This window comes from Colius striatus, chromosome 7 (genome assembly GCF_028858725.1).
Source record: "Colius striatus isolate bColStr4 chromosome 7, bColStr4.1.hap1, whole genome shotgun sequence".
In the NCBI taxonomy this organism is placed as follows: Eukaryota; Metazoa; Chordata; class Aves; order Coliiformes; family Coliidae; genus Colius; species Colius striatus.
Window position 1 is genome coordinate 23,911,713 of NC_084765.1, and position 72,089 is coordinate 23,983,801.

At 35.9% G+C, this 72,089-nt stretch overlaps 1 protein-coding gene across 5 annotated transcripts; it reads right to left on the minus strand.

The window, feature by feature from the left end:
* Positions 1–5,652: 5,652 nt before the first annotated feature.
* Positions 5,653–58,227, minus strand: ZNF280D (zinc finger protein 280D). 5 transcript variants are annotated; one of them, XR_009819025.1, is made up of 18 exons: positions 57,976–58,227; positions 53,396–53,588; positions 48,672–48,737; positions 48,195–48,565; positions 42,367–42,484; positions 35,441–35,550; positions 34,591–34,820; positions 31,878–32,035; positions 31,404–31,504; positions 31,164–31,310; positions 30,548–30,682; positions 29,949–30,181; positions 28,645–28,785; positions 26,942–27,004; positions 26,212–26,330; positions 25,428–25,464; positions 22,082–22,179; positions 9,781–9,870 (listed from the first exon to the last, which is right to left on the minus strand). XR_009819025.1 is itself a non-coding variant. In XM_061999216.1 (17 exons), exons 2-17 carry the CDS (start codon positions 53,532–53,534, stop codon positions 9,234–9,236), a joined length of 2,805 nt encoding a protein of 934 aa, XP_061855200.1. In that variant the 5' UTR covers positions 53,535–53,541; positions 57,976–58,226; the 3' UTR covers positions 5,653–9,233. The 5 variants fall into 5 exon arrangements, 3 of the variants coding, with proteins under 3 accessions (XP_061855200.1, XP_061855199.1, XP_061855201.1); XR_009819026.1 differs by lacking the exon at positions 9,781–9,870 and adding an exon at positions 19,404–20,037; XM_061999216.1 differs by lacking the exon at positions 22,082–22,179 and having other exon boundaries at positions 5,653–9,870; positions 53,396–53,541; positions 57,976–58,226.
* Between the last annotated feature and the right edge of the window lie 13,862 nt (positions 58,228–72,089).

The following is a 72,089-nucleotide window of genomic DNA, read 5'->3' on the forward strand; positions in this document are numbered from 1 at the left end:
TGTAACACAGAACTTGCTGATGATGTGAATGGTAAAAACACAACCATCTGACACAAAACACACCAGAATTTTAAAGAACACTTGTGAAACCTAATCATATGAATCTGCTTTTAGCAGTTTTCAGCTTCAGTAACTTCCTCTAGAGCTTCCACTGAGCACTGTATGGAAAAGCCTGATCGCTGGCTCTACGACGTGACCTCTACAATCAATGTTCTGTCTGCTCTCCCAGAGAGGGAAAAAAACCCCGTTTTAAAATATCTTTATCTTTGGTTTTCCTCTGGATTTCTAGTCATCATCAAATTAATTTTAAAAAAATACAAACCGCTTTCTCCAGTGAGGTTTGGTGCATTCCTGATCTTAGACCTGATCCAGCATAGTACTCAAAAGTTGAGGGTATTAGAGAGGCATCATAAAATTGGGGAATATTAGAATAAATACATAGAACTATTTTTTTCTAAATACTTCAATTTTCTATCTCAGCATTACTAACTTTACTATGCACAACTGAAATACACACTGTCAAACTGATGGCAGAGGAGTAAAGATATTTTTGTGTAAAAAAATGCAGGAGAGAAAGTCCATTTCCTATGTAATGAGAAGGAACATGAGGATAGTTCAACTGAAGCTGTTCTTAGAGCATCCTCAAAATGTGAGGTGTTGCACAAATAAAAACATATAGAACTGGCTTAATATGGTCTCCAGCAAGTACAAGGTTTCCTTCTCTCTGCATGTTATTTTTGGCACACTGCAAGAGACCCTATTGGATCATACGAGCGAGGTGCAGAAAGTGCTTTTCTCCTCCCCCCAGTCAGTTATGATAATTAAATACATTTAACTTGATGGAAAGGAATTATTACTCAAGTCTGGACTGAGTGAACTTTACCATTTATTGACCTTTATCTAATTGGCGTACATTATACTCAAGAATACCAGTTTACAGCCAGATCAAATCTCTGTGCTGTGGAGTGACTGGTAACAGGCAGTTTGGTCAGACATTGCACAGAATTTCATGTTTCTTGATAGAGACCTCTTGTCTCATTAACTAAAAAGCAGAAGCATTTTGCCTTTATGTGTTCTAAATTCCTCTCAGTAAAGTCCTCATTTGCTGATGCTTCTTATTGATCTTTTAGTGCAATGAGTCATCTTGACAACCCAATGACACTCCTTGTTTGCTGCTTTCTATTTTCTCTGGAGATTCTGTTCAGCAGAATTTACCAGCTTCAGTATTCACCTATAAGGAAGAGACTGTGGCTGGTAATGCAGAATCAGAAGTTCAGGGCGGACATATTTTACTCTAATTAGGAATAAGCAAGAGACTGACCATTAAAATATTTTTTCATAGTTCCCTCCCTCTGCTCTCAAAAATTTGTTTTATGCAAGGTAACATACAAATGATATAAAAGAGATACAATCAAGAAACTCTCATAAAAGTGCAAGTGGATTGGAAGCTCTCTCAAACTATAAATTTTATTTTGATGGAAAGAACCAATGCATTTCTAAAGACTCTCTTAACACATCAAATAAAGAGTACATTACTATAAACCACATATAATGTAAGAAGATAACAGATATATTTTTATTACTGTCGAAATACTAACGGCAGTTTTGAGGTAATGACAGGTTTAACGTTTCCAAAACAGCACTGCTAAACAGCAGTTCCCTACTGCAGGTAAATCATTCTGTGAGAGCTGTCAGGAAAAGAGGTCCACTTGCACACAGATTTTATTATTTGTTTAATTTCAACAATGAATGAACTTTCACACATTAATAATGTCTACGGATCGGCTGTACTAGGAAGGGTCAGCTTTAGCCTGGTGGAAGTGCACAAGCCTAGCAACAGTTTGAGAGGGACAGCTGTACTGGAAAGCAACAGTTTACCTAGAGGTCTCAGGGAGAACCTGCTTCCTTAGTGAACACTTCACTCACTTTCATGGAGAGTGAAGATTAAATCCTATTGCCCTCCGTCGAGCAGCTCACCTTGTCAGAAGCATGCTTGGATTAGTAATATGCTTCAATTCAAGTATAATGGCAATTTTATAACAATCTGTTTAGACAATCTTGTTCGCAAGAGAGCGTAAGGATCATCGCTGAACTCTTTTTAACGTGATAAAAAATAAGGCCTTATTACTCTGTTTATTTGCATCATGGAAAATAGACCCAAGTTGTTTTCATCAGTCACACGTGAACAAGCATGTGAGCATGTGTCCTGTGTACAAGCAAAAATGATGGGAATGCAGTAAGAATTCAATGTAGTTAAGACTTCACCTGACTTTCAATACTGTCAACACTTACCCTCTGTCAAGTTCAGTTTTTCTAAAGGTTTCCTTTCAGGCTGAATTATTCCTAAAACAAAATTCACTTTACTTCTGGTGGTTTAGTATGATAGTCCACAGGTGTTGCAGGTTTAAAGGGAAACCTTTTTTTCACCTCAGCTATGGCTGTGGCTATAATAAAAAGATAAGCTTTCAGGTACATAGTCTTTCTTAGGGTTGTCAAGCTGAAACTTCAAAGTACAAGCCGGGAATAACTATTTTGAATTCTGTAATGTTCATTAAATCTCCAATTTGAGAGAAAAGGCAGATTAACAGGTGGACAAAACAAGACATGACCTAGTGGAGAAACTAGAAGGGTTTTAAAACCCTGTGGAATGTACAAACAAACCACTATGAGCCAAGGGTCAACTAGAAGAATTATGCCAAAATTCTAATGTTTTGTTTTTACTCAACTATTTTGAAAATTCATTAAAGGTTTGAATTTTACCTTCTAGACTCATATTTCAAACATCTCTTTCATGGTAACTTTGCTTCTGGTATATAAAGACTATACAAATGTATTACATGGTTTGATACTGGCACTACACCTTCACTAAATAGGCTATGGGAAACAACTGTAAAGGGAAAGGAAGAAGCTTTACCTTTCACTTTACTGAATAAAATTCAGATGAAAAGATCTAGACAGAGTTGTTATCTATCGTCATCCACAACTAACTTGAATTATTTTGTTAGGAAAGAGTTTGGTATGTTTCCTGTATTTTAAATACAGGTGGTACTCTCATCTCCTTTTACGTAGAATCACAGAATGGTAGGGGTTGGAAGGGACCTTTAGAGATCATCCAGTCCAACCCCCCTGCAGAAGCAGGTTCACCTAGATCAGGTCACACAGGAACACGCCCAAGTGGGTTTTGAAAACCTTCAGGAGAAGACTCCACACCCTCCCTAGGCAGCCTGTCAGGGCTCCCTCACCTGAACAGTCAAATAGTTTTTCCTTATGTTTAAATGCAACTTTTTGTGTTCCAGCTTCATCCCATTACATTTTGTCCTGTTGCTAGATACAATAGAAAAAAAAGGATGTCCCAACCTCCTCACATCCACCATTTAGATACTTACAAATATCAATAAGATCTCCCCTCAGTCTCCTCCAGACTAAACAGCCCCAGTTCCTGCAGCCTTTCATCATAAGAAAGATGCTCCAGTCCCCCCGATCATCTTGGTGGCCCTGCGTTGGACTCTCTCCAGAAGTTCCCTGTCCCACTTGAGCTGGTGAGCCCAGAATTGGACACAAGACTACAGATGAGGCCTCACCAAGGCAGAGGGGGAGCAGAACCTCCCTCGACCTGCTGGATACGCTCTTATTGATGCATCCCAGAATGGCATTGGCCTTCTTGCCCAGGAAGGCACATTACTGGCTATTCAGCACTACAGCACATCTTACTATATTAATATAAAATAGTACAGGTGTCACATGTTAAGACTTTCTTTTTGGTTCCATCAATAGAAATTACAGAAGCACTCTCATCTCCTCTCAAATAATTAGCCTTTTTACTGTCTCAAGAGGGCCTCCAGCACATTACCTGGGAATAGAGTGGAAAGTCACACAAATAGAAGAAAACCTTCCCTAGCATGAATGTGTCACCTTAGGCTCCATTTGGGAATTCTGGTCTGATACTGACATCTAACTCTTTGCTATCTTCCAGAGCCACTGAAGTTGGATATGCCCAATTGTTCCAGTTCTTCAAGTTACAATCAGTAAAAAAGTTTCACTTCATTAGATAAAGCAGGTTAACCAACCTGTCCTACATGTTGCACGCTACTACTCATGATTAAAATTCTGAACTTACTTTTGCTTCTCCTCTGCAGAAATGTCTTTTGCTTTCCATCACCAGTCAACAGCTTCAAAGTTGGTTGTACTCAAGCCATCAAGAGGTGGAGATGTTCCAAGGAACAAAGGATTGTCACAGGGAAAAGAAGACATTTAAACAATATCTAACAAATACACTGCATTTCACTGAACATCCGGGAAAAATTATATCATGTGCCATCAACTTGCTGGCACAAAGAGGAAGTGAAGTATTTCCAAGAAAATTAAATGGAAAGGCACAAATATCAGCTGAAAACCTGAGAAACTGGTACACAAAATGCAACCATCATTTCAAGCAGCAAATACTGCAGGTAATTCAAATATAAACAATTTACAAACTATTAAGTATTCATTTTCCACTTCTACGGCCTTAAAAGAGGAAAGCAAAGACTTTGTTGATGGAATAACATGTCTGGATAAGAAAAAGTAACAAGAGACTTAAAGAAAAAGATACACAGGTTACTTTCCTTCAATCAACATGGTTCTTAATTATACTATTTAGGAGCAAAACAAATGAAAGTTACATTTTCAAGGCCATCACACTCCCAGTATGAGATAGTTTCTAAAGACCTCATTTATATGACCTTTAGGTGCTATCTCATTCACCTTAGTTTTGAGAAAACAGATGATTTAACTATCTGAGAAAATAGTGAACTAAAATATGAAACAAAGTTTATTTATATTAAATTTGTAGCATAAGGGATTTATTTATCAATGCTACTTTAAAAATACTTAATCAATGGAGAATTGGTTGCTGACACGCTAATGCTTTTGGAACACGGGTTTGCTCTTAAATTCTCCAATAGAGCCACACATGTAATTTTAGCATTTAATTTTCTTAATAGAAAGCTAAATTTGCCTAAATTCAAATACATACATATGGTATATATATATGCAGTTATACATACAACATCAGTTATCCCTGTGGTTGTCACAAAACCACAGTCTGTGAAACAACGGTTGGTAACAGGAAAAAACCCTCAACTAAACCAGCACATTTTTACATCGATAAACACATTAGCTTTACAGCACCTTGCAGGCATAACAACTATATTAACCTCCCTCAAAATCAAATGTTCCATGGCTAAACATGTTCCTTTTATTAATTAAAGAAAATATGGTCCAATACAGGAAACATCAACGTAACATGATTCTTTTGAGTGAGTTAAATGACTGAATACAAAATTTTAAGTGTCTTACAGCTGGACCAGTGATCCAAAACTCAAAGGAACATAGCAAAGATCTGTACATCTGCAAACTAACGTGAAATAACAGTAAACTTTTAGCACTGAAGTAATGGGGAAAAATTTAGAGTGTCAAAATTATGCATAAAAATGTACCGTTAAAGGAGGAAACATGCCAGGCTTCTTCTAAGAACTGTCTTTTTGAACTACACTGAATTGGATTGAAGTTTTTATTAAAAGCAAAAATCATTCAAGTAATCATAAAACATACTTACCAATTTTTTTTATTAGATGCATATTAAGCATACATCAAAAAAATACAGGATGCAACTAGACAAAATAAGCTTACAAGCCTCAAAAATCAAACATTAATGAAAACTAAAAGAGAACAATCAGATATAAAATTCGCCCTACACAGACATTTCTAAATGGTCTCTAAAAAAAAACCCTACCGTGACAGCCGACAGCCACAGTCTTTGGTGGAGTATTAGTAAATCCTACAGCTTAAAAAAATAATTGCTTTCTACATGCTAGCATATAAATAACAATGCTTAATGCCTGCAGAAAAGCTTTCAGATCTTTAAGGTTTTGCAGAATACCAAATGTTACTTAAGATTCTTTACCCTGACCTTGAATTTCTAATGCTTTCTGGTAGTGAAGCACTACAGAACATGATTTTAACATCTATTGCCCAGGACTCCTCTCTCTCCCTCTTTCTCTCTCTCCCCACTCCACCCCATTTCCAGGAAAAGGAAAGTAGAGAGAGTTCTGTTATAAAAATTCTGTTTAAAACTCATTACCTAATACGCAGAACTCAGTGTGCTATGACTTGATCTGATTTTTTTTCTCTGGATTTACTCATCCATTCTGCCAAAGAGAAACTGAACCACAGCTAAGTTGAAGCCTCTTTCCCAAACTGCACAAGGCAAACAGAGATGTTGGCTGCACCTGAGGAAGCAGTAAGTGACTTAAGAGTCACTAAGCTAATGACAACAGTTTTCTATGAAATGAAAATAATGAAGACAGCATATGCATGGCATGAGATTTCCTTAAAAATACAAGTTATATTATCTGCAATGGTCGTTCAAGCAAATGTGGTCAGTCTCTTGGGATGAGGAGAAATGGTTATTCTAGTTTGGATACTGAGAATTAACTTTAAGTTACTGTTTTTTGACAAGTCAATGAAAACTTGAGGTGTCTTCCAAGTACAAAAAGACAGGTGGCACAGAATAAGAATTACTGATGCTGATTAGAAAAAACCTCCCACTTTTAAATGACTTGAAAACAAAGAAAGTTTTTTTCAATGTAACTTGATCCTCTGGAGAGACATCAGCCAAAAGTAAAAATTTACCTCTGGGATCTATCACAAATAAAATGGTAGAGATTAATCTTCATAACTATGCTGTCGCCTGCAAATTACTTCATATAGGAAGAATTGTAATGAATTTTTCCTCCTCCACCAAATTACCATGCCACTCTTTTTATGATCCACCTCACTGGTGTATTTAACACGATTTGATGGTCTTGCTAAAACAATCTAGTTCCCTCTCGCCTCTTCCTTTAGAAAGACTACTCGATATCTGGGTGTTTTACACTTAAACTTTTGTATAAGCATTCTCTACATGGTTTAAAACAAACAATGTTTTACATATGTATCTGAGAATATATATATAACACCTCTGCCAAATATGCAATTTTCCATCTTGAGTTTTTATTTTTCAACTTTTCTCAACAGTAGGTGGCCCAGTTCTTCCAAACTGTTATTACTGAAATGGTAAATGCTCTAAAAATTTCATTGACAATAAAACACAAATGTGAGGGATTTACAAGCAAGTATTATACAACTGGTTCCAGTTGAACTTCATATTTTCCAACACCACATATCAGTGCATTATTCAAAATAGATAATTTGCATGGAACATCATCCATCAGTTCAAAAATACTATAGATTTATCCGGGTTTAAAAGTAGGTGCATTCAGGAACACATCAAGTTCCATAGTTGCTGATTAAGTCCTTTCAACTGTTCTCATTGTTATGCTGTATTTTATGATCTTGCATATATACATACATGCATGGAAACATCAGACTAGTTAATCATACGTCAAGCTAATGATTTCACTAAAATCTTTAAAGAACAATACTGCAACTTATTGCTCTCAGCTTTTTTGACTGTCTTGTTATTTGAAGTTCTTAAAGCTACAGATCTTGAAAAGCTGTGACTATGTGAACTGTTCTACTTCTCTTTTAAAAAGTCTGCCAAATCTGCACTGATGAAAGTCAAGATGCAATTGAAAATTTAACTCTCTAAAGAATAAGAAATTTCTGAGACGTTGAGATTTATGTGATTTAGAGTGTCCAAAAATAAGCTGGATGGTCTCTAAATTTTTATACCATAACTGATTAGATTAATTTAGCAGCTGAGCCCAGTTAACCTAGGAGGACAGAGTAGACACTAGTTGCATGCTGATGGCCCAGAAAAACACATAATCTGGAAAAGTGAGCACATAATACACAGCTACAAAAAATATGTTTATGCATAGGCACTTGCTCATTTAATTCAAAAAACAAAACCCAAAAAACCAAATGTATCCCATCAAATGAAAAACCACAACCCACATAACTCCCAGATTCGCAATTTAAAAACAGAATAGTTTTAGGGAACTGTCAAAATGTAGGAAGACTATGCCCAAAGTTTCAAGCTGAGCATAAAAATTATGCACAAAGACAAAATTTTGTTGCAAATATTTACTCAAAAAGTAATAATTTACAGCAGTGCTTTAACAGCTGTTCAAAACATTTAACATTCATTAGAAACAAAACTGTAAGTTAAAAGCACATTCTGAATGTTTCAAATGGAGCAATGAATTCAGAAGAGCAAGCTACCATTAATCATATGCATTCCTACATTTAGCTGCTAACTAGGAGACCAAAAAAAAAATCAAACTATAAAAAGAAATCAAAAACCAGCAGCCATCTTCCTGTACACAATTTAGACTACAAAAAGTCCTGAAATGGAACTGTACAATTCTACTTTATATGCCCTTGTGTCCTTTTTTGTAACAGTTAGCTAGTAGCAGCTGCAAAATGGCAGAATGCATGCCAGTTGGTGTTTCCAGTTTGGGGTTTTCCTTCTTTTTGCTCAGAACAGTTTTTACATTATACTGTACTTTGGTGTGACTGAAGAGATCATTCCTATGGGTCTACAGCTAAGAATAATTAAAACAATGGGAAAAGCCTAACAGCTACAGTACTTTCAGCAGTATGTTCTACTTTATACAATTATGTTCGGTATTTCTGCACAGCCTGCACACTGAAAACCCCACAAATATATATTTTTATTGTAATAATTCCACTTTCACTGAAAGTTTATTAAGGTAAGCTTACAGCCTGGCAGGATTACACCTGTACAGAGGTGCATAGATTCATATAATTCTGTTTACATGCTTTTACAGACAGGAATGTGACACTAAGTCCAAAGGTTTATGTTTACTGAAATTATCAGCAGACCAATAGCCATCATTACAAGTGTGCTCCATTTCAGTATCAGAAGTGAATTTATACTAAATTTCATTGTTTAATGATATTCACACTGAAGGATTTAAAAAAATATTTTCTTGGCAAACAAATCACCCTATCTTGGGCTAGTTAACTATAAAAATGAGAATTTATTCCTCCCTTCAAATGTCAATCTATGTAAGATACATCTAAGAGACAGGAAGATATATTTGAACGTGCTACCTTTTGTAAATTTAGTTAATTCAGTTGTACATACACATACATGCTATCTTCATATACATAACTTCCCTTTTGTGTCTCTTTCTCTTCTCCCTCTTATTTTTAATAATTAGCATCAATGAGCACACTCATCAGGAATGGTCCATTTTTTAACAAACAGTAAAAATGACGTAATTTCAGCTTGTTTCATTTTCATCTGTCTTGTTTACAGTTGTTTCCATTCTGTTGGGACTGCTTTCTTTAGAAGTCTCATCTGTTTGTTCAGACGGTTGTCCAGCTTTCTTTGATGAAGGTGAAACATTACCTTTTTGAAGAATTTCTGTAGCTTCATGCTCTAGTACCTCTGATGGAGTCAAAGGCTCCAAATGAATACTGCCTTGTTCACTAATGTCTGAACTAACGGATTCAGGTTCATCTCTTTTTCTCAAGAACTGCTCAAAACTAACATCTTCACCCAATGTTAGTTTTAAATCTCTTGCGTTCATTGCTGAAAGTGTAGTTTCATCCAAGCTACGTACTTTAGTCTGCTCATTCAAGGTAATGTTATCTGAACTTTGGCAAGTTTTCAACTCACTTTCATCATTAATACATTTTTGTTTCTCTTCTACTAATTGTTTGTTATTGTCTGAATCACAACACGCTCCTTTCTCATGCAAAGAATTCTTGGAGCTGTTGTCAGGGAGTTCCAAACTGGGAACATTATTTGTATTTGACAATGATGAGCTGTCTTCATTCTTTTCAGCTGATGCAACTTTTTTTGTTTCATTTCTATTGCATTCTTTCGTTTCATCTGAAGAGTGATGCTCTTGTTTGCTGGAAAAAAAGCCAACAAAAAACCGCAAAACAAGTTATTTTTATAAATGAAATAAAGCAACACATGGCTGTACTCTGCAAAGTGATACACAGAAAGCAGTATTGCAGATTTTCTATTTAGTATTTCCCATAAATGTTCATAACATGATGGGCTGAATTGACAGTTGTATTTTTCTTACTTACTTAGAAATTCATCTTTATATTTAGCTGTCAATTATTACTCTCCAATTGTTGCATTTCACCTCCAGAAATGAAGGTAAAGTTGTCCCCTTTGTGTGACATGCAGTTTTCCAACATACAATGTTAAGTTCCTCCACTTGCATGCTCTGACACAGATGCAGATAAAACTACTTGGAAGAATTTGCTGACTATGCAAAAAACAAGCAGTTTATACCAAGTTTATACCTTTATACCAAGCAGTGGACTCTGCAATACTATGACAGCAAAGCGAGAAAAAAAAAAGCTAACAGTTGGAAATCCAAATTACCTTAAATCTTAACCTCAGTGGAGCAACTACAAATTTAGATGCACTAAAGAATGAACCTATAAAGCAGCATTTTCAGTCACTTCTCTGATTAATGCTGTATGTTTACTGTAAGAAAATATAGATAATTACTGAATTACACAAGTAAAAATGAGAAATTTACTATATAATAAAATCTAAAACATAGCATGTGAACTTTGCAGATAAAATGACTGTTTAAACCTCGTATGATTTCAATAAAGCTACATGCACACAGTGCTTTAGGTTGATTAGGAAACAAAAACCCCAAATGTTCCAATGAAAGACTGAGCTATAATGTTTCAAATGCCATATGTACCCACAACAAACCAAAATAGTCTGGTCATATTGCTACATGCAATTTGTTTATATGGTCATATTCCAACAGTCAAAATCCTAAATAATAGTTTCTAATATTTATCTTAATTTGTTATAGGAACACCAACTTCTGTCATCTTTTAAATGACGGAGCTCAAATTTGCTGTAAAGACTTAAATCTGGTAAAAGTTTAATATAATTTCTAACTCATTCAAAATTTTTCAGAATAAGTGGCTCATTACCTAAAATGATGATGGTGACAGACAAAAGAAAGTGGAAAGGAAGTTGGAAGACCAACAGTTGGTCTGATTTCAGATATAAATTCTATATAGGAAATCAAACTGGGAGCAAAGTCTCTTAAATTAACTTTTAAAATTTAAGACAAATTGAAAACAGTTTCTGCACAGTGACATGCCAACAAAAGATGAGAGACACAATACCACCAAATATCTCATTAATCAAAACACATTTGTATTTCACCTCTTCAAATAGTTTAAAAAATGGTTTGCACTTATTTTTGGCTAAAAGCAGTTTTAAGAGTACTTAAGCAACTGACAGTTTGAGGACTCTTTACTGCTACTATGCTTTTATGATATATTTTCAAGTTAAAAGTCTAGACATGCTGTTGTCCTGATAAAGGAATTGAAAACAATTCACGTGATTCACCCATATGCTAAGTGATACTGAGTTCTATAGAAAATGGTTTTTAGCTGGAAGAGGTGGTACATACTACAAGCATTTAGAAACCTGTTTTCAAGTTTTACTTTCAATAAATTAATCCAAGAATATTCCATGCCCAGTTATGAGACTGCTGAGACACCCTTGAGTGTACAATCTTAGCAGTCACTGAGGTAGTCATAAAAATCTTTTCACCCTGTTACACTGATTTTTTTATTCATCACAATTAACTCAAGACATAGGTGAAACACTTTACAAGTTGTATTTGCTACTTGTATCAAATAGATTGGACTATCTAAACCAGCAAATGACACTCTTAAATATATACATTTTCTATCTAGGTTCTCTCTCCCAAACTTGTGGAACAGGGAGGAAAAAGGTGATATTTGAGGAAAAACTCAAGATCCCAACACAAAACCCACCCATCAGCTATGCTTGACATAAGTGGTCTTGTTGTAACTGCTCCTAATTAGCTCACCTGTTCCAGAGAAACGCTTAAGCTATACAGAACCATATAACTGGTAGTAGATATTTAGAATTCTTTTCATATACAAAGCCAGTCAGCTCTTCATGAAACAAGCTATACACATGACTTTTAGCTACTAGTTTTCAACAAGGAGCTTGAGGTTGAGGTGTAGTTGCAGAGTTAATAAGCATGGTTATTCTACTTTATGTGGGAACTTTTGACCACAGACATGCAAAAAAAAATAAGGGGTATAAATAAAGGGAAGACTAATGCCTCATTATCCCACACAAAGGAGTGCTTCCACAACAGAAAATCAAGGTGGATTGCATATACATATACAGAACACACACGACTCACATCAAGAAACTTCAAAGGACAAATCTGCCCTTAACATACAAACAAATGCATCACAATCTACCTCAAGTTCTAGTAGCCAAAATCCCAGATTCAACCAAACCCAGCCTCTCATTCTCACTCACTTTTAGCAAGACGCAGTAAGGGAGGGAGAAGTGGAGAAGAAAAGAAAAATATGTATCTATTTATTTCTCATGTAGAAAAAGTTGTCCCCAGCATACCTTCCCAAGAGTCACTTATACCAGTAAATCAAGAGTATAAAAATAAAATGGAACAAATTTTTACACAACCATCATAACAACAATCATCCACACAGAACAGTGGTCTTCTAGATTGCTAAGCACAACAGTAAGTTTGTTAGGGTAGAACAGTTCCCCAATGAAATAATTTACCCCTGCTGAGAACTGCAGATGAATAAGCAAAGTCTTGCAACTGTGATGCACTAAATCTCCCCAATAAAAGGAAAAATCAAGGAATCATTTTGTTAGGAAGTCAGTAGCTAAAAAACAATAGCTTTCCATCCAATATTATTACTACTCTGTGTGCAAACAATACTGGTTACACTGCAAGAAAACTAAAAATTCAGACATCAGAAAGACTGGAAAATGTGAGAATGATAACAACTGCATTACACAACAAGGAGCTTATCAGGAAACAGTTCAAAATCTAAAATCTGACTTTTGCTTAATGAAAAGAACTAATTTTCTAAAGTATGATACAGTGGCCAGACTATCAAATACAGACTATACTAATGAACTAGCTGCCATATCACCTATACAAGATCAGGTTTTAGAGTAAGACTACTTCAAGGGAGTAAGTAGCATAAGACATGATTTTGAATTCAAGAAGTGACTGCCAGTAAACAAGTGACATCTATTTATCTGCATACAGAGTAGTTGCAAACTATGTGCAAACACGCCTTCCGTCTATGGAAAAGTATTTCCAGGTAACAGAACCTGTGTCACAGCTGCCTTTACAGTAACAGTTTGTTGTAAAACAACATTACAGTTTTGAGGCACATGCCTTGATTACTCTCACATACTGATTTGCTTTACAGAGCAGTTCTGGGGCATGTGAACTAAATTTATTTTTGAGGAAAATCGAGTGGAAGCTCTGATCCACAAGTGTTCCAACTCTTAACGGAGCTGCGTCCTTAAGAGTCCAAACCGTCCTTAAGAGTCCAAACCAACAATTGACACTCCCCACCATTTTGAGTATGTGCACAGTACACCCATTCTGTTCAAGGAACACAAGCTTGGCCTAAACTAATACCTCAAAACTGTTTAATATTAATTTAACAAAAATCACAGAACAGATTTATCTATTAAAATTACTTTTGTCTATTTAAACACAAGGACAGAAGAAAGCAGTACATCAATTAGAATTACAGGGACTGTTTACTAATCTGTAGCTTAAAGACAAAATTAGCTCCAAGAACCTGAAACATTTAGTCTCAGTTGTTAAGCAAGCATTCTAACTGAAAAGTAAAATTTCCAATTATTTGTCCCACATTGCCAAATAGTAGAATAAAGACAGATAAAGCAGAACCTTTTCTAAGAAAAGTAAACTACAAAGAGACTCTGAAAGCAGGTTTTTTTTTTGGTGAAGGCATCATAAATGTGTATGTAATTACTAAGCCTTTAAAAGTTAAATTTGCACCAACAGTAGTTGAAGATCACTAACTGGAATAAAATATTTCAGTCTGTGGTATCTGGGCTAATAATTTAGATTAATTTTATGAAGTATAATACGTGCAAAAGAAGTGTATAAGATTTCAATTATTTCCTCTGTCTTCATTTTAGTTTCATTAAAAATTCTGCATCTTTGCGTACTTTTTAAAAGCACAGAGCTGTGATTGTAGGTTAACAAACAATTTCACATATTTGCTCTGCTAAGAATTTGGTTAGGTCTGCCTTCAACAAATGACATAGGTTTTTAAAAACCTAAATGCATATCCCGATATGAACACTTTACCCTGCATTTTAAATTTGATTCTCAGTTGCCTTAGTAAAATTATTAACTCACACACAATATTACAAAAATTGCTTCCTTTAACCACGTGTACAATTTATTCAATGTCTTATAAAAATCTAGATTAATTTGCTGTTTAAGTACTATAAAGAATATGTTTTCACACTCAGACCCTAAATTCCACGTTTTGTTGAGTACATTACAACTATTCAAAATTTTCTATAATAGAAAACACATATTATTAAAATACTAATTAAGTACTTTTGCCCAATTACCTGAGAAATATAAGTCTGTGTTATTTTATGTACTTGCTTTTAAAATGCAGCTGATCAAAACTTACCTTGCAAAACTTAGTGTTTCCGGTTTTCCTTCAGATAAACTATATCTTTAATTTTTCTGTAATAATTAAGGACATTTCTTTTCTTTTACAGTCATGAGCAACTGATTACAATATAAAATTGCAGAAATTATTTCCCACTGATATTCCAATAAATCTGCTATGCAGTAGAGATTGAGCACAGATCTTGATACAGATCTTTGCAAATAGTTTGCCAAGTTAAGGAAACCCCTCCAAACAAAAAACAGCAACAAAGCAAAATTTTAAAGCAACTCCTGTAGCCTTTTTCATATACATAATTTAAAACATGTCTTATTGAATAGGATGCAAACTAGATGTAGACAGCTGTTTATTTTGAAGGGGAGAAAAACCAGAACTAAATTAGTGTTTTTCTAGAAAAAAAAAGGAAAAACAAAGATGAAAAGCAAGAAACACAAAGTTGAGCTAGCTATACTTTCTAAGGTATGTTTTAGTCCTACAGACACTGTTACATTCAGTGTGAGTATAAGGAAGTTTCATAACAAAATGCTTGTCACAGAAGAAACTTTTGAGTCTTCATTAAAACTTACCTAAAGAAATAACTTTTCAATTCTGAAGAACATGAACAAAGACAATTTCTCCACCCCTCTTTCCATGTGCATTTTGTAGAATAGCAAGAAAGCAAGTGACTGAAAACTGCCATTTGGAAACAGTCCCATCAGCCTTCTAAAATCATCTCCTATGCTACAGGGCATCTTGTCTATATAATCTTATTCTCCTTCAGAAAATTTTAAGTGTCTAAGGAACAAAATTAAAAGCTATAACTACAATTTAATTTTTGCTTAAAACCAGAAAAGATCTCTGTACATAAAGGCAAATATTATCTGTATCACGATCTCCAAAATGTTTAAATCCATGTAAACACTGTTACGTACTTTTAGCACAGTATTTTTTCCCCACAGAGGTGCTATAAGTTATGCAGCAAATATTTTTAAAACTGTATGATGAAGTTAGGCTTATTCTACCTTCAAAAACACCCTTTCCTATACTTCTTTCTTATTTTGTTATATTTTTGTCAGAGACACATGGTCCATACCAAGAAACACTTTTCAATTTAAAATTACTGCACTCTACTTCCTGCTACAGAACCTCCTTCCCTACCCATCATCATCCTCTGCCCTACCTGACCATATTCTTCTCCAGGAACTAACAGGAAAGGAAGATTTCTTGCCTTATGTCTCTGAATTTTAAACGCTATGTTTTTAAACAATCTGATTCATCAATTTATATTTCTGGTTCTTCAGCACCCTGAGGGTTTGTCCTTTTACCTCCTGTAGTGTATTTCAATAAACAGCCCAAATCTCAGGCATCTGGCTGCAGCTAAGTATCAGACATTCCATGGTCCCTTAGAAAAAACAGCCAGAGGTTCTACATGGCCCAGACCACCCTGAACAGCAGGTCACTGTTTTGAATGGTCTTAGTTTAGATGTCCTGTAAGCTCAGACAGCTGGTGCCAAAGTAACCTATTCTGTCTGTATTCCCCAGCTTTTCCAATCTTAAGGGTTAAGAGCGTGTGGGTTGGGATTCTTGTTTGTTTTGTTTGAGCTTGAAGAGGATGTTTCTTTTTTTTTTGTTTTACTTTAAAATGAAAGTAAATATTATGTAATGCAAATTTGACATATTCTGTAATGCTGAAACATGACATGGAATTGAAAAAAGCGTAAGAGAAAACACAACTGAAGTTATAAGAGAGTCCACAGAAAGTAAAGGTGTTACTGTGCATGTTTGAGAATCTTGCTTAATGCTGCTGAAGGAAGATGAATGCTCACACTTCTACAGAATCTTTGCTTCTGTTAAAAAATGCAACCTCACTAACCCTTTTGCATTTTAGAGTGTAGGCAAGCAGTGTTACAAGAAAAATCCTTACTCTGAGGAATTCTCTCTTACCAGCTGGGATTTCGGTAACAGACTGCCCTTTTTGAAGGGCAACAGAAAAACAACTTCTTATAGGGGAAAAAAAAAATTACATTAAATCAAAATCCAAAGATGATATTTTTTTAAAAAATAAGATGTACTGAGAGATCATTCAGTTTCCCGACAGGTAGAAAACAGGGGAAAATTTGTATACACATCTGAAAAAAAACTCAATCCAGGCTGAAGAGGCATTTTGAAAAAATATCTTCTTTAAACAGATACAAATAGAGAAATTCCTCAAAAAGTTACAGTTCAGAGTCAATATTTATGCAGATCTCTGGTCATATTTCAGGTCAATATCCAAGTTCCCTGAAAATGAAGGCACAGAAGGCAACTAAACTGTGCCTTCTTTGGAGGCTGGTATAGAAACCAGCCAGGAGGGACTGACAACTGCAAACTGAAAATCTTTGGGTGTGGCAGACATACTAAAGGTGTCCCTCCAACACTGTCGTGACTTCCAGTAGTAAAACATTGAAAGCTAGGTTTTTGCACTATGGATCTCTTCTAAGTACCATGACTTGTAGTATATATATAGTTGAGAAAGAGTTGTCTTGAATATTCGAACTAGTTAATGAAGTTCACAGCTACTGTTAGACTGTGAAGAAAAGACATTACCTCCAACTTAGCTCCTCTCTCTCTAATGGACATTTCAGTCTTTAACCTAGTGGATAATTAATTAAGATTCAATGTTTTAAAATACTGTATAGTTAAAATAGAGATAAGGATGAAGATACTTACAGCAAGAGTACAACTTGATAATCTGAAATGAATTTTTAAAGTTGATACTCATTTTGAGCCTAAACCTACCTCACAGTTCCACAGGAGCATTTCAGAATTTTGTAGTTTTACTGGGTATACAGTAGTGATAAGATACACTTGTTTCATGCAACTTGTTTCATTATGTCAGCTCATGAAAATCAGGAAGCAGTCTTAAGATGCTTAGTACCACTTCTATTCTATTGCTTACTGCAATTCTACATGAGGAATAACCTCCTCACCATAATGGCCTTGTAACCATGACTGACATACTTAAGATCCGAGATGCTAAATTGAGTGCGTAAAGCTACATTATGACTCAACAAAAACATTCTGCAAAACAAGCTCAGTTTTCTTTTAATTGTCTACTATAATCCAAATATCCAGAACACAGAGGTAGTTTAGGGCAACTGTAAAACATCACAGTTGACCTTCAACCACTATTTGGAGGAGATATGTCCCTCAAAATACCTTCACAGGCACAGTCCATACGTTAGATGAGCTATAAATTATTTACATTTATTGACTTCTAAAACCACATTAATCAAACAGCTTATCACACCATCACTGAAATTGATTTTCTGTTTATATAAGAAAACGCTATTGCAGAGATAGCAAGAAGTGTCTCCTACAAAACCTTGTTAAGTCATCAGTTCTAACATAAAATCTAACCTTTCAAAGGTTTCCTATGAAAAAAGAAAAACTGAACATACCCCTCAAAATTGCTTATGTCTGATTCTTCTTTGTTGATGCTGCATTAAAGGCAAATTTAATCTGCTAAAATATGGTGCTGCTTCTGTTATATTTAAATCAGGTTATTAATCATAAATCAAATGATTAATGACCTCAGTGAGTTTTAATAGTTGCCTACAAGATATAAAATACTTGATAGAACAAACAGCTTCACCATCTTAAATTTTATGAAAAATGTATACTAATATTAGCTTGATGTGTACTACAGATATTTTTCTAACTTAATCTAAGAAAGCAGTTCTAAAACCAGACCTTTTAGAGAGTTTTAGCACATAGTTTTGGCACACCATAAACACCTTCTTTCACTGACATTCTAGCTACTAATCAACAACCTCAACTGTAGTATAAACAATCATTTAACTATTTTAATTACTACATCTTAATTTGCAGTAAAATACGGCAAAAAACTAGGAAAAAAAGACTGTTTTAAAATAACATTACTATCATAACACTATAACAATGCTCATCTAATTAACAGTAAGAAAAATGAAACAAAATGACACCACATTTTTCAAGTTAGGGACTTTAAATAGTCTTAAGTTTTTAACCATGAGTAGCAACACAAGGTACAGATGATGCAACAACACCAAATATTTAGCTTAGCTTTGTTGCTTTAATGTCTATGCAAGAACTAACAAATAGAAGTAGTTGGAAACAGCTATTTGTCTAAAAAGAATCACTCTTGAAAGAGCAGAGCAATTTACACACAAATAAATCAGATATTGTATATTCAAGAGCAAAACCTACTACTTTTGTCTGAATAAATTTAAGTTTCGCCACCAAAGTAAATGGGCATGAACTGCATCTAAAATCTGTAGACAGTTTAAAATGTATTATAAACATTATTTTACATATCAAATCCTGATAGATTTCTGTGGTCATCTTTTATAGCTTACAAAACAGATTCAGGCTGGCTAGTTCATGCTGTTTTGGAAGTGAAAAGAGCTTATAACATTTTGTTCTAATATTGTGTAATATTAATACTAGTAATAATACTAATCCTAATAATAATATAATTTTGTATAACAACATTTGTTAATATGGTTTACCTTAGATTCCTGACATATATTCTCAACTTCAACTCTGTGTAGGAATAGGTTTTAGAAAGTATTTCCTTCTAATTTGTAATTACCAGAAGTTTCGTAAATGGATACTAAATTATATAGAACTATCAACTAATAGTCATATGATACAAGAAGCTCCAATGCAGTCGTTCTCAACAGAAACAAAGGCAATGTACTTTCTTACAATCTGTGGAGCTAGAGTGCTTTTAGAAATAACATCATGAAAGTAAAATGAAGATGATGACCATATCTGCTAAGTACAGCCTGCAGGTCCACAATTCCAATCAATTCAGAAATCTTCTTGAACACTACAAAAATTCTTTATTCTACATAAAATAAACTTTAAGAAAGAAATAAAAAATGTCCTTTAATTGTCATTCCCTTAAAAAAATACCCTCAAATCTAACAGCTGAGCACAAAACTTCAGCTTGAGATACTCAATATGGATTGGCCCTAACTTATATTATAACCAGAAGAGTAGAAAGGAATTTGGGTTCTAGTTTGGGGTTGGTTTTTTTTGTTTTTAAGTATCCTAGTTTTTAGCATAAATTCCCCATTTTGAAAGACTCTTAAGCAGAGCAGATTATTCAGAACGCACAATTCTCCCCTTCAATGTCTGATCGTATGAGCATTTACTAGGAAAAAGTACATGTGACTGCATAGTGCTTTCACGGTTAATGACTGAATGGGAAAGGAAAGTTGGTGAAATTGATGTTACTTGATGCTGTCTCCAGATTCTCACCTGCAAAATGGGGTTAGCAATGAAGACAGCTGCACAATATCTCACTATTATTGTCATGAGTAGTGAAGAGTTATGATGGAAAGGGCTGCAGTTAGAAACATTTAACAAAAAAACCCAGAAACAAACAACACTTTCCTTGTCTGAAAAGGACTTTCAAAACAAAGGTTACAGAATTTTCTAATCAAGCAGTTCTACAATTACACATCTTTTAAGAACCATAATACAGTGACACCCAATATCCTAAAGAACCACAATAAAGTGAGACTCCACATCCTAAAAGTAACAAAAAAAAAAGAGACAGGTTAGGGTACATACAAATGAAACTGTAATTCTTTGACCATAAACTAAACTGGTTATATCATGCATATTCATGCTCTGTCCTTGCAGATGTAGTCCAATATGTTGCATTATTCATGTAACTGTGTAGCTGTTGGGACTGCCAGCGATATTTAGTATCAAGTCAGGCAGGTTTACTTGCATGGTTTAGTACTGGTTTTATGTTATTGGTTTTCCACGTAAGTAATTTCTCTCAGATCCTCACACAAATGGAAACAGGATGCCACAATGGCAATTGTTTCTACATGAACTATATACAAAAAGTTGGCAAATCCATATGGAGCTTACAAGTGTTTTAACCAGAAGTCTGAAACTTTAAAAATTTTCAGTAGGAAAGCTGTAAAAGAACCAAGTGGTAATAATCCAAATGAGCATTCAAAAGAGGTACAATTCACTCAACTTCAAATCAAACTGTCAATTTAGTATAATTTCATGGAAATTCTTTAGAAAATATTTCTGATTGCCATAAAAATCTGCAATTATATTCCACATTTGTTGTTGCCAAAAACCTGAATGAAAGTGAAATATCACAGATTCAGCTTCCTCCGTAATGCAACAGCATGTTCACAACGAAAAGTAAACCCACTATGCTTTTTTGAATGCTGCTTTCTCAAAACAAAAATAAGTCCTGCAAGAAAAGCCTGTAGTAGGTAACGGATATTTGAAGTTGAACAGCAGCATTCAAGATGGAACATAGCTTCTGTCAGAAGAAAAAGAAGTAGAACAAGAATTTAGACTACTGAGTAAGCGTGCAGATGCTCAATCACAAAATATGCATGAGAAAATGAATGACAGGATCCTTGTCATTACCAGCAATACCCACAGTGGTTGCAGAAGCTCACTATCATCAAAACTGTTTCTGCTTGAACACTAACAGTGAAGAGGACAATAACACAAGTAAAAATGGATTAATTTAAGATAATTTGATTACGCAGAAAAAGGAAGTGCTGCAAATCAAGAAATGTTTGCGCTCATGAAAAATCAGCTCTTATAACTAGGTCATAACAATGACTGATCTCAGAGCAAGATCAACTCTATTGAGCTGCTTGGAAGCTAGTAAATGAGAGATTCAACTAAGACACATATCCACTGTAAGCAGAAGGTTGAGTTTGGAGGAACACTAGACATCAGGACAAAAAGAAAGCTCATCATATATCCAGGGAACCTGTTGATGGATAAAGTTGCCATAGATAATCTAGAATGAAAGATCAACTCAGAAGCAGTAAAATCAAAAGCAGCAGATGTCTCAGCAGCTTGGAGTAAAGCATCCTTGAAGATGAGAGATGATACCAGAAGAACAAGGTGTGAATGAACTGTAGCTGCTCCACCCTCAACAAATATGTCTTCTTCCATCACATGCTTTCCTTCTACGGTACTTAGGAGCAAAAAGAAACTTAGCTCCCAGAGCTAAGCAAGTAATAATTTTTCTTGGCCAAGATTCAGTTTATACAGTTACATGAGAAAGAAGCCATTCAAAGCATATTTTGCCACTCCATACTGTAAAGTCATTGGCAGAAAAAAATGCAACTTACTTGAATATTAAATAGATCGGGAATTGTATGTTTTAGTGAGCACCCAAAGAGAATGACAAAGCCCTTCAGTTTCCAAGCTAGAATCAAGTTCAGAACAAATTGGGCTTTGATGTCAACACTTACACATCACAACTAGCACGCTATTCTAGATTGAGATGATATCAATAGACTTGAGCAGCAAAGAAACACTGCAAATGAGCAGGAAGGAAACACTGCGTCACATGAATGAAACTCCCAGTAAGCCTCTCTTCAAAAGACTATAGCCCCCAAAATGCTGCAAGTCAATGCTGCAAAGCAGAGAATGTTATCACAGAAGGGCCTCTGCCAGACTACAGTACTGGGAGAGAAGACCAGACCTGCTGCCTAAAAGATGCAAGAAGAGAATACCACAGCTTCAATGTATGAAGAAAAAAGAAAAGGTCTGGTCAGATCCTTGTTTGCTTACATACCAAAATAATCCCAAGCTGGACTGGGTTCAATTTTCTGGTCCACAATGATGTATCAGTGAGCCAAGGCAGTATAGGATACCTGCTCACTTTCAACTCCCCTGCAACAAAAATGTCTGCTGTCAGTTCATTTAAAAATATGTTAATTGTTGCACAAAGCAGAGAGTTGAGCATTAGAAGAGTACTGGCATAGTTATTAAGCCTTATTCCCTCAGCACAAGGTGGATCACTAAACGAACAAGGTGACTTTATGTAGAGTAACAATTTTAAAAGCAACTCCTACTGGAACATCTCCAGCTAAGTTAATTTGTGTTACTAATGACAGGATTGTGCTCTGAAGAACATCTCATCAACACTACACAGAGCTCATGGAACATGTCTAGTCATTACCAATAAAGATGAGTTTTACAACACATACAGATAGTCTAATATATAATAAAAGATACCACAAGATATCATCTGACAGATGTAAGAGAAGATCCAAAAGCATTCAAGATGGTAACTGAGTCATAATTTCCGATGATGAAGTGATTCTGAAGAGCCCCATAAACAAGTCATACATCATTGAATTATGGGTCAAAGAATGGGAAGAAACATTCACAGATCATTAAGAAACTACGCAGCAGAAGTTACAAATATTGTCTGCAAGTTCATCTGCTTCCAAAGTAAACCAAAGACAACCATGAAGAACCATCCCACAAAAATATGTGTGTACTCTGTACTACAAATAATTTACAAGTATGCTAAACAATTCATGCTCTTAGATTTAGCTATGTGCAAGCAGTGTTCTTGTCCAAGGTATCAGAGAATTAGTATACGCAACAGGACAAGATTTACTGATGTTTTTGAAACTGTCATGCTCATAGACCTCATTAAGCACTGTGACAGATTTTATCACTGCATGTAGTACCAGCAATTACTCTTATTCCAACATCAGAGCTCTCAAATATACCAGTTATCTGTATCTGTATCTGCCCTGATCTAAATAAAGGCTTGAAGAAACAAACTTGCACATATTCTTCTTCACTCATCTGTTTTTAAGTAATACATACATAGTATATCCAACATTCCTAAATGTTTTCATGTGACTTCACTGTATTACATTAAAGACAGCAAGATCCTTGTGCAGTACTAACAACAGCCTGATACATCTATATGTCTTTCCCCATGGATGCATTTATAACCTTTACTTACATGTAGCTCAGCAAGTACTAATTCTCAACACCTAATGTCACTCCAAGTAGAAAAGCTAAGGTTTTCACAGGTATCACAGCTCAACACTTAATTTTTCCATTGTTTAATTTTCACTGAAATCTAAACTGTTACAGGAAACAAGTCACTCTAGATTAATGAAGAGAGTATAGGTCACCCTCTTACATAACTCCTATGTTTTGTCCAATTTCAAGTTTCTGTGCTCTGAAATAAAAAAAAAAACTTTTTAAAATGTCTTTTTGGACTGTTTTCTAAAATTAATTTCCTTCCACTCTTCATTCCTGTCAGAATATCTTCAATTATTTTAAATAATGTCTGTTAATCATCCCATGAGACCACCTGCTTTACTCAACTGTATCACATGTTGAGCAGTTACTACTAGAGGTCAGAAGTTTACAGCATCTATTTTGCTCTACTGTTATTCATAGCAAAAGAAAAGTATTGCTATGTTTGGGTCAGATGAAAGTATACTCCAGTACCTCCTCTTACTGGCCACTTTACAGAAACTTAGAAAGAAAGTACTTAAGTACGAAATAATCTACTGGGGGTATTTCCAACACTCAGTGAAGGCTGATTTATGCTTACAGGCCTGAAAACTTCTCACTCTGTTGGAAATTTTTTCATCATTCATGAGGATATCTAACCCCTTTTGAATCCTGCTTGTGCTGATTTGGGTTGGGATTGAGTTTATTTTCTTCACAGTTGGTACTATGGGGATTTGTGCTGAAAACAGTGTTGATAATACTATAGAGAGATGCTTCTGTTATTGCCAAGCAGTATTTACACAGAAACAAGCCTTGCCTGCTTCTCACATCACCCCACTAGTGAGGAAGCTGAGGGTGCACAAGAAGTTGGGAGGGGACATAGCTCAGAGAGCTGATCCCAACTGACCAAGGGGATATTTCATTTGATGTCATGCTCAGCATAGAAAGCTGAGGGGAGAAGAAGGAAAGGAAGATGTTAAGAGTGTCGGTGTTTGTCTTCCCAAGAAACTGTTACATATGACGGATCTCTGCTTTCTTGGAGAGGGCTGAACACCTGCCTGTCCATGGGAAGTAATGAATGAAATACTTGTTTTGCTTTGCTTGCATATGACTTTTGCATTCCTTGTTAAACAGTCTTTATCTCACCCTGTAAGTTCTCTCATTTTTACCCTTCTGATTCTCTTCTCCATCCCATGGAGAGGAGTGAGTGAACAGCTCTGGGGTGCTTAGTTGCTGGCTGGGGTTAAACCACAACATTGCTCAAGGCTAGATGGACTCATTGATATCTTCTTGTTAAATCAGGGTTAAATTACCTTCCTCCATCTTTTAAAATACCTTACTTGGCAGTCTACATGACATTTTTGTTCCTTTGTTATTAAATAGTTTAGAGAGAACTCCCATGTTTGATTTAAGTGACAGACCTCTGAACTTTCAATTAATGTGTAATTAGGCTCACAGGCTACATCATAATGCCTCAGGTTCTGTTCCTGGATAATCAGGGATGACTTGGCATGTTTGATTCTTCTAAGGTTTAAAAACCCCCCAAGCAAACCCTGTAACACAATCTCTACAATACTGCAGGTTCTTTTGCAAATCTTTAAAAAACTGAAAGCCAAAATCCTCATACTAACTTCCCTTTGAAAATCAGAATTTAAAAGTTCACAGAAACAATATACCTATGCTACATAAATCACACCTTTTTGAAAATAACTTTCAATTATTTAGAAAATGTTAAAACTGGATTTATCTTGCTTCAGCAAAGGTCACTTTTTCTTTGTACTTATATTAACACATGAATAATATAAACCAATCATTTAATAAAGTTAATATGAAAAGTAAGTTGAATTAACAGTCTCACTATATCTTGACTTAGAAGTCAAAACTGAGAACTTTTAATACTACAAGAATTATTTGTGCATCTTTGGCCAAACTGAACAAAAACCTTGTTCAATATTGGCTGAAGTAGTTAAATAGTATCTCCTTGTTCTTTTAATTAGAGGCATAAGAGCAAAAAGCACTAGTAAAGTAAGGGTCTATGTTCACCCATACATTTCAAATTCCATAAAATTCAGAAGAAACATGAGTTCAAAGTACAGAGTTTGTCCATCAGTCACTAAATATAAATAAACATTGAACAGTAAAGCAAAACTTACTCAGATACTTGTTCAGCAGTTGGGATATCTACAGAAACTGAAAATAAAAATACAGGACTTAGTTAAAAGTATTTCAAGATGTAGAAATACAGAAATACTTTCAAATGCAAATACACAGAAATAAAGGCAATGCAGCTGACAAAGGACTGCAGTAACACACAGACAGTCATATGTACATATTTATATATGTATAACATGGCACTGATTTGGGTTGGAACAGGTCAATTTTCTTCACAGTAGCTACTATGGGGCAATATTTCTGATTTGTGCTGAAGACAGTGTTGATAATACAGCAATGTTTATGTTATCGCTGAGCAGTGCTTACAGAGTCAAGGCCTTGTCTGCTTCACACACCACCCCAGCAGCAAGGAGGCTGAGAGTGTACAAGAAGTTGCGAGGGTACACAGCTCAGAGAGCTGATCCCAATTGACCAAGGGGATATTCCATATTATGTCATGCTCAGCATATAAAGCTGAGGGGAGAAAAAGGAAGGGAGATTATTAGGAGTGAAGGCATTGGTCTTCCCAAGTAGCTGTTACATGTGATGGATCCCTGCTGCCCTGGAGAGAGCTGAACACCTGCCTGCCCATAGATAGTGGTGAATTAATTCATTTGTTTGCTTTACTTGTAAATGGTCTTCATTTCATGTCATGAGTTCTCTCACTTTCACCCTTTCAATTGTCTCCCTCATCCCACCAGGTAGGAATGAGCAGCTCTGTGGGGCTCAGTGGCCAGTAGGGTTAAAAAAACAGTACTATATAAAAAACCCACCATATGTACTCACCTTTCTCTATAATAACTTGACATGTATGAGTGTGGCTTTCACTCAGATGCGTGGCCATGCTATCTAAGCCAGATACATCAGTCAAGAAATCACAGTTAAGACACACTACAGTTACACCTCTAGAAAAGGAAAGATAAAATAAAAAGGAAGCATAAATACAACATTGCTGTGAAAACAGTTTTTTTAACTTAGAGCAACTGGACAATCTATTAAAAAAACTTTTTCTGCAACTTTAGATGAAATGACTCACAAAAAATATTTTCTTACTTTTTATACTGCAACTAGCACCTGGAAATCTCTATCAATGACCAGGGCATCTCCATGCTGGCTGTAGTACAAAGAATATCACTTTAGACAGAAATTTATTTGTAAAGCATGAGTTTCTTGATTTTGGAGGGTTTTATCTATTTGGATTTTTTTGGTTGCTTTGAGTTTTTTTTGTTCCCTCACTCCCTCTCCATTTTATACATAATGAATAACTGGAAAATAAAGAAACAGAAATAATTTTATAAACTGCTGAAGGTTAAGGAAAAAAGTGAAAATATGTGGACAAATAAATATTTGTCACCGAACAGAACACTGCTAGTGGAGGAGGTAATGTTTCTGTTTCCCTGCTCTTTCCAAATTGTGGATGTCTAGAGATTCAAGAGGCTCTAATCTCGTGTAGGTGATCAGTTCACTATTGGAAAGTAAAAATATAATGATCTATGACTGAAAAAAGCTGAATTACCGTAGCTCTTCTGAATGCTTCTTATAGATCCAAAATCTTTTACTTGGACGAGCACTGTGAAAACTAAACATAACAAAACATTACCACTTAGACTGGTTTTCTTAAGTATATTTCTCTACATATCCCCTACAACGTACATGGTACTGCTATTTGCTTATGACAAGGCATCAAAATAGAAGGGTCAATTACTGACATGCATTATTGTAAAACATTAAATTGCTGAAAACTTACAGGCCTGTGAATTTCAGCTCTAGTTTAAAACACTTTCTTGTAAATAATGAGTTTGAGAGGGGTACGGCTTAACTTCATCCGCACAGTCCTACAAGAACACAGTTACATTGCTTCCATCAGCAGTTTAGCTCCGGAAGCACCATGGCTGCAGCTATACAGTACTCCACCAAAGCGGCAAAGATCTGCCCAACTCACACTTCCTAAAGAGATGGCTTTAAATGAGATAAGTTTTCAGACAACCTGTAAGTTGTCATATACAGGTTAAATATGTGCCAATACTATTCTCCCATATGAAATAAAAAGCAAGCAGCTGAGTACAGGGGCTGCTACTGCAAACACCCTCCCTGTAACAGCCTGCCACCTGACTTGTTCCTTACACATAATGATAAGTGCTGCAAGGCATCAAAGTAAGTGTAGAATTGGAACATCGAGATGACAAAGGACAAAAGAGTGGCTATTTAATTGCATGGTTAAATTTGACAAAATCCAGAACACAGGCAACAATAGGAACAATTTACCTTAGATTCCTCTCTGCTCATCTGGAGCAAACTTTCTCTTGTACAATCACAATTAAACATATTAACTATATATTTTTTAAAGCATGCAACCAATAGGTTATATGAATAAAGGCATGTAAACTACTTCAGCCTAAGTTTTATGTGAGCATTAAAATTAACAGGTCAACTTATAAAATACATACAACTTAGGTCATAAATTCAACAACTCTAGCAATCAAAAAGTGTCACAGCATTTTATACATCCATATATGTAAAAAGACAACTGCATTCTATACTTTACTACAATACATTTGGCTTGTTCAGGGTACAGGATCAAGCATCCTTAAGTGATATTAAAAATTTTGTTTTACCTTCACTACATGATCTGTGTGGTATAATTCTATTGCTCTGAAAACTAACATATTTGTCTTCTTAACAGGCTTTTTTACAGCTGGCATCACTAATACCCTACATTGCCTCACAATCAGTTACAAACTTCCCGCAAAATGAGATGTTTGATGAGATTTTTACAGATGACAATCTGTATACAGTAGTATAAGAAAAAGCATCCACTTGAATTTGCTATTTGAGACATCATTTACATGGTATTCTGAGCACACATTTCCTTAGCAATAGCTGTGGCTGTATGCATTCAGCACTTAGAAAAAAAATCAGATGAGGAATTCAGTCTGAAACCCAGAGAATACAAAACAATTAGTCATTATTTGTTAAGTCTGGGTGAAATGATTATGGAAGATACCATAGAAACTCTGAAGCAAAGACAGAACAGTACCTGAAGCACTGACTCAGGCAATCCAAGCACATGGAGTTTAGGCCCTCTCTACCAATTAATAACCCAATCCTTACATGCATCCCTATGACCCAGTTCAAAACTAAGCTAATAAACCCACTTAGAACAACTTACACGAATTCAGCAAGTATTTGAGAACCTAACTGAAATACTGAAGTTCTTACCTCATCATGTGATTCACATAGGCTTTGCTACAGCTAGTGTTGTATCTGCATAAGCTACAGTGGACATAAGCAGGAAAATGGCTTGCAAAATCTTTTATTGCAGAGTAACATTCAATGCATTTGTGAGTTCCCAAACGATACCTAACAGTAATATAAAAAAGTTAATATCAGCACATTAAAATGCAATAACAATTTCAAACTTTTTGCTTTAAGTCAGTAGCAAGCTTGACTACATTAGGGGAAAAAATGAGGAACTTAAGCTAAAAATAGTTAACTTATTAGTTAAATACTAATAGCTTATGTTGGCACACCTGAAGAAAATGTCTTTTTTCTTAAATTATACCATCATTGTGACCTTAAAAAAGCAGAAGTTAAGTGTTTCCACTCCTAGAAAAAAAAGATACTTGAGTAGACAAGAACCTCCAACTTCTTGCTGCTGCTCTTATTTCTACATACTCGAGAAGGATTTCAAAGAAATGCTTTACCCTCTCCACAATGCACAGAGAAATCCTTCTGTTTTCTTGTCTCCCCAGCTATTCTCCCACAAACTTTGAAAAAAATCTACAAAGCAAGACCAAAATCCTGCTCTTCCCCAACTTTACTGGCCATTTTTGTATGTCTCTGAGCACTAAACATGGTCTTACCACTTCATTGGAAGGTAGACATCTACAATCTTTGACAAAGAAAACTGTTAACTCATCTTAGCCAATGAAGTTATTTCCTTAAAATTATTAATACGACAGCAAAATCTAATTAACTGCAAATATTAGGATGGCATTCTCCCAACATTTTGCTTAAACTTCCTTGATTTTTGGTTTCTTTTGGTAGCTCCCCAAATTAAGGTATCTCCTAGGACATAAAAGACTTAACCTCTTAAATAGTAAGATCAAATAAACTCCTTAAAAAAACTGAAGGAGGAATACACTTTTCCCCCTCACAAAAAAACTTGCAAAATACACTCAGACAGATGTATTCCTCTCCATAGGTCACTTCTAAACATAAGCCTGCCTAATGAGTTAGTATCTCAAGAGTCTGTGGCTCTGTGCAAGAAAAGATTAAAGTATAGAACACAAATTTCCAGAACATTTGTTCTTCCATCCTAAAGCAGTCCACCACCACAAAAAATGTTGAATGCAGTTTCGAATTATAATCACAGTACCAGTATCTGCAAAGTTTATGGCATGCTTTTTCTGCAAAACTGAAGTGTCACATCTTCCATACTGAAGTATTAGAAGTTACTGAAAGATAATGATCAGTTATTTCTATTCAAAGCACACTTTTATATTTTATTGCTAATATTTTACCTTAGACTATGCAATGCTCTATTTGTAACTTTATTTTTTTTGCTGTTGGTCCATGCATTTTGCTTCTTCGATGTAGCTGGTTTAGCTTTCGCTTTTGATTTATTTGTATTGGATTTGTTATGATTTTTAGTGGTTGTATTTTTAGCTTTAGGTGACAACTGAAACACGGAAGCACTGGTACTAACAGAAGATGCTCCTGATTGAAGAGATCCAATAGATGCTCGAATAGTCACCTGTAAGTATGAAATTAAAAAAAAAAAACACCAAACCTGTTTAGATGTAAGCTAAGTTCCCATTTCTATTTGTCTCAAAGTTTAAGCCACTTTAGGACAAAAATCATAGCCAAATGAACCACTCCTCCATAACTACTGATCTGAAAAAATTCAAAGTACTGTTTCACTAGAGTAAACTTCACTTCCATAGTCTCTTGGATGTTTAAAAAGCTGTTGCTTTTGTGAAAATAGTTAGCCATGACAAAACACACTAATCTCTTTCAGACCTGCAACTGGCTACATTCTGCTTTCTGCCCCACCCCTTTCTCTCCCAACAAGGTTTTTTTTTACCTTTGTCTCCTCTAATATTCCCCTCTGAATTCTTACCTTCGTTCCAGGAGGTAATCCTTCTAACTGTTTGGGTTTCCTAAATGTTCGGTGATGCTGAGTCTTGTGATCCATTTTTTCTTTACATGTCAAAAATTGCAGTCTGCACTTAGTGCAACGATATATTCCTTTTTTCTTTTAAAAATGGAAAACAATCTATAGTAAGCAAGAATGTCACGATAAACTAAACTCCAACCCTAGTTTGTCTCAAGCAATGGTCATCTAGTTTCTAAAATATCAACCAGACAAACTCCTAATATCGTACAAAGCCAAGATACTGTGTAGGAATTAAAGAGAATGTTTAAATACTTCAAAATGCAAGGCAGCATTATTACTAAGAGGAAGAGCATTCTTCCTTCAAACACAGTACTTCAAAATAGCAACAAAATAGCAGAGGTATTTTTTTAAACAGGTAGCTGCTGTCACACAAAAACATGATCGTCCAACAAGTCCCTTCAAGACTTTTCAAAAGAAGCAGTAATAATTATTCTACAATATTGTATTAACTATTCTTATTCTGTAACAACCATGTGAAACAGTTATGACTTTTTTTCCCTACATTCATGACATATATTTCACATTTTTCTACCATTAAGAATTGAAAATACCTGCTTACCTGATGCCTCATGTAATGATGCATATATGGTGCTCCAATTTTAATTACTTTGAGACAAAATGGGCATAATAAATGTTTTGTATTTTCATGAACTGTTCTAAAATGTGTTTCTACATCTGAAAAAGCTGAGGATCTGTAGTTGCATACCTAAAATGAAAAGTTTGACTTCCTTGTTAAAAGTTTATTGACATCAAGACAGGAGTAATGTAATCTAAATACAAAATAGTCACTCTCAGATACCTGGCAAACATACGGCATTTCACCTGGCTTATGATTGTCCTTCATATGTTGCAAAAGAACTTGCTCTGTTTCAAAGGATAATTCACAGATTTTACAGATCGCTAGAAAAAATGAAATACAAGAAAAAGAAAAAATTTGTTTGGGGTCGTAAGTAGAACTACATATACCTATAATGATAAAGCAATCTAACAATTATTCTACTCTTTAGAAGAAATTCCCTGTACATTAACTCTTGCAGTTAAGTTTTCAGTTAAAAAACAAACAAAAAACGTTTTACAATTCTACACACATTGCTTTAACACAAATTGAATGAGTGCTCATACAGGAGATTTCAATGCTCCTATGTTAAGTCTTAAGATTGCTTGTAAAGTACAATAGCATTACCCAGAAATTACCAACTAGAAAGTAGAAGTCAAAAAAATATCTAAAAATTTTAGATCACAGAAAGAATTCATATGATATAATCCAACTTACTAGATGACTCATAAAGTGTATGTGTACTTTCAATGTGGCACTGCAGCTGGAATGGGGTGGGAAACTGACGGTAACAGTGCTGGCAGGTGGTGTGGCTTTCCCAGCTTTCACTGCTCTGCTTCTCAAGCTCCAAGTGATGTTTCATGTGGTTCATAAACCTTTAAGCAAAAGTCCACAAGTATAAACCCCTACATTTTAATATTCATTGTATATGATATATCACATGCAAGATGCACAGGATTCTTCACAAGCTTTACTCTGCAAGGACTTCTTAATTAAAAGGAAAAAAAAAAATCAAAGTTAAGAAAGCTGACTGTCAGAAATCATTGTTCAAAGCTTAAAAAGCTTCTTGCCTTGAAATTAAGGGAAATTAGTGAAGACAATAACAAAACATGTCAATTATTCAAACTTCACCACTATCAGTCTCAAAGCCCTGTTCTGAAACAAATGTAACTTTTATCTCTGCTGAAAACTACTAAGTGGCAAGAATATATCTGCAATGAAGACATAGCTTTATCGGAAACCACCTCCATTCCAAAATGGCAGAGTTCCAAGAGATTTCTTTGTATAAAACATTTAGGAATGAAGTTGAATTATGAGGGACAGTTATCAAAGAGTGCCACTGTGCAGATAATCAAAACAGTAGGAGAAGCTTGGTGGATGTGTTACTACTTTACATTACCACATCCACCTGTCTGTAGCAGGAAGCTATTCTGGCTGAGAGGTCTAGGCACCTGTAGCAAGGCTAGCAGGTCACCATTACTGGTGGAGCAGCACAAGGACTTCAAAACTGTTAAAAAACTGTTCTATTTTTAATGTGCTTCACTTCAGTACAGCCAGAGGAGCTAGTAAATGTAGTTCTCAAAGCAATAACACCTTGGAATTGGGAAAAACAAATGCAGAAGAAAAATAGCCTCACATATCAGTTGCTTCAAAAAAGGGGAAAAAAAATCTTACCTAACTGAAGCTATTAAGTTACTTAAGTCAAAGAAAGGAACGGACACTAGTACAGAACATTTTTTCAATTGTGTTCAATCATAGATCTTATAAAGGAAGCAAGGGATTGCCCTGATGAATCACTTCATGTTTTTCTGCATTAAGGTCTAAAAAACTTCCACAATATGCATTTATTTTGTCCAGTATAAATGGCTAACACTATAAAACATAACTTGGAATAAAAATTCTGAAGTTACAGAACTACAAAATACAGCTACAAAGTTACAGAAAAAATTAATATGGCTGAAAGTTGGCTCTAGAGAAATGTCAAAGAAAAAGTGCTCATTTTTAATGACTTGCTATGGGACATACAGACACCATAGCACCAGAAGTTTACAATACAATGCTGAGCAGAAAACAGTGCCCGAGAAATGTATTTTTTTTAATGAACCCAGTATCTTAAAGTATTATTTCTGTGGATTACTGTTCCTGATACTGCAAGAAAAGCTTTTTTGGAAAGTACTAAGCCTACAAAACCGCAAGAAAGACCTCTTGGCCCATATCAAACACTGTTGCTTTTAAAAAAGATAAATTGCAAGGGGAAAAAGCATAGAATCACAGAATGGTAGGGGTTGGAAGGGACCTTTAGAGATCATGTAGTCCAATCCTCCTGCAGAAGCAGGTTCACCTAGATCAGGTCACATAGGAACATGTCCAGGCGGGTCTTGAGGACCTTCAAGGAAGGAGACTCCACAACCCCTCTGGGCAGCCTGTGCCAGGGCTCCCTCATCTCACAGTGAAATAGTTTTTTCTTATGTTTAAGTGGAACATTTTGTGTTCCAGCTTCATCCCATTACCCTTTGTCCTGTTGCTGGCTACTATAGAAAAAAGGGATGTCCCAACCTCCTGACACCCACCCTTTAGATATTTATAAATGTTAATAAGATCTCCTCCCAAAAAATGCTGTAACTAACAGGAACTATAAGACCACAAGAGAATAACAACATAAAACATTTTCAAGTTGCTTAAGACAAATTTCCAGCACTTCTTAGGATTTACAAATACTTAATGCTTAACAGTAAATTTAATGTTTGTAATTACATTAAACTCGTGTTTTGTTCAATAATATGAGTCTAATGTTAGCATAAATGTATTAATTTTAACTTGCATATTGTGTCCTTTGAAGGAATAGTCTATTTTTTGTGTTTTACATTCTGCTACTTAAACTTCTATTGAAGAATGCATGTAACAAAGTTCAATGACCTTAACTTCAAAAGAACAATGATACAAACTCATCCACCTATTAAAACAGCTTACTGAAGTTTTTTGCAGCATTTGGAAGTAAGATTATTCCATCAAAATAACAGATGTTACATAAGTAAACCACCAACTATTAGTCATTGTGCATCCCTAAAGGGAATTAACACTCACATTTTCTGATAACACCATCAATCCAGATTGTAAATTGTATTTACATCAATCCAAACTGTAAAATACTTTGTGCTCCCCTTTCTAACCCCCAAGTCCTACAACCACTCTGATTAATACTCTACTGTTTATGTTAGACACCACTGAAATTTGTACTCTACAAAGTAAAGTTAAAGTTATGGGTATACCATGCATAGTAAAAAATAATTCCATTTCTGTTCAGACACATATTATCAGTTTTCAATAAGAAAAAAAAATCTGTTACAGAGAGACAAATTTTTAATGTGAGAAACTAAGTGCTATGAGATGCAAGTGATTTACAAACAATTAAGAAAGTGAGTTCAAATACCTTATGTTATTTTTAAGAACTTTCAGACAACTGAAGCATTTAAAAGTTGTATGAGTCTTCTGCTCCTGTTGTACCTGCTGGGTGTCACCTTCGTGTTTCCCATAGTAAAAGTCATTAACTAACATAATCAATTTTCCTTTCTCGGACTCAGCAGTCTTGCTTGTTGTGCTCGAACATTCTGTTTTGGCCATTACCGGGAAAAAGTTATTTACCATATCTGGACAACAATACTGGATGGAAAGGGAAAGGAGAATTAAAAAAAGACAAAGGTATCAGCCTCTCTTAATAATGACAGTATCACCCTTTTAAAAACTGAAGGCACTCACTAACTAGAGTTAGATGCAAAGCTAAAATTTCTGACACACTGACTTTACTCACATTTACCTAAGTATTTTGAACAGTAACTGATCTTTAGGTAGTGTTTAGGCAATAAATCACTATATATTATAAAAAAAAGAAGAGAGATTATTCTCACAAGTTCATGCAATATAAATCTAAGGAAGAAAAAAAATCAGAATATCAGTGTTGATTTACTCATTTTAAAAATGACCAGTTCATTTACATTTAACTAGAAAAACAAAAGCAGCTTTTCTGCAAGTATTTTGCTCACCAACCATAAGTTTACTGAGAAATTAAAGGAAGGTTTTCTTAGGGGAGGACATACAATCATTTTGGTTCAAAAAGACCTTCGCTACTCCACTCTTCCTCTACGTGACTGCAAGACATTGAGCATTTGGCTCTTGCTGATTACAGACAGACTATCTCCATATTAAAACACAGCACCATTTCATAATCAAATATAAGTCCACATAAGTTTATTATAAAGTTTACCAGCCCCAAAATATTTTACCTTCATATGATTTTTTAGAGGATCCATAAGATTGAAATGGATATTGCACTTTGGACAAGCTCGTGGAAAAGGTCCCCCATTTTTAATGGTGCTTGATGCAGCATTTGTATCTGTAAAATTTAAAATGTTAGGATTCAGAATTCACAACCAGAATACACAAATTACTATTTATTATTCTAGCAGAATACACTATTTCAAATTAAAACTATTATAATTGATGTAGTTGTGGTAACCATAAGCAAGGTTTTACAACCATCTTTAAACTACCCTTTCTTTTTTCCAAGCTGAGTTTGTTTTGTTTGGTATAAGCAACTTCGACAACAAATGAGGAAAAAAAAGGGAGAGGGTGAAGGCAGCATGATAGAGAGAAAGCATTTGTTCTGTGCACCATCACCCCCTGGATAGGACAGATTTTTGAAATTTTAAAGAATTTGAATTCTCAAATGTACATGTAAAACTTGTTTTATGCCATGATCTGATTATTATCATCACAACAGAGTTCAGGAAGGTTTCAGGAATTAAATTTGACCACAAGGTTCTCAATGATGAGACTATTTCTGTCTGGACAGTTGTTGGAATCTAGGCCTTCCTAGGTGTTAGGAAAACCTGCAGAATAAATCCTCTAAATAATTAGTACCAGTAGTGAAAGGAAATAACAAGTCTTATCAACATAAAATGATTAAGACCTTTTGAGGAAAATCAAAAAAAGCTTTGCATTAGTTTGAACTTCAGTGAATAAACCCAGACTTCCAATTCTCAAAAATGCCAAAAACCATCAGAGCGACAACTGCTTTTCCAGATGAAGTTCCGCTGCATTCTTAAGCAATTCACAAATCTGAAAGACTCCATGCAGAGTAGATAGTTTAGAAGAAGAGTTTTAAATAACAACTCAAACTGTACCATGTCAAGGCTATGAAAAAATGTAATAAGAAAACCTACACAAACACATCCACCTTATAACAAGAGCAAATAAGTAAGTGTATGAGTTAAGAGATGACCATGTAACAGCACTATATATTTTTTGACAAAAATAGTCTTGCATAGTCCATGAGGTAGACATGGATCGAATAGTATTTGTCCTTGATGACAACAGTATTGCTAAGAATCATGGTTCAGCAGAAAGTCATTCACATGAGTGGATGGCCATGCAAGGAATGTACCACAAAACAATGCTGCAAGTCTTCACTATTACAGCTTGTAAAACATTTTGACACGTGACAGCTGAGTGCAAGCTGAGTTGGAAGAATACAGCTTCTGCAGCAAGATCTCATATTCTGTGGCGCTTCAGTGAGTGGATCACTATGTAAGCATGGGAAGGCTTAGAGACAAACTCATAAAAATAAGGTTCTCAGGAAATACAATGTGCTGCTTTGTTAATGTGTTTGGCAAGATCCTTCAGTTATCTTTTGTGAATTACAGGCTGCAACACAATGTCTGTTTTACCCAACACATTGTGGAGGAAAATTCTTCGCTGCAATATTCCAGGTTATAGCCACTTCCTTCATGTTGCTGTGGAAGAGTCTGATAGCAAACCAAATGCAAACAAGATGTTCAAAAAACCCAAATATGAAATAATTCCAAACAACACAATCACACTGTAGGTAGCTCCTCATTTTAATATTAAAAGAGAGAGTACATGGTTGGAAATATCATAAAGTCAAGAATAAATGTCTATTACAATCATCTGGAAAGTATCTTTTGGCTCAGAAGGAAAATGCATCTAATTATTAATAAGCTGAAATAGCTAGACTATCTCTCTTCTGTAGGGAGGAAAAGGTCTTTCAGAATCCCTCTCCTCCCTTCCCCACTATTATTTTAAATGTACCAGAAATACTGCTGCAATAGAAAGGAGAGAATGACAAAACCCACTTTGCAATAGTCAGTTGAATTACAGAATCATACAATAATTAAGGTTGGACCTGTAGAAATGTTTCATGTCCAACCTCTCTCTCAAAGCAAGTTGAACCTTATCAAGATGCTCAGAGCTGTGCCCAGTCAACTTCTGAATATCTCCAAGGATGGAGATTCTACAGTCTGAGTACTTGCTGCCTTGCCTGATGTTAGTACAATGATTTCTTTCCCCTCTTTGTTTACCTCATAAGAATTAGTTGATAAATTCAGTAGTTACAGAATTCTTACAATTTAGATTTTCTTGTTGGTTGTTTTATTTTCAACTCTCTATTCAGTTCTTTTACATAAAAAAATATGAACTAAAAATATGGGGTTACTTATTTACATTGCCTTAATAGCATTAATAATACGAATCAACTTAAACATTACAAAAGTATCATTTTTTTCCATGACACGCATGCATAGACTGGCAGCTAAGCCATTTGACCTATCCTACCTTTTGAAGATATATTTTGTGATGGTGTTACTGTTGGAGAGTTAACTACGGGTGAAACATCTGAAATGCTTCCAGTACTAACCTCATTAGGCCTGGCCTTGTTTGGAGTTGCACTGTTTCCTTCAGAAGTAGCAAGATGCTTAGATACAAAACCACTCTCTTTTAGACCTACAGTGGTTTAAATTAAAGAACTTGAGGGCTGGGGGATTTTCCCCACAGTGTATTGTGAACACATTAGTGATATCTATACTTCAAAGGATGGACAAGTCTACATAGAGCAGTTAAGACTACCCTAAAATAATAGGCCATGCAGAAGAAAACAATACCCAATTCAAAACTGAATGTTCTAAGGCCAATGAAGAAGGGTAATTGCAAAGAAATTGCAAAGAAGGGTAATTGCAAAGAAATACAGATCCATCCCCGAAACCCAGCAATATTATGAGCACCCGAACTTACTTTTCACATCTGCACCCACATTAATCTGAGACATGATGGGTTGACTGTAATAAAGTTAAGCTAAGCAGCTGGTTCCTGCAATGCCCACTATTTGGAATAATCCTGCCTTTCTAGTGAAAAAACATAACTCCTTTTTTCTGGTCCTGCATTAATGCTGGTTTAGTTTGTTATTTAACTCTGAAAAACATTTGTGACTTCAATTTGTATGCAAAATGAAAAAAATGTAACTTCTAATGGCCAATCACAGCACATCTATTTGGTCTCTTCTGAAAGAACAGTTGATTTGCTTGTTTGCAAAAAGAGAAAAAAAAAAGAGAAAATTACTAAAAAATAACTCATATATTCAGTGCCCAATTAACACATCCATCAATATGTAGCTCCATCTTGTCCTGAAACTCATGTGTCTGTCACTGTAAGATTACCCTTGACAGTGTTATCTCAACACAGAAATCATTCCCCAAGTAGACCTGAAAGAGCACAGCTACATACTCACAATCACAGACTGCACAGACTATCATAAACTATGACAAGGATCAGGCTTTAGTTCCAGACATAGTGATCTGAACTAAGGGCATTGCTGTCTATTTCCCACACAAGTCTAGCTGTTCCAATGATATCTTTGGGTGTGATAAGAAATTGAATTAGGATCTTTAAAAGCCTTCTCAACAGGCAGAGATAACTTGTGTCACATAAAATTATTCAAACTTCTTCTGAGAAGAAACAGAACAATGCACTCCATCTCCCAGGTTGTGTATACTCAGTGGTAACTACATCTAGCAAATGGTCTGGATAGTCTCTCCATTCAGTCCACAGAAGCAAAAACTTCCAGCAGGGAATGCTGTTGAGTATATTGGACAGTTTACTATACTGTGTCTCACATACAGGAAAACATAATTCACTTGTTATATATATATATATATATTTAATCATCTTAACATTCTTCATAGTACACTTTTCCTTTTTTGTGACATAAATGAACATATTAGGGTGAAATGGCTGTCTCTATGCATTGCTCACCTAAGGTAATTCACATATACACAAAATAAGGTTATTCATTAGATACTCCTACTTCCTAGGGTTCTGTAATTTACTTATACTTGCACTGTTAGATATATGAGTTAGTTATACTGACATACATGTCTTGATCAGCAAAGGCTTCCATAGAGCAGATACAACTTGAGCATTTTTCTGTATCCCTGAGATTATAAGAGCATCAGTCCATCATCAACCTACAGCAGGAATTCTGGCTATATATTTAATAATATGTAGTTGTGTGGAAAGAGAGAATATCTAAGAGATTTACAAGAATCTTCACTAAACTATTTTATTTTACTTTAGAAAATCTGATTTTAAAAAAAGGACTTTTTACATATTAACAAAATTGATAATAATTCCTACTAAAAAAAAAGCTTGACACATTGGTGACAAAAAAATTGAAGACTATTTTATGTATTTATAAAGGTGAACACTCCGATCTAATAAATTCCCTCTTTCAAAAGAATTATAATAAGACTAGGAAAATATCCATGGGTTTCCATTTGAAGTGTGTTGTTTGTTCACTTTAAAAACAAAACCCCAACACCCTATTTTCAAAAAGAATCAAATAAATTCTAAGTATTATTTCATATCCAGCTAGTATAAATCAGATTGATCCCTCTTTTAATTCAAGTGCCTCTCTCGGGACACACGGCACATGGACACAAGAATTCCTTAGATCACCTGCATTCCAAACTAGTTTGTCCAGTCCTCTACCCAGCAGACTACATAGTTGAGACTGTCATGGACTCCAAGTACCCAAGCGAACAGCGGTAAGAAGCCACCAAAAAATTCTTGTTTGGTTTTCAGGTTACTCAGGAGTCTATTACCTTCATTTCATGATCTTAGTGAATAGTTTTGTAAAAATTTTGTAACTATTATAAAACAGCTGGCTATAGTCATACATATGGTATATGTACAATATCTAAAATAATTGCAATGAGGAGCAAAATATACTGGATGCAGTATCACTTTGCCCACAGGTTTCTAAACACACATTATAATACTACTGTAAAATCCTTTATATTGTGTTCTGTGCATCTGGGCTGACTATGCCTGATCTTATGATTAAATGGCAGAAGACATTAGAAATGGTAACCCAGAAAAAAAGTATCAAACGTACTGTGGTTACAGTGTGATCAAATTAACCGAATAGGAACATGAAAGTCAGATTGGTTTAGGTCTCTAGTTCATTGACTCTCATCAACATCTCCCATTAATCTAGTGCTATTAATGCATGTATACAGTCCAGTCAACTCCTGAATACCACAGAACATTTCTTCTAGTCGTTATAGAATTTTCTGTTTCCTCCAGGAGTGTAAAGTTTATGGAAGAATAACCTCAAAATATTCTCAGAAAGTAAATTACAATTTTACATACATCCCCAGTGACCATTCAACATGCAGGGAAGAGTTACCAATGCTGTTTCATTTAACATCATCACCCATTTAGCAACCTAACAAAATGTTGGGTTAGTGTCCATTAGCAGCTTGTCATTTCCGTGCTTAGATTTCAGAAATAAATATTTATGCTGTACTGAGCTAAAAAAACTTCTCTAACCAGCCATGTACAGAAATTCAATTTTCTGCAGACTATCACAGGCCAGCTCTCAAAAGGACTCCAAAATATCATAACACAGAATGCCTTGTGCCCACAGTGCTACACATGAATTAGAGGAAGTGTGGCACCAACACAGGCATGTCGGTGTTGGCACAGATGAACAATGCAAGCGTATTATGTCACCTCACCAAACAAGCTAAGCCACGAAACATGCTTGTTAAAAACCAAAGTGTATCTTAAATTTTCTCTGTCGAGAGATATTTGTGTTTCAACCCCCAATGACAAACCTTTCCTTTTAATTTAATCCTATTGCCATTTAACAGAAATAAACACAGACTAAGAATGGCATATTTAAGACACTTTGAATTACAATCCTTGTCAGTTTAAAGTATTTATTTTTTCTCTATAACAGGCTAATATAAGTAAGTTCTAAATATGCAAGCAGGTCTCCTAAATTAAAATAAAAGAAGAAGCAAACTCACAAACAATTAAACCTTAACATCTGTTCTATGGAGAACAAGGGCTGGAATACTGAACCATGTGAAGTAATAAAACCTTTGGTTATTTTACAAAATGCTATTCAACCCAATAAGACAAGAACAAGATCACAGAATAGTTGGACACACTATTGGACCTTCATTGCTAAGTATCCAGAGTGAACACCTAAACTAGAGATGCAAAATCATCACATCAAGCAGAATACACTATCAATCATTCTGTTCTACATAACCTGTCAGTATGACCAGTTGGGTCATTCATTGGCATAACCTATTATCTCATTGAAGAATCAGCAGTGATTGTCATCTGTAACTTAGATTGAATGACAGGATTCTGGTCAGTTATTACAAAAGTATAATCATTCATAAGAGAGAGGAGAAGTCCCAAGTTATAGCCTGCTTAAGACTGAATACGGTGCTACTTCATCTGCTGCAACATAAAAAGAAGGAGCTCTTTATTTTTAAGTAGGTTAAACAATTTCTGCTGAAACATAATTTATTTAGTTGAAAAAATTTTGGTTGTTAAATTTCATATTCTTTCTGTTCTCCTTTTCAGATAGGATCCTTTTGATCCACTTACTCCAACTACTATATAATAGAACTCAGAAAACCAAAATCATCATCAGAGGGAATCCATTTAGTAACTTAGAAAGCTCTTCTGGTACTGTTCACAGTCCCTCTCTTCCTAACAGTCATTCCTATTCATAATAGTAAGAGTGCACGATAAACTGAAAGTGAGCCTTTATTAGTCAAAAAGCTTACAGTCGATTTGACAATACTTGTTTCCATCTAAATGAATACTATAAGACACCAGTTGATATTACTATCAGTCTAAGGTGCTGAAAAGCAAAGTCTGACAACACATATCTCCAAAGTTTATTTCATTAAACATTATACAGTGTTATGTACAGGGGAAAGGAAAAAGTAGCTATGCTATGTTCTAGAAATCCTGAAGTTATAACCCGAAGATCTGCACTATAGTTAAATGACATTAGGCTCTTTCTCTTATCAACCACTACAGTTATACCCACCTGTTACATTCACTGCTGGCTCAGTCTGGTACTGTGGAACTCCCGAGTTCTGTCTCACACCAAACAGTATACCAGATGTATTATCTGGTGCAGCTGGTGGAGAATCCATAATATAATCCTAATAAGATATTTTCAAGAGGGAAAAGAAATTTGAGGTTTAACATTTTTTTTACTTGCAGGCTTCAAAGGGTTTATTTTAAAAACACATGATTGCTCAAAAGTACTCATAAGTACTCAGCTGTAAATCAAGTTAATGACAAGCTCCCCAAAATAGTTTCTTTTGACATTTCAGTAAGTTTGCAACTCTCATCAGTGGTTGTTAATTTATTCATAGATGCATATCAAAAGAGTAAAAACAACCATAAGACCTGGGAAAGTCCACTTCACGAAATATTACTAAACCTGATTGAATTGCTAATTGTAACTGCCTTTGTCATAAAGTCTGATGTTTCTGTTTTTCAAAAAACTAATACTTTCTTCCTTTAACCCAAACTAAAGCATTTGGCTGGTACCTTAGCATAACAGCCAGCTACACTTTAAAAGATTATAGAATAGACCTCAAAAGCAGCACAAACTTGCAGCAAGCAGCCTCTCAAAGCAAGATGATGTTAAATCAATCATATTTTACTAAGTAGTCAAGCTTTAATGAAAGTAAAAGCTTATCTATAAGATTTTGACCACGAATGGCACTCACAATATTGCTAAGGCTTTTTTTTTCTTTTATATATTTATATAAGGACTTCTGGACAGACTATACTTAAACTCTCTTTTCAAAGTACAGCTAGTCTACGAGTTAGTTTCCGTTTCTCAGTGGTTCATTACATTAGGTTTTGCAAATGTAAAGTACAGTTATCTTCTTAGGCTTCAGTTTTAAAAGTTTGGCCTTTAGCACTACATATATCTTAAAAAAATTAAAATAGCCCAGATGTCTTGACTCAACACTAAAAACTGTTAAAACTAAATACTTTCACTGATCACTCAATAGAAAATAGTTGGAGGGAAAAAGAAGCAAGAAATTAAGTTGTCTTTACAGATCCTCAAAGGTTAGGGGGTGAGGTAGGAAAAACATACTTGCCAAGATTAGTCAATACTGCTTAGACCTTAATAAGCCAATCACCCTAACAGAATCAATCTGAAACTTTAGTTTTTTTTAGCAACAATGAGCTAAGAAAAACTTTGTGATGGTTAGGTTTATTTTCATCATTAAGATATGAACAGTATAATTTTGGCACTTGATGTTTCTACTCTGAAATAATTCAACTGGTTACACTTCATCAAGCTGTCCTGTGAAACAAAATATTTGATAAAAGTAACTCCATTTTCCTAAAAAAAAAAAAAAAAAAAGAAAAAAAGAAAAATTAAAAGATCACCCAATAGACATACACAGACTTTGCCATCAGTGTATCTAGGAGACAACGGACAAGATATTCTTTGCTGTAGAGATTAATCTCACAAAATGCTTCCAACCCACGGTTGTGCAACTTATCTGAAAACATGCCCATGGAAGTTACCACATTCTTAACTACCATCATGCTGACTAAACTTGATGTAAAGAGGTCTAAAGAAGTGGACAGGTAAACATATAGGTATGATAATTTATTTTAGAACTCCTAAATACCAGAAAAAAACTTTAATCAAAAGGAATACATTTCTCCCCATCCTGTCTTTTTGTTGTATTTCTCTCAAATTAAGACCTTGCAGGACCTTAATGAAAAGTCATTGTTTCTCTGCTCAATTTATTATGAGTAACAACTACATGAGCTGCAGTTACCATAGAGCAGGTGTTAATGTAGCCACAATGATTTCAGACTAGCCAGTGAAATTGCAAGCAAAGCAACTTAGCCTACAAACCCCACTTCAAGCCCTACTAATGCTAAGACAGTAAGCCTAAAGTAGGCTTTGAGTGTGAAGGACTATGCACACCACCTACATTTGAAATAGAACCCATACAATAGCTATATATAAAATCTGCTTCTCTTACTAATCTGTGGTTTGATTGGTTTTTATGTGTTGTTAACATTTGAACTTCCTTCAAAACAAAAGTCTGAACATTTTGATGGTGTGTGTATGTCTCCCTAGTACATACTAAACACACCTACTGAGCAAAAAAGTAAACCCAGACATCTTGGAAATACCAAGTAATACAATTTTCAAAATGCCTTTTTCTGTTTACAATTATTCTCTTCATACAATTTGGTTTTGTCATTTTACATACAGAAAAAAAAAAAAAACCAGAAAGTTTTGGGGTTTTCTTGTTTCAGAAAGCAAAAATGTTTGAAAGAAAAAAATGAAATAGCTTTGCCATAGGAATGGAAAAAAAAAATAAGTTCCTAGGCCTCAAGTAAAGAAAAAAAAAATCTACAAAAAGTCTTAGTTTTCCAAGAGACTCATGAAAATTCTGGGTTCATACTATGTGCATCCTATAATTTGGAACTGTGGAGACCAAAGTTATAATTGGTAACTAAATCCACACAGGGAAATTACAATGCATGGTATCAGACCTCTGCTCTCTGAAAATGAACTAGGGAACAACTGGAACTTGAATCACACTCAGACTGAGGAAAATGCTTATTAAGCAGAGGAAAGAAATGGATAAAATTGGGTAGTGCTTACTGGAGAGCATTCCGAGCAGTGAATGATAGAAAGTCTTCACCATCAAGAACAAATGAAAGTGTATAGTACTATGCTAGCATATGCAACAGTAGTAACTGACCAAATTAGAGTTGGTGTAAACAGTATAACTGACATTAAATTCAACTCAGTTTCTGGAGCTGTATTAACATAGTGCAGTAACAAAACACAAAAACTAGACTTTACAGGAAGTCGGTGAATCAAGCCTGTGATTGGAAAGGGGTATGTCCATGACAAAACTGGAATTCCAAACATTGATAAAAGGTAAGTTAAAAACCGACATATTATAAAATCGATTTTTAAAAAGTGATCAAAAGTTACCAGTTCCTACAGAAAAAAACCCCTTTTACATTCTGAGATGAAAACAATATTGCACCATACTGAGAATGCAAAAGCATTGTAAGGTAAAAAGGGGTCCTGTCACACTGTCTAATCATACCTCACAGTCATCATGATATTTTAATTTCAAAGGTAAATTTCAAGATCTGGAAGCTGAAAATCAAAATGTTAAATATTTCCCAGAAAAAATGATTTAAAGTCCTTGCCATTTAGGAAGACTCAAGTTAGGAAGAAACAAAAAGTGTGAACAGGAAGCCCAAAGCAGAAAATCAATACAAAACAATGGCCCCAAGTAAATAAAGACTGTATAGAGGGGAAAAAAATAAACCAAGGAGCTCTTGAATGGAGATAATTCAAATCAAGGATACAAACCAAAACAGAAGTAGTGTACATTTGACACTAAGAACAGCAAGTGACATAATGTGGCAGGAGTGAGATTAATAATCACAGAACTTTGCCCAAGAAGATGGACTACAGCACCTCCCTAAAACAGAAAACACACCAAACAAGCCTTTTTCCACATAAAAGGTAACACATAATCAAGTGGCAGAAACAATAAAAAAACAAGGAAATTAATTATTCTAGATAAGGCTGAAAATAGAAATGCAATTCTGATTCTAGAAGTTAGGTTTAAGAGTTGGAAGATTCACTTTTAGCCAGTCTTAAGCAAGGAAAAAAAATGCAGAAAAATCCTCCTAAAGGAATAAGAATTTCTTAACATCCGAAGAATAAGATGTTACATTTAGGAAAACTTTAAAAAATTAAGAACTCATAAAAGGCATGATCAAAATGTCAATGCTGTAAAGAAATCATGTAACATATTATAATTTCAACTGTGGAAGTTTTAAGAGACCACAGAATATACACATGCTGTCCCAGAAAAGATTACTTTCTAAAGCATATCAGTCTAACTTGTTACAAACAGAATGAGTAGTGTACGGTTAAAGATCTTTTTCCATGTCATGTACCTTGAGAGTCATATTTCAGGCTGCAACTTCTTCAAAAAAGTGTTTCTCTACCCTGCCAGGCAAGAACAATAACCTGCAGATCTCGGCAAAGATCAAAAAACTTAAGTGAAGTCTTACTTGTCTCATTTGCACTGAAAGTAAGCTTGAATGAGAATGGACTCTCACAAAAAGAAGAGATGTGTGCATAGTGTCTTTAAAGGCAATCACTCTCTTGATGAGTTACACATCCAGTTGATGTACCTTTCAGTACCTTTCAGAGAAGCTGAGCTTTCCTAGGTCTGTTTACTCTATGGCTTTCTAATAAAAACAATGCAGAGGCTGCTAGCAGCTTTGTCTATTAGAATAATAACATGAGCATGTATGTGCAAGGGAAGTAAAGGAGATAGCTTTTTTTTGCAGTACAGATTCTGCAAGAGATCCTAGCATTCCTTTGAAGGATTTAATAAAGCATACTATGTCATAAGTAAACATTTATAAAAATAAAATTCAGAAACCTTAAGTGTGTATATATCACATGAAGTAGCAGACCTTTCTGTATCAATCTGTCCTGCTTTATATGGATAGATTTCAGAGGACTCCAGAGGCAACCTAGATTTCCTACTGATATCTGAACTTTTGATTATAGCATTTTTTAGGTCTTCTTACATATAGCGAGAGACTGATTTAGCTAACCTCCTTCACTAGACATGTCCACAGTTTTTCTCTGCAAACTATCAACTGGCTGATGAAGACCCAAAATTGGAAAATCTGAGTTGCCTCCTAATGAATTTGACAGATTCAGCTGCCCAGCTGATAGACAGTGATTATATTGCATTGTTTTTCTTAAAATACAACTCCCCATTGGCAATGATTTTGGCACAAGTTTGAAGAAGAACACCCAATTCTTATGTTTTAATTGTTTTATTAACTATGTGCATTCAGATTGATTGCCTGTATTCTGCATTTGCTGAACAATTAGGCTGCATGATTTTTATTTACGCCAAGACTGACAGCTGGGACAACTGCAGGTGTGTATATTTGCATGGACTGTGGAGATGGTGCCTATTGTCAGGCTTCATTTTAACCTGACAATAGTACCTAGTATTATAGGCACATTGTCTAAACACTTTCAGCTTAAATTGTTTTCAGTAAAGGTATCACATCATAGTTTTCCTCATACAAATATGAAATTTTAATTGTCATTCTTTCTCTCTCAGAAATGTCCAATGGCCAAGCCAATAAAAACAGCACCTAACTTGACTACCTAAACTTATTATTCTAAGGTTCTGTGTCAGTCCAAGAAGATCTATGATACGTGATCTTTGTGCATAATTCCCTTGGGCTTTTCAAATCAAACAAGTATGTTGCCAAATTATTTCATCCACAGACCCTTCAAATTTTAGTTACTTAAGTCCTCCTTACCATACTATTGTTTCATTACAATTGCCATATGAACCATAAAGCAGAAACACCTAAGGAGGTACCTTGACAGCATTCTCTTAAGCAGCAAAAATCTCAAGAGGGTGGGAAAACCACAAAGTTACATTAAACATCATATGAAAGCCATTTCAAAAAGAAAATAATTTACCAATACAGAGGATCTGTCCCTGAATAGAAACTTGCAAGATTCAGAGAATTCAGAATTTCCATCATTTCTCCACACAACATAAAATAACCTTAACCATACTGATTTCTCTTATGTCTAAGGTTTTGCAAATCAGTATTTTCAAATATGTATTTTAATTTACCATTTCAAGGTCATGGTTCTAGATTCTTTACCATTTATACAATGGTAGTCTATAATCTCATCCAGGTCTTTGAATTACTATGTTGAATCAGTATGTTCCACATTAATTTATGCAAAAATAATCACACCTGAATACTTGACAATTTAAGGGAATGAAAATTTACCTGGTTGAGTATTACAGGCTGTGCTGTTACAGTAGTCACTGGCCTGGATACAGGTTGAGCCACTACAGGAACCGTGATATTTCTTGATGCTGGCTGTGTTGTCACTGGAATGGTTACAGGTCTGCTAACAGGCTGTGATATTCCAGAACTTGACCCAGGCATCTGCTGTGTTGATAAACATCCAGCAACTGGTCTCTGCAGTGTTTGTAAAGTTCCTGAAACATTCACTGGTATAGACAGTGGCTGAACTGCTACAGAGCTAGTTGTAGGTCTGGACACAGACTGAAAGAGTGATGAAACAGGCATGGCACTGGGGCTGGAGGCAGATGTTGCATAATGGTGACTGTCAGGCTTGAATGCAGTAACTGTACCTGTTGCAAAGGATTCCAAAGTTACCTTTTTATAATTTTGCAGTCAGATGTTTCTTAAGCGTTGTGGATTTTTTGTTTTAATTACCATATTAGGACAATAAAGTACCTCTACTGGGTGCACCATTCTGTATCCCCCTTCGTGATGAGCTGAGGTTGACTCTGTTCAATATATCTGTCAAAAGTTACATTTATCTTAATTGCAGTTAAATTAATAGCTTAATTGCTTTTCAAAGTAAAAGTAGCATTCATATCCACTAATTAAGCCAATTAGGATTTGACTTATAAATTAGAATATTATTTGTAAAATAAATACCTGGCAAAACAAAGTGTCATTTGTACAGATTATGTTCTACTCCTCTTAGGTTAAGCTAGTTCACCTAAGAATCTCAGGTTTAATTTTCTTGGAGACAGATTAACAAACAACTAAAAGTGCAAACAAACAAACAAAAGAACTTATCATAAATACTTAGCTTTGCTGATTATAATGCATTTATTCACTTCTGTTTCTCATACACAGTATAGGTTCCCAAATCCTACAACTGCTCAACATTAAAAGAAGCATTTTCTCTAAACTACTAACTACAGAATTTGCTTCTGTATTACAGGAAAATAAAGCATTTACAAACTTGTTTTTAGACTTCTTGATCTTCATTTGCCAATGTGAAAGAAAACCCAACAGACAAGCAATCAAAGGAGTTCTACTTGAAATGCATTACCAGAGGACAGATTATCTTACATATCCTACATGGTAATCTATGACCAGAGTTCTAGCTCATCAGAAACACAACAAATTTCTTAGATTTGATGTTTACTCCCTAACAAATGCCACCAATATTCCACAACTTTTTGTTTTAGTCAGGGGTTTCTGATCTTTCCAGAGTGTTAAAAAATATCCATAGCATCAAAACACTTTTATTTCACCAGATGCTCAATTCCAATAGTGTTGCTGCCAAGTTTCTTGCTCTGACATGTGAAAATATGCATATGAAATTAAATTGATCCTCCAATACTTAAGAAACAAGATTTAAAGTACTTTCTCAAACCAGGGTAAAACTATATCAGGATCGCAAACGATAGATATTAAGAATATCTACATATTGTTTTTAACAATCTAAAGGTGGTTTTCCACCAGCAATGGCTCTCTAGTATACACTACTGAGGTTGATAAATAAATCTAATAGCATCATTGTTGGCAACATGGACAGCAGGATTCAGTACACCCTCAGCAAGTCTGCCAGCCACAAGCTGCATGGTACAGTTGACATGCTGGAGGGAAGGATGCCATCCAGAGGGACACTGACAGGCTTGAGGTGGGCCTGTGCAAACCTCTAAGTTCAACAAGGTCAGCGAAATCCCAAGCACAAATTTACAGGCTGACTGGAGAATGGATTGAGAGCAGTCCTGAGGAGAAGGACTTGTGGGTGCTGGTTGATGAGAAGCCCGTGACCCAATAATTTGTGTTTGCATCTCAAAATGCCAACCATATCCTGGGCTGCATCAAAAGTAGCATGGCCAGCAGATTCTTGCCTTCTACTCCGCTCTGGTAAGACCCCATCTGCAGTACTGTGTCCAGTTCTGGGGTTCCCAACATAAGAAAGATATGGACCCATTGTAGCAAGTCCACAAAGTGCCACAAAGATGATCAGAGTGCTGAAACACCTCTCCTATGAAAACAAGGTGAGAGAGTTGGGCTTTTTCTGCCTAAAGAAGGCTCCATTACCGAAAGGAGGCCTTCAAGAAAGCTGTAGAGAGATTTTTTTTTTTTACAAGGGCACATAGTAATTGGACAAGAGGCAATGGCTTTAAACTGAAAGAGGGTAGATTTAAATTAGATATTAGATAGAAGCCATTCTCTGTGACGATGGTGAGGCACTGACACAGATTGTCCAAATATGTTGTGGCTGTCTCATCCCTGAAAATGTTCAAAGGCAGGTTGGATGGGACTTTAAGAAATCTGATCTAGTAGAAGGTGTCCCTGACTGTAGCAGGAGGGTTGGAATGAGATGACCTTTAAGGTCACTTCCAACCCAAACCATTCTATGATTTTATCATTCTAAGATCACAGCTTTCAACCTGTCACCTGCTAGCATACTAATAAAAAAGCAGCTGCCATCACCAAACAGGTTTGCATTTTTTAAGATATGACAAAATGTCATCTGGCATTATTAGTACTGTTTTTACTTCAGCACTACACTAACTAGCAGCAATGAATAACTTGATTCATGATTTGCTGAACACAGTTTTCCATGTTTGTTAATAAATCTATACTTCACACTGGAAAATCAGAGTGAAATCAAAAGCCTCCATCTATCTACAAAAAAACACAAAAAACCAAAAAAACAAAGAGCTTCCCTAAAAGTTATGTCTCACAAAGCATATTCAGCTTCAAGCAGTCTGATGCACACAAAATTCACATCCTAAAATACAAAGATAGATTTTTACTGGTTTAAAAAGAACATTTCAAGAGTCAGTGATGTTAAATTAAACTAGGTTTACATAACAACTGATTCATCATAGAACTTGATGTGCCCTTACCACACTCCCATCAAAGTGTTATTTGTCCTGTTTAGGTAAAACAGCACTGAAGTATAAGAAAGCTAACAGGCAGAAGAACATTTTAAAGTAGCAACAAATGACAGGTTTGTATCATTATGAAAAAGGAAACAAGAAAAATGAGCATTAACTGTAGGAAAAACAAGCAGTTGCAGGAAATGACAAAGCAAATAAAAGAGTGAATTACTTTTCATCTCCATCAAAATAATCCTCTAGTCAATCAGAAGAGGCACTTTACATAACACTGTGCCGGGAGGTCAAAACCATGGGTTTTTAAGCTATATCCTTCAAGTTTTCAACACCAGTGTGTATAAAACGTGATAATTGCGTTGTCAGGAAAAGGTTAAAAAAATGTTATGTATTGCAGAAAATACAACTTTCAGAAAAATTGAGAACTACACACAAGTCTCTACCTGTCAATTACTTTTTCATCTGATCAGATGAAAATTTTCTCAGGTAAAAACAGTGATAAGCAAAGTTGAGTCCACTATATCTTGCCTATCACCAATAACAAACTGAAGCCTGACTACTGTCAGGTAGTACTACTTACAAGCCAGAGAAGAAATGAGGTCATTCTTCCATAGCTGTTTTTGATAGTGAAGTAGAAGATTACAAAGAGAAAAGTTGAGGAAATGGAAGGAAAAGAGATAAAGTAAAAAGTTACACCATAACTGATTTCACTTGTGTTAGGATTGAGTATGGACAGCACTAGAATAAGATGCATATATTATGTCTATCTTTCAACAAAGTTCTCAGAGTTGTTGAGTCATATAAAAATAACAATAGTTTTCACATGAACTATTCTATCCCTTACAACTATGATAAAAAAAATTTTGAGAATACAACGACTGCAATGAAACTTGGCATATTTGTTGTTCTAACATATGCCTTGTGCCTCAATAGTTGTTCTACACCACGACCTACTGTCAATGACCAACAGCAATCCAGAAATCTCTGGACATTCCAGAAAACAGGAAGAATATTTTGCAGTCCTTCTAGAAATTTGTAACCAAATAAAACTTAACAGGAATTTTAAAATATTTGTAGCATATTCAAAAATATTAACCTTTAAGAACTATTTTCAGGTGAGAGAACTTTAACAGTAGTTCAGTATTCTTTAATATTTAAAATATAATTTTGCACTGTTTTAGGCAGTGTAACAAGCATTACTTAGTATCCAGTGAGTAACAATGTAAAATATAGTTTTATGTAATGAAACATGGAGGTATTGTGAACTAGAATGACTGAACAGCTAATAATAACCCAAAAGTCGATGCAGTAGAGTGTGCCTGAGAGCCTAGTTAAAAAATTTGTCCTGAGATACTTCAAAATACACGCCTTCGGAAAGTAACTATGGAAATCTTAGATACAAGCATAGCAGAGATCAGGCAGTAACTGAAAGCAAAAAACCTCACCAGGCAAAGTTTTATGTATTTGATAGCTAGTGAAACCTTAGGTCAAACCTCTCAAAAATGGAGTATGAGATGGCCTTGTATAGAAATTTCATAGAAGTTTCATTATTAAATTAAATAACAAAAATAATATTCTCCTTTACTTACCTGTCAAAGCCCAAGCACAGGACAAACATGGAATTCTGACACATCTGCTGCCATCACAACCATCTAACCTCACTCTCTGCACTAAGAGAAAACTACAGAACTTGATGAAAAAAATCTCTATATTTTTATAGGGGATGAATATATTTATTAATAAAAATCTCTTACTTAAAAGAGAGGCTTCTACTTTTTTCATATTACTAACTTTTCCCGATTGTGCTTTTATTACAGACACTGAAGACTGTTACCTTGGTTTTGTCAGAATGATGTCCACCCATTCAGATTGTCCACCGTGGGGTGAACGTGAAACTTGGGGCGGAGAAAAAAGAGAGACTGCAACATGAGGACTTAAATTCATGCACATTCCTTTACTAGGGAGACATTTGCAACTATCTAAGTATACCAACTATATTAAGAGCAAGTGCATGCATGCTTTCAGCATTCTATATATTGGATTTTTAATCATATTGTTAATGCTAAAACCTTCCAATGCCCGCGTTTTGACTTCAGAGCTTTAAGGTTAAAGTCAGACAGAGCTATGCATAACCTGGGTTTTAGGACAGAATTCCTTAAGCATTCCAATTTTGAGTATGACAGTGACCTACAGAACAGCTTTACGATAGAAAATTTACTAAATCTTACTGTTAAAAAGTCTACTTTTTAAAAATAACTTTAAAGGTTTACATCTTATCTATTTAAATTATGGAAGACATTATCTTACATGTACTAGTTGGCTTCGAGCTTGAGATTTCCCCAACAAAGATCGGCTCATCATCATCATCATCCTCCTCCACTTCTTTCACTCTCTTTTGCCATGGTTCTAGCTCCTCTTCTTCACATTCCATAAATAATTCTGCCATCTTGAGACTAGACAGTAAAAAAACCATTCAGTATCTTCATGAAACAAATGTTTCCTGTTCAGTAAAGATTACTGCATTAGATGATAACTCATATACTTCCTTCTCCCCATTATGTTCTATACAAGTTGAACCTAACCTGACATAATGATTTTAAAAGATCATCAACACATCATCCTTCTGATAATTACCTGAATTTTCATCTTTGGTAGTAAAGATCAAAAATAACCGCCATATAATTTAAACAATTTTTTCTAATCCACCAGTAACTATGAGAGGAAGCCTCTGATATCACAGTGAAAGGAATCTTTTAAAAAACACTCCTGAATCAGGTATGTGAGTCACAATAAATGTTAAGACTCTACTATGAATCATGTAATATACCTAACACAACTGAATTACTAAAACACTAGTTACAGTGTTACTTTCTTTGCATCAAAAAATGTCAAACATAACCCAAACAAAACCCCACCCAAATCCACAAACCCAACAATTTTGTAAGATTTTGCCAGGGCTTCCCATGGTCATAGTTTCTTTAAAATTCCCAAACAGACAAATTACACATTAAAAAGCCTCAAACAAAAAACCCCACAAAAACCCCAAACCATATCCATAATGTGCTGCAATTAGGACATGATAAAAAGTCTAATGAGAGCTATGCAAAATGAGTCCCTCATGCTTAGAGACTTGCTCTTGCAGTAAGGAAAAAAAGTCATGTATGAAAATATGTAGCTTTTGCAAGTAACAAATTAACACCAGCACCTGTCATCACAACTTTGTTTTTTAAAGAAACAATTAAGTTTTTTCTTTTCATATCTTCTAACATAATCTTGAAAGCATTTCTGAACAATATAGGAAATAACAAACTTTTCTATTTCTTTACATGCACTATCAGTAATGTCATAAAACCACAGTCTCTGTCAGTAATAACCAGGAGTGGGATCCCAATACAACAGAGTTTGCCTTAGACACAGAGCTTCACAAAATTCAATGTCTCCATTTTTTTGGTAAATTGAAGTGGAAAGAATACAGGAATCCAATAGCAACTCCAGTCAATATAGGAATTCCTTGAAATTAATAAGCAGTTAAGCACATGAATTTAAGTTCATCGTTGGACTGCTTTGACAAAAAGGAATATATAGGCAACACTTCCTTTCAAGAGGGCCACAATCAACATAAGATTACTTCTAGTCTTGTTACCAGACTGATGCCAACTACCTTCATTCCTGTGCTGATGTCAGGTATTTACCTGACAAAGGAAACCACTTCAGAAAGCTTGACTTGCCACTATTATGCAGTGATGGTGCTCAGACAAGTTTAACTCTCTAAATCTAATAGCCAGGGCATCAGAGCAGCACTAATGTATATGACTGTGCCTCCTAAGACTATCAGATTTTATACAGGAGGAGACAAAAATCAAGACTATGTTGATAAACTGACATTTCTTACATGAAATAATCTTGTAGGATGAAGAGTTGTTTATTCAACATTTTCCTGTACAATTCCACATGATTTTCTCCTTTCCAAAAAATATTTCAAGAGTATATATTAAATATCACGTTTCTTTTTTTGAAAGCATATGCAAAACCAAGAATACTCCTCATTATCTATCAACAGTGTCTGAAATGTATTCAGCACAGACACGGTAAGAAACTGTCTAATATCTAATAAACGAAGACAATTTCAGGACAGGAGTTAATGAGCTACTCAATTTGGTGATGGACTGTAGAAACAATTAGTCTGAAATAGCTTATCACCAGGGAGCAGGGAGAATCATGCCCCTACTTGCATTAAAGTGCATAAGAATGGGACTGCTCATGTTATGTGCTGTCTTGTGGATAATATGAAGAAGCAAACCTACACCTTTCCTTTCTTCCTCCAGCCTAGGGTAACTGAAGTTAAACACATCACTAGAAAAGGAGTAAGACACTAACCTAGATTTTTGTCATGGGAAAAGAGTAAGAAGTCAGTTTATTCTTGACAGCAACAACAGGGGCCATGGGGCAGATCCTGGAAAGAGAATAAAGCCTGATACTCCTCTGTAGATATACATGCTTTAAAAGGCCTTTCCTTTACTAACAGAGGGGCAAGATTATTATAGGTGTTTTAATATAATTTTTTACTTTAATGCTATGACTTGAAGCTAAGATTTCACTGACTTTTTTCCTGACAAGAGAGTCAGGCTAATCTGTGCCACTATCTCTCCCTTGGTTGTACTGGTACAACTTTTCATAGAACTATGACATAAACCAGTGCAGGTTAAAAATAACCTGTCCTGCTAACAGTTTTACAGCATGACTGAGAGGTCAAAAAGTCTGTGGCCTGAGCAATCAAAGTTGAAGTAGCAGAGAATGGACTTGACTAGTGGAGATATGCAGAAACAGTTCAAATGGCATTCATTGCCAAAAGAAACATTTCCATCCATTTTCAAGACTGCACTTAGTTTACAAGATTTCAGCTTCTTTAACATAGAAAATTGCCTTGCAGGAATTTTGCTAGTGGTCATTCTCAAAGCTAAAACCCCCCACTCTTTCTAAATATCTCCCAGTGGATGTGCAGACATAACAAAGGTAAACCTATTGATAACAGACTTTATTTTTCCTATTTTTTAATATGTTTAAACATATATACACATTCATACACACATCATCAATCTATGAGGTCCATAACTCCAATGAGGTGCTATATATATATATAATCAAAATGTTTAAACCATTGACACTTTTAGGCCTAGAAGAAAGTTGTGAACAAGACCTTTACAATACTTTTAAAATATTGTTAGACTGTATCATGATACTGCTCTAAAAGGCAACTGCCTAGCAAAAATTAAGACTACTAGTCATGAAAGCTCATTATGCAGGCACAGATAATCAACAAGATCATGCAATACTACTATAGTTACTAGGGAAGCAATTAACCAAAACCTGATAGAAGACTGAAAGTTTGAACTCACTGCACAAAAGAGCAATAAGCTTCTAATGAAGTAACTGTTTCAAAAGCACTAGTTTGGACATTTTCATTCATCACAGCAACTACGTTTAAAGATACTGAACTTTATTAAAAGCCAGTTACATCTAGAACCCGCCTTGTTAGTGTTACAATTTAAAAGCACTCACATAGAAATAACAGAAATGATACATGTATCAAGATGTACCTCTAAAAAAGGTAACAAAAGTAACAGCTGCAGTGATCCGTAGAAGTGCACCTTAAAAGATGCACAGAAATCAATAATAAAGAAAATCATGACAAATGCAGCTGCAGGAAGATTTAGAGTTACTAAAAACTCATTTATCACATTAGTCGCTCTTCCACCTGTTTCACACTCTCAAGGTCAAGTGAGCCTTCCAATACTTGATACTTCTTTGGTTTGCCTTAAAGCAACTGAAACCAAATAACTAGTATGAAATTGGTAGTGAGTTTAACAAGTGAGGGTATCTACATTAAGTAGAAAGTTCTCTGACTAGCCTTGTCATCTTTCCACAATAATGTTGTCAATGAACTACTCAAACATATTTTTCTTCTAGTTTAATAGCTGCACTTCAAACGAATGGGGAAGTTACATTCTTTACAAGACAGACCTTATGGTGAGCACCCACGTTCTATTTGTCAGACTATTTTCCACACAGGCACAGAACTCTACATCACATTAGTTGCAGAAGAGTGTGAAATCCACAGCTTCACCAGGATTGTGAGCAACTCTGTTTTTACTGAATGGTGCTTTTGTGTCAGCTGAAATGATGACCAAGCTGAAACTGAACTGTAAAGTTTTTAAAAGCCCAAGTTGGTATAAACCAGCTTCCCTTAAAAACAAAACTAAATAGGCAGCACTACCCTCTGTGCCATGAGGCGGTGTAAGCTCCGCCTAGGGAAGGGTAACGTTGCCTCTGCAAACGAGTCAGAAGTTCACACCCCCGAGCTACGATGGGTGCGAGGCCGCGGGAGGACGCCAAGTCCCCGGGGGCAGCCGAGCAGCTGCCGCTCCGCCCGCATCGCCCCCGTCTCTGGCGCAACCCGACCGCCCAGCGTCCCGCCTCCCCGGTGCCGGCTGACTGCAGGAACTCCACTGAAGCTGTAGCTTCGGGTTTGGACGAGGCCCGCATACCACAGCCGCGGCGGGAGGGGAGGAGGCCCGGAGGCAGGCCTGGCATCCGCTGCCAACAGCCAGGGACCCCGGGACGGCGCACTACCCGGGGCGCCGCTGATGATAAGCCCCCTCCGCCGGTTCCCTACGGCCGGCCAGAGGAAGCCCTCGCGGCCCGGGATCTTCACTCCACAGACGCGACGGGGTCGCAAGGCCGCGCTCCGACCTAAGATGGCGTCGGTCTCGCAGGCGACAATCCCCCCACCGCGGCCCGCCCGTCGCCGAGCGGCGGCTCCGTCCGCCCGGGGAGGCTGCAGGCCGCCCCGGCAGGGAGGGCCGAGGGGAAGGAGCGGGCTGGCTTACCGTGCTGCGCGTCGGAGAGGCCGCGGCAGGCCGCCCCGCTCCCTTCCACCCGGGCTGGCGGGGGGGGATGGGACGCAGCCGCGCTGGCGGACGCACCTCACATCGCCAAGCCGCGGCGCCCCACCTCAGCTGCCGCCGGGGGAGGAAGGGCGGGCGAGAGAGGGAGGAAGGGAAGGAGGGAGGCGGGGGTGGCCGCGCGGCGCCCGGCGCGCTGCCTGACGGGTAGAGCGCGGGTCAGCCCCACAGCGGCGCCTGCTTGGCGGCGGGCGCGGGGCGGGGCCGGGCGGCGCGGGGCGGGGCCACTCGCCATGTGCCGGGCCTCACACCCCGCCGGCCTGCCGCGCGCTGCTCGCCTCGCCGCCGCTCGGTCCGGCCCAGCCGCGCTTGCCCGCGACGCGTCCGCAGGCCCAGCGAACGAGGAGACGACCCAGAGCAGCGTTCGCTGCGGCAGTGCCCAAGAGAGCTTCTCTTGTGGAGCGAGCGCGCGCAGCCGTCAGCGCAGTGTGCGGGATTGGCAGGCGCGGCCGGCGCTGGCGGGTGGGCAGGCCTCTCCCTGGCAGTACAGTCGGTCACAAGCACCAGTAACTCCCCACAGCGGTATGCCCAAACCAAAGCTAAGGAAAGATGTAGTCGGAGTTAACAGTAAATGCAAACAATGGAATGGAGTGCAAGGTATGTTGCTGGAGTCAGGGGAATGTAAGATACTAAAATGAAGGCTGTTCAGACTGGAGGTTCAAGGTGCATCTGCGTTTTAATTGGGCTTTTTCGTAGCCATTTACCCAGTGGGCTAAATAATCACCTATTTGATCAACAGTTACAAACCTTTACTGAATAAAACTTCCTCATTACTTTCAGTGAAACGTTGGGAAACTGCTAGACAAGGCCTAAAATGGGTCTGAACAGCCTGGAGCACAGCCTGGAGCACGAATGGAAGGAAAAGAGCTCACCTCAGAATTTGCATGTGAAAATCTCAGACTCAAAAGGTGATCAAGAAATGTAAATTATCACTCACCTCTGAATTTACATGTGAAAATCTCAGACTCAAAAGGTGATCAAGAAATTTAAATTTCTCATGCCAGTTTTGTCTACAGTGCTTTCTCACCTGGCCAACATCTAAGACACTCCCAAGTTTAGATTTTAATTTTTCCTCTCAATTTTACTGTCCATTTTACCATAAGGAGAAAAAAAAAAGAAATGAAAGGAAAAATAAAGGAAAAAATTAAAAAAGAAAGCATATTCTTCCTTTAGTAAAAATAAGTAGTAAAATATTACTGGTGAATTTTTAAGCTAAATAATGGGAAAGTGCATAACCGAATCTGTGTCTCAACTTTTTCAGTCCGTATTTCTCACAATTTCCTCTTGGTGACAGCCACAATTTATTTAGTATAAACGGTGTCTCAAATATAGGTATTTTTCGGAAGAAAAAATGAAATGTCCTTCCTGTGAACTTAAGCTCTAGAGAATTGGCTATTGTGTTTAGCCTGGAAAATATTCTGTTCCTTTTCACTGTAATCTTTAGCCTTGAGATGCTTCCAAAGAACTTCGGAACCTCCGAGAAAAAAAATTCTAAACAACATTACCAACTAAATAATTGCTGCTTAATGATTATGCCATTAAATCATTTGGTTATTACAGTTTAGTAATTAAATAATTATTACACTATCTCATTCTGCCAAAATAGAAGGAAAAAGAGAGAAAGTAGTATGCTTGATATTTGGCAGAAAAAGAATGGGAACTAGAGAGGGAGACTTATTTTAAGACTGAAGTGACTGGGAAAAGAGAGACATAATCTTGTGATTTGAAACATGTATTTTCCAGTACTCATTTGCCCACTCAGAAATCATTGTAGATTATATTCTTTCTAAACCAAGAAAAATACAAAAACACAATGAAGATTATAAGGTAGAACACTGAAAAAGTGTGAATTAATTAAGGTAAACTCTGAACATTTAATTTCTTAAATTTGTCCATTCTGAAGGTATACAATTGCATACTGTCTGTTCTGCAAGATTCATACCCAAGTCCTTGGATAAATTTGTTGGAATATCATGTTTTTGCATCATCCTACCAAGCCATAGGAGCAAAACAAGTTTACCAAATGACAATTAATAAGCATTCACAGCTTTGAAACTCGAATGAATGAAGAATAGTGAATAAAGAAACCAAAAACAACCCCAAAGCTCTTTCCAAATGTCCATCCTTGGTTTATTTACGAACATATTGGACAAACTTAGTAGGTAGTTAATGAGAAAGCCCTACCACTGTGTGTTGCAACAAATATTTAGTGACTAATTAAAGACAAAACTTTAAAAGTTTAAGGATATTTGAAAAGTTTTTTATAAAGAGACTGAAAACACAGTGTATTATGGTATAGCTGAGCTGTGTCATTGACATTAAGATGTGAGACTTCATAGACTACATCAACAATGAAATTGCCCTTGTAATGTTTCTCATCAACCATGGAAATGACATGGGAGGTACTGGGGTGGAGTGAAATGGAAACAGGCTTTCCTACCCTGGTCCTTGACTGTTATTATGGTGAGCCAGCAGATCCAGGCAACTAACATACTCCTCAGTGGTGTCCTTGCAATAAGAAAGGCAGAGGCAGGTGCAGTGCACTGGAAAATTTATATCTCCTGTAAGAAAAGCCAGTGTGGTGGAAGACATGCCATCCTTTCAAATACAGTCTGAAAACTTGCATGTTCTGGAGATGCCAGACAGAATTAGTACCATGAAGGAAGGCTGCATTTTATATGAGAGGAGGTACTGATATGGTAACAAGAAGTTTTAGCAGGACCATGCTTGAAAAGTTAGAGAGAAAACTTCAGATGTGTGATATACTCTAAAAAAGAAACTTAGCAGAAGCTGATTAGAGAAAACAATAGTATTTCATGCAGTTGAACAGCATACATATACTATTGGCTCTAGTAATAAAGCTGAGCTTGAAAGCTAACTAGACTGAATTACTTCATCTTGGATCTACTGGCCTATGACTTAATTACTAAAGAAACATTCCTTTCTACTCTGAGTTATTGGCAGTAATCTCTCATCAAGTTTTGGGCTTTTGTCTTAAAAGCATTGTCAATACTAGATAGTTCAATTGATTGGAATATTCTTTCATGGTCCAAAATGCTTCTATTGCTTGTTGCAGGTAAAAAACCCACACAAATAAAAGCAAGTTGTGCTTATAAACTGAAGACACTCCCAAACACAGTCTAAAATGGATGTAGGCAACTAGACACATTGGTACTGCCAACTCTGGCAGCTGTTAGACCTGTCAGTCCAGTCAAAAAACAGTTATATTGGCTGTTTATATTTTGCATCTTCACTGTCATTCTTTTTCTTTTTGCCCAGCAAAAGAAATTACAATAGAGTCATAGATTCATTCAAAGTGTGAATTCTTTGTGTTGTTACTGTGATCTAGTCCTTCTACTCTGCAGGTCTTTTACTTTTGTTTCTCGATTGTAAATTGCTCACCGATTCCCACACACCACTATCAACCACTGATAAATTAGAAAGTAGTAGTCTGATTTTGACAGGGCATACAGAGGTCTGTTAAGAAACAGCAGAAACTGGTAGCTATATTGCTCACAACACCAGAGAGTATAACTCCCTGTCTTGACTTACGTGCCTTGGTGTTGGTGGAGGAACAAGTGCAATAAGTGAGAAATCATGAAAACAACTATCGACTTTATTCTGCATATCAACAAGCAGTTGTTAATATTTTTCTTCTGCTTATCAAGTTCAAGCATTTTAAAGCAAGAGTGTCAGCTAAGCATGATGATTTTGCAGTTGAGATAGGCAACAGGGGGACAAACTGAAAACCAAAGCATGTCTTCTCAAGTGGTAATTATTTAACTAGAGACAAGTAAGTTGCAAGACAGCAATTGCTCTCAATTGTTTCAGCTCAAATGTTCACCAAAAAAGTCTCATGTTGATTTATAGAGACTATAAAAGAATCAGGCAAGAAATGTCTGTAATTGATTTCTATATTCAAAAGGCCCAATATAATAGTTGTCAAGATGGTCATCCATTCTTCTCTAATGGAAAAAAAAGCTAGGAGCTGAGGAAAAAAAAATCCTTGTATTCTTTATATCAATTAACCGGTCTTTAAAAAAAACATCCATGTCTGCAAAAGCTGGATGATTACTTTTCACCCTGGTGCCATGCTTCTAATTTGTTGATCCTTTTGATTTTTAATTACAGTGTACCTAAAACACAGAAATTCCATCAAGAATTTTTGCAACACAAATAGTTTGGTTAAACTGCTTTGTATTTCCAAATCAAGATGGAAGATCTAGACAGTGGGAAACTAGAAAATGAGTTGGTACTTTAGAAGTTTTAATGTCTTCTAAAGTTGACACTTTAGATGCTTTTAACTAAAGTTGATAGTTTAGAAGAACAGCAAAATGTGTGCTTAAAGCATATAAACCACCCTACCTCCTTACCACGAAATCCTAAGACAAGCTAGTGTTTTATTCATCTCTAGTTATAAGCTGATTTGGAAAATCTTTAACCTCACAAAGTCAGATATACTAGTTACAGTATCTTTGAATTAAGAATTTGTAAAGAAATTCTTAGAACTACTGCTATTGACATTCATGTTAGGAAATCTTTTTTGTTACTAAGATGACCTAACAAATTTCAATAGATTTAAAGAGTCTTCACTTTCAACTCTCTCCACAAGCAACAGAGGTGAATGGGAGAGAGTTTCCCAAAAAAGGAAAATTCACAATTCTTAACTGAAGCAGTGACAGATATCACCAGATACTATTTGTACAAGCCTTTAACAAGTTTATAGATTACATAAATGAGAAGATCAGTTAAGCTACCACAAACATGCAGATCTGTCAGAACTTGGAGGTCAATGTACAGTGCTAGCAGCATGCCAGTTGAACTCAAGTGCCACATACAAAGTTACAGAGAATTTAAACAGTGATCATGAATTTACTTACACAGAAATACGAGCAGAGTACTAGGAGTGTATAAATTTATCAAACTTTTTATGGAAGCAGAACTTTTATGGATTAAAACTTTACATTTCATCAGAGATCTTCTGCTCTGCTGATACTAAAATATCTGTTATGTAATTTTCAGTTTCAAGTTGATATTTAAAAATTAACAGAGTGTTTTCTTCATTGTCAATTTAGTAAACAAAATTAATATTTGGTGAGAGTGGATGAAGAGTAAGTTAGTATGTTCTGAGAAGTCTTGACCAGAATCCTGAAAACCAAATTTTAGATGTTGCTTGAGTTTACCGTAATGATAACTTATTACTAACATCCAAGTTTACTTTGTCAGAGCTGCCTAGGAAACCTGTGAAGTCCTGATCACTGAAAGTTTCTAAAGTAACGTATCACAAACAACTTTGGTAGAATAGAGTAGTTACAGTTGGAAAAGACCTTTCAGATCATTAAGTCCATTCAGCCACCTCACATGGCTAAGCCGATCACTAAACCTCAGTACTTCATCTTTTGAATATCTGTAGGGATGGTGACTGCACCACCACCTCCCTGGGCAGCTCATTCCAATGCTTAATAATCTTCTCAGTGAAAAAGTTCCTCCAAATGTCCAATCTAAACCTCCCCTGGTGCAACTTAAATCCATTTCCTCATGTTCTATTACTCATTACTGGAGAGACCAACCCCCACCTCACTACAATACCCCTTCAGGTAGTTATAGTGAGTGATCATATCTTCTCTCAGCCTCTCTCTAGACTAAACATCCCAAACTCCCTTAGCCACTCCTCATAAGACCTGTACAGTTGGTGCTACTAAGTTACTGGGGGAAGTGCTACTAAACTACTGTGACAAATATACCCAGTGATGATTTTAAAAAAACCTCACACCTTAGTGAATGAGAATCCATGTTGTGTCTAGTCACTATTTGACTGTAATCTGGGAATCAGAGTGCAATTTCCTGGTTCTGGTTTTATATATGAGTAAAAAACACAGCAGAGTGAGGAAGTCTTACTCATTAGCATTGAAGTTATGTGTTTGTTTAATATTGTTATTCTTAGAGACACTGCATACATATAGCAAGTACCAACCCACATGACAGTGCATCTGGAGCTGCTGCCAAAATTTTATTAACATGGTTATGTTCAGATGGGAAGCCTGTAACTGTGAATGCACAAACAGATACTAAATGAACATCTGCAAAACAAACACTATTCAACACATGTATGGTTTACTCAGGTATTCAAGTATTTCATAAGGTATGCTTGTAAAACGGAGAGCATTTAGTCTGTTGTGGTTTGTTGTTACAGTACCAAACCTTCGGGAGTTTGGCACAAGTATAAATACTAAAGGGTGATCTAATTTGTTTACAACATTATGTAAGAATGACTGTTAGGCATATATAGCATGTTTATACTTTCTTTTTTGAGACAAAATGAAAAATCTAACATTCAGCCCTGAAGAAAGCATAAACTTCCAGTCTTTTAAACTTTAAAATTATGCTTCTATAAATTAAGATAAAAACCCAACTCAAACCATACATTATATTATTAAATACTTCTAACATACCATCATGCATAATAACAATAATTTAAAAAATCACTTTTTAGGAGAGTCAGTATCTCTTCAGTGTGTATGTATTTCTCCAGTCAGCATTACTCAAACTCATCAGACAACAGCACATTCTGGACTGCTTGAAGTTACAAAAAATGTTTGAATCAAATGAGCTCTATCAGGGTGAAAAAGGGGTACAAACAGAGCCATTACTATTACAAATCTAGCTTACCTGAATGCAAAAGAAAAAGATTTTTTTTTAAAAAAATCCAGAAATTCCAGAAGCTTTTCATGTTGACTTCAGATATTTTCTCTTATGATGCTTCCTTTTTTGTGCTTTGTAAAAATTAAATCCTGCAAAATATTAGCTGTTCTTGATCTAGAATTGCATGAACAACCTATGTTTTCTTGGGCAGACAAAAAGAGGATAATTCCTTACAAAAAATGAAAGACCAAAAAAGTGAATTAAAACTTGTGGAAACACAGTGCTCCAATGCAGCTTTTACACCATTGCAGATAGTACTGGAAGTGATAAGTGGTGCATCTGCTTTGAAATAATAAAGTAACTTACATTGTGTCACAATGATTTGCTATTAGGAAGACTTTAAAAAGTACCTGAAAAATACTTGATGAATAAACAGAAACATGTTAGCTTCTAAGCAACAAGTACTTTCTCATCATCCAAAAGAAAGGAATTGATAGTGCAGAAATAGAGAAAATGTCTTAAATAAAATAGTCCTTTAGTAGAATGTTATTCATGTATTTACCTAGCAGTTTCTGATCATAAAACTAGAACCGAAACTGATTTCTTGCCATTATCATATCTATAAAATGTGTCCATGAATTCTGAAAAAGTCTGTGAAGTAACTGATTTTTATTTATCAGACTGACTGATAAAGGAACTGAAAGGAAAGGAGGTATTAGGATAAAACAGGCAACAGTGGGGATTGCTGTCTGATCCACTAGCCAATTAGTTTACAGTCTGTAAACTAATTAGACACCTTATCAGTCCTACAATCAACAGTTCCCACAGGTCTGATCTAATCAGAGTTTTGCAGGATATTTGAGATTCTCTTCTCTGATTTGACTGTTCTACTTTGAGAATGTTCAATGTATATCTAGACAGGGTTTGGAAGCCAACAGTGCCTCACCTACCAAGCTCCTGGTTTACACGTCTGGCTTGAGTCATTCTGATTTGTTGAATACTTACATGAAACAAAATGAGATGGTTTATTCCAAAAGCCCTACTAGTTTGAGTGAGCAGATGTCCTCAAATGAGAGAGAGAGAACTAGACAGAGGTGGACTTCTCTGCCGCGTATTCTCTCAGATGAATGCACTAGTGCCTGGACTTTCACATCAAAGGCACCATCACTTCCGCCTTCCTTTTCTTGCATATTAATCTAGCCAGTCACATCCTAGAGTTTTGCGTTCACACTGCTTTATTAAGTTGAGGAACCATCAAAAGAAAGTGCCTCTAAAGCATTCTTTTTATCTCATGTGAACAGTGTATCATTGCCTTCCCTTAAACTGCACCATTTGCCAGGTTCTACTGAGAACAGTCTCTAGAAAATGAACATTTCAATTTTAGAACCTTCCTCTGTAGCATATGAATAACTTGAAAAATTAACTTAAACTTTGTTTTAGATAAATTACTAGGGGGCTTTTTTGGTCATAATTTTTTTTAACCATGGACTGCTATTTATAAAATCTGAAACTGTCCAACAGCCCTTATATCTACAAAGCTATTTCCTTTTTGCCTCAGTGTTCAGCAGGGTCAATTTGTTATCTTTCCTTCAGGCTGCCTCATGTTGGCTATATAGTATTCTTAGCAGGAATTACTCTATTTCTTACATTTTCTGTAAGGAGTAAAGTCATGAGCAACAACCCTAAAGCAGAGCTAATATCATCAAGGCTCTCCATCATGTCCAGATTCATGACTATATGGTCCTTGACTAAAATTTACTCCATTTGTAGTTCCTTTGCAAAATTATAATGTAGAATACATGCTTTCCATCAGGATTAGATGTGTCTGGCAGTCCGGATATATTTGTACTTCAGTCAAAATGCAAAGTCCATCTGAATGCCATGGTGATGAATACTTCATTGATGTTAATATTGACTTAGCCCAGAAACAGACAAGGCAATCATTTGCTGGGCAACAACTCAGGTGTTCTAAACAGCTTTACTGAAATTTGTATTTTTACATAGATATGTGGAAAAGGATCAACATGGTCATATAAATAATATAATTTCTTATTTATTCCTGTACAGTTTAATAGTATGAACACAATATTAAATTTGGTAGGAACATCTGTAAGACAGATTTTTTTAAAATGTCATTTCTCAAAGATTAGACTTTCGTTTGTCTTCTTAGAGGTATTTCACCTAGTTTACTTAGCAAAGGAGATTTCTGCAACCCTGTTAATAGGTATTGAGCACATAGGCTGATTTGAGACAAACTTGATAAAAGGGTATATACACCTTTAAAGTAATTAAGGGATTGCATTCTTTTTTTTTTTTTTGAAAGTAACTTCTGGGTAGAGAGTAGAGAATTAAGAGATGTTATTTCTATCCAAGACAGAGGTATAAGAAATGACAAACCTGTCGCTTCCATCAGTTTACAAGCAAGAGCCAGGTTTCATTTGTTGTTAGTCACACCAAACTCAGGTTAACCAAGGGAAATCACTGTTATTATCCCAGTAATTCCTGAGCTCTGAGGGCAAGGATGGCATGTGAGCAATTGGAGTCTGGATTGGCTCCCAAAGCACAGCTAGAGTCCAAGTGACAGTCTGTGTTATCCTATCATCTCTAACGTGTTTTAGCTGTTTATCACAAACAATTATTCTGATGACTTGTGTATTACTTTTCTACATCCTATAAGTATTCTTAAAACAATAGTAGTCTTAGTTAAGTCTCAAACTAGAACTTACAGCTTTTTTCTTTTTTTTTGCATTACACAGCATATGGAAGAGGGAGGAAAGACACCACTTCAGATTGATTCTCTTTGTTTTCTTTCCTTTCTCTGTGCTCCATTTCCTGTCAATATCATAGAATCATAGAATGGTGGGGGTTGGAAGGGACCTTTAGAGATCATCTAGTCCAACCCCCCTGCAGAAGCAGGTTCACCTAGATCAGGTCACATAGGAACATGTCCAGGCGGGTCTTGAAGACCTCAAAGGAAGGAGACTCCACAACCCCTCTGGGCAGCCTGTGCCAGGGCTCCCTCATCTCACAGTGAAATAGTTTTTTTCTTATATTTAAATGGAACTTTTTGTGTTCCAGCTTCATCCCATTACCCCTTGTCCTGTGGCTAGATACAACAGAAAAAAGTGATGCCCCAACCTCCTGATACCCACCCTTTAGATATTTGTAAATATTGAGATCCCCCCAATATGCCCTATGATTATCCCAGCTCCCAGTGTTACTTAAGTGCATAAAACTAGTGAGAACAATGCTTAATTTATCTCTTAAATTCTGTACCTGATCAGTGTTATTTTTCATGCCAACTATAGTAAAGCTGATACTTACATGTTGTAGACCCACAGAATGTGCTGGTAACAAGGGACACCAATATAACAAAAGACCCTGTAGCAATGAAGGATTGTAGAGCTAAATCTTAAACAGCAGAGAGAATTTGATGGATGTTTTTTTGATCTTTGAGTGACAATATCCAGAGAGAAATCGGAATTTTCGTATAACATTGCAATTAATAGTATTGGGTTGGTACCGGATGAAAATTCTTCTGGCCTAGGACTACCGAAATGCCATTCTGTTGTTACAAGAGCTAAAAAAACCCCTTTTAATTGTATAAACAAGCAGTATTAAATCACAAATAACAATGCCATGTCAATAAAATTCATTCTAACAAACAATACAGGTAAGCAGAGCTTGCAGAGAATTCTTTAAGGGACCTTGATTATAGCATTCTGCAGATTGATTTCTAACAGTTTTTGTTTCATAAACATTTGCAGCGTGATTTCCTTAATCACACTATTAGTACAAATCTATATGCAATAAAACCTGTCTTTTCTAGATCTTAAGTATTCAGCAAAACACTAGTTTTCTCTAGTATCTCACTTATGGTATAGGGTTTAACTGTTAAGCATTAACAACGAAACAGTCAACTGCTCTGATGGAGTACAGATATTAAACTTCTACACTAAACAAATGCCTATCCAAATTTGATAGAATTTTTTTAAATGACTTTTTCATGTTTATTAAACTAATGTGAACATTCTGCCTATCCTTTACTACAAGCCAGGATTATTCACCAGATCTGTCAGTCCCCATTATTAGTTTTGTAAAAGGTCGTGTACAAGTCAATAAAAAGCAGCTCATCCCTTTGAAGGTTAAAGACAAGAGAAGGATGAAATATCAGGAGGCAGTGATACTTAAAGACAGCCTTCTGTGAGAATTATTATTCTAGGGAAGACTTTCACATGGTGCTGCATCATAGGTTACTGGCATTGACAGAAAGCTGATTTTTAAATAAAAAAAGTTAACCAAGCAGAATTGACTTACCAATTTAACAACACACCTTGCTTCTATCAATGTATGCTGTGTGGACTAAAACTGCAACTTTCAGTGTGACAAAATCTGAGCTTGCTACAAAATGTCAATACCCTGAAAAAATGTATAAAAAATGCACCTGTGAAAAATTAGGCATTAATTAATAAAATCTCTAGTGGCTTAAACTACAGGACTGATCCTCTAGTTCAGTGGCAAAGTAGTCACTTGGGAAACTTATGATATAATTTTAGAGCAGTTTCTCAGATGAGTTTTTCAACAGCTAATTGAAAACAATTTGCAGTAGCAGCCACATTCATTCACATTTTTAACCACTTAATGATCTATAATAGGGGAAGAGATGCTGCTCCCATCAAATCATAGAGTTGTCTAATTCATTTAGACTATTTTTGATTTGGTATTATTTTGGAGAGGAATAAAATCTGTCTACCTGATAAACATGTTTTAAACATCAGAAATATTTAAAGCAGTATACTATCAGAGTCCAAACCATACATTCCTATGTCCATTAATAGGACATAGCTTCTTCACCATATATAAATCCAACATTGTTCTATTTGGATTTTGCTAATTTCTACTGTGTCATGTTAAAAGAGAATGTATTTAAAATAGTCAGGTTTCTGCGGTGCCTTTTCCCACATATTCACTCTTTTAGTTGCATGCCTACTCAAGAACTTCACTTTAAAAGCAGTTACACTGGATATAGGTGGCTAACATTATTATAAAACTTTGAATAGTGTTGTAAATCAGAAGACAGCTAAACTTACCATACAATATTACAGAAAAAGCAGCTTTATGCCTTACATATCAGAAATGTATTTTCTATAAATAAGGTGAATTATACAATAATATGCAAGTTGGACAACAATTGCTTCCATGTGGATCTACTGCCAGGATTAGGACTTTTGCCAGCTCCTTCTGACAGGATCAGTGCTTTTTTACAATTTCCAGAACAGTATCTGGAAAGCCATTACAATGAACTGATCACAGGTACCCTTTTGCACTGATCAGTTAACTTTGGGTATGAAGCTGGATGTTAATGAATACACAATATTCACAGAAACAGTGGTAGTGTCAGTAATTGGTCATGTCTGTAACACTCATTGGGATCTTCGTAATTTTGTACTTTCCAGGAGCAGTGGAAAATGTTTTGAGTATTAAACAGATCACAGCTATGCAAGTGCAGTGTTTGGCTATCCAGACCCAGGAAAAATAAGAAAAAAAGCCAAAATAAATGAAAGGTAATGTAAAAGTACAAGGGCAACAATTACATTCCATTACTCTTTCAGTTATGGTCATTTTTTGCTTCTTTGTTTTTCTTGTGTGGGTAGGTAGGTAAATCTCTGAATGATCACAGCCCTCAGAGCAGAATAGAATAGCATTCAAATTTTTTTAAGTTAACTATTTAGAACTATAGAAATCCTGGTTTCCTGGAATGCAGCCCTTTTTCTTTTAATGGGAAAACTGGGAGCTAAAAATGTATGGCAAATGCAAAGAGGGACTATTTATTTCTGAGAAAATAAAAAGCTAGGAGTTTGGTCCTAAAGTATGACAGTTCTATTACAGTTGTAGCATTTCAAGGAAGATTGAAAGAAAAAAAAGGGTATTGAGATTGGTACTTTCTATTTTAATAACTTCTGTCTCAATAATTAAAGTACCTTAAGTGAAAGATTATATAGTATTAATGAAATCCTACATTGTCAATAAAAGACACTATGTTTGTTTAAAAAAAAACCAAAAAACAAAACAGCCCAAAAAAGCCCCCAACAAACCCAGATATTGATCTGATTGGCAACTGTTCAAAGCCTAATTGTGATTAGGCACCTCTGTACCATGGAACTTCTGACTGGAATACCTTCCGTGTAGAGGGACAGGCCATTTGCCTATGTCTGGTTGCCCAATACTTAGTTAAAAAAAAAAAAATAGAATCCTATATATTCACAGATTGAATTCCTGGTTCTTGCAAATTTAAGAGCCACATGATAAGATAAAATTTATTTGTGCTATTATTAGAGGAGATTTATTGTAGAAATCTTCATTTTACAACTTGGCAACCTCATTTTTCCTCCAAACCTGAATTTTAGAGGATACCAAGAAAACTATAACAGATGCCATATGTTAAAATCCTGTCTGAGTGAAGCAACTAAATCAAGCAATGAGAAATTAAGGCAGATTCAGAATAGCAATAGGTCTGATGACACCAGTCTTGAGTTACCTTTTTCTTTTATTATTTCATATAGAGGTAGGACAAAGCATCTTCAGAACTTTTTCATAGTAAAAACCTAAATTATTCAGTACTCTTTCTGGCTAACTACTTTTTTCTTTTCATTATTCCTGAAGAAGTCAAATATTCATTTGCAGCATATTGCAACTAAATTCTACTTCCGAATTTGCAGACAATCTATGCTAAAGACACTCTGCACCCAATTCCTATGTTTTTGTGAAAAACAAGAGCTTAATTAGACTTCATGCTCACCCTTTGAGAAATAATTTTGTTCTTTCACAATTTTCAAGGAAATCACCTCTCCAGTGAAAAAACTGTACTTGGATTCTGATTACTCTGTTTTATAAGGTTTATTGAGAAATTATATGAGAATTTGAAGGAATATGCTTCCAAGTAAGTCATCTTTTTGGCTAGTGGAAGGCTTAGATGCTATCCTGGCTGTATAGCTATCAGCTAGACACAACCTGAAGAGGAGGCTGAACAACACATTGAGGAAGATGAACCTCAGTTAATCAAAAAGGCTTTAAAAGTACCCTTGATGTGCTTTATATCTGCAGTATTGAAGATACAGAAGAATAAAGAGATGGCTGAGTATAAGCTAGAGCACAGCAAATAACAGGTCTGCGACAGTGCCTATCAGAGGTGAGAGAAGATACACACAAGATGAAAATCAGCTTCTACAGCAGCAGTCCCAGATGTACTGTTGTGATTTACAGAGCAATCAAGAGAATAGGAACTAGTCACTGGCACCCTGCCCCTAACTTGGTCTTTGTCTCTAGTGGAGCTGAGAACTGTCAACAGAAAAGGAGGTGGGTAGTTTTTTGTTAAGGCAGCACTCTTGCTTTTACTA

Coding starts and splice junctions, on each gene's coding strand:
- ZNF280D (XM_061999215.1), bottom strand. CDS start 53,561: ATGGTTTTTTTACTGTCTAGTCTCAAGATGGCAGAATTATTTATGGAA. Junction 48,566..48,671: donor GAATGGTGCACCCAGTAGAG/GTACTTTATTGT, acceptor CCTTTGCAACAG/GTACAGTTACTGCATTCAAG. Junction 25,465..26,211: donor TCAAGTTATTATAGAGAAAG/GTGAGTACATAT, acceptor TTTTATTTTCAG/TTTCTGTAGATATCCCAACT.